Raw genomic sequence first — 72,089 nt, forward strand, 5'->3', positions numbered from 1 at the left:
TGCTACCCATACTGAGACCGAACGTTTGCTTGTAGAACTTTCCCCTGAACGAAAAGAAGTTCTGATTCATACAGGTTTTCGTTACCAAAAGATATGCGTCGATCTGATTGGGTGGTACGCGTTTCCGTTCCAGATGTCTGCGCAAACTATTTACCGCCTCTGTTACTGGCACGTTCGGAAAAAGAGCTGTAACATCGAACGACACCAGAATTTCCCCTCGCCTAACCTCGAAGCCTTTCAAATGGTCTACCAACTCAAACGAATTGTTGACATTTTTACCGTGAGTTATGGGATATTTTTTCAATTCTTCAACCAACCAAGCAGCCATTTTTTCAGTTGGAGTGCAGATGTTAGACGAAATCGGCCGCATCGCCACTGGATTTTTATGTATTTTTGGGAGGCAGTACAACGATGCCACTTTTGGATTGGGTACATTCAATTTTCGTTCAAGTTTATCCCCACCCATCAAGTGTGTGACTTTTTGGCGAACAGAATTAGCTTCTTCAGTCATTGCATTAAGCGGATCTTTAGGTTTCCCATTTTTGAAGCAATGCTCTTCATACGGACCGGAGCGAATCATGTCAAGAACCCGTAAGTCATAATCATGTTTATCCATGATCACAACTGCATTCCCTTTATCTGCCCGTGAATAAACTACATCGCGAGCTTTTAGCTGTCGTATTGCACACCAGGTATCAAAGCTCGTCTGTTTCCCACTTTCCGTCTTGGGTACTGTTTTTAATAAACATTGCTCAACGTCGTACCGTATAGCTGATTTCGACGTGAAAGTGTTGTACTGTATTGCGCTTTCAATATTGTTTACTGTGTCGGCGATGGGGGGCGCGAGGGGGAGATGGCAAAATTCAATCCCTTGTTCAATAGATCCAGCTCAGTTCTAGCGAACTGTGCGGACGAAAGGTTGATAACAAAATTGTCGATGTTTTGTGGAGATCGTATTACCTTCTGTGGCGCCTGCGTCAGAGCGAGATGTTGTAGTTTTTTGTGATGCCTTTCTTTCGTTCTCCTTACACGTCCCTGGAGATTGCGACTTATTTTACACATCACTGTTTGCCAACAATCGTTGTTCCCTTCTACACACCGATGAACAATACACTCTACAGCACTGTGGTAAACAACTTGCTTCAACAGCTGTAGGTGCAATGAATACAGCTGTTCTTCGACAATGGACAGCGCTTTATGTTTGCACCTTATTTCTTCGGCTAGCCAAAGTACTCGGGCACGTTTGGCGGCCTTTTTACTGGATGCACTACTTATTGAGGGTTTAATTTGAATAAAGTTGGGAATAAAACCTCTTCTCTTGCACCGTGTTAAGAATTGAATACTCATTAACAGAACTTTCTTCTTCGTAACCAATCGGCCATAAAGGCGAAAGCACTTTGAGGTAGTTGCCTCCATTTCACTTATTTTTGGTTGTGCTAACGTAAGGATATTTATCACTATTCACTCGCGAGACGCGACACGGAACTAGGACACAACACTTATAATCCTTACAAACATTAAAATGGTTAAAATTACCTTTTTCGTCGACCGGTTTCGGGCTCGATGTTGCCCATCTACTGGACGGTGTCCGACTGGTTACGATGGAGCACTAACACATATTCATACGGTTATCAGTACTTGTCGAAGATATAGTTTGCTGAGTTATCAGCTTCGTCAGATGGAAGAGTTGAGATGATATTGGTGCATCTTCTTCATTCATAAGTGGGGAATCGCTGGTTGAGATGTACATTGATTCCCATGCATTCAACTGTGAGGCTTTTCGTACATTTCTAATAATTTTTGCCTTCTCCCAGTCTACGCAGTGGGCTTGAGTTAAAGCATGTGCTGCCACACTTGATTCGCTGGCTCGTTCATTATCCACCGCATTCTTATGTTCACGTAGGCGGATTTTGAATTTCCGACGAGTTTGACCGATGTATACACTAGTACAGTCTTTGCAGGGAATCTGATAGATCCCTGATTTTTCATCCGGTGGAATTCTATCTTTCAGGTTGCACAAAAGGTCTTTCAGGGTGCTCTCACTTTTGTACACCACATGAAATCCGTGTTTCCGGAGTGTAGACTGGACTGTGTTGGTTATTTTGGGATAGTACGGTAGGCTGATCCTTTTGTGTTGTTCCTTCTCAGGCTCTAATGTGGTGTTGTTTTTTCTCCATTTCTTCTTCTCGTGTTTCCGAAGGATTTTCTCCACAAAACATCTCTTGTACTCATTCAGCTCTGCAGCATGGTAGATTCTATTTTTCTCCGCTATGTAATCATCTCTCTCCATTGGTATGTTGAGGAGACGATACACCATGGAGTGGAAGGCTGCTTGTTTTTGTGCGCCGAAGTGATTAGAGTCGGAAGTTATATATCTATTCGTAGACGTTGGTTTACGGTATATCCCAAACTTTAGCCGATTATCTTCCTTCCGGGTAATGTACAGGTCCAGAAAGGAAGTGTACCGTCTTTTTCTTTTTCGACGGTAAACTTAATCGTCCTATGTCGGGAATTCAACAACTCCAACTTTATTCAAATTAAACCCTCAATAAGTAGTGCATCCAGTGAAAAGGCAGCCAAACGTGCCCGAGTACTTTGGCTAGCCGAAGAAATAAGGTGCAAACATAAAGCGCTGTCCATTGTCGAAGAACAGCTGTATTCATTGCACCTACAGCTGTTGAAGCAAGTTGTTTACCACAGTGCTGTAGAGTGTATTGTTCATCGGTGTGTAGAAGGGAACAACGATTGTTGGCAAACAGTGATGTGTAAAATAAGTCGCAATCTCCAGGGACGTGTAAGGAGAACGCAAGTTGTTTACCACAGTGCTGTAGAGTGTATTGTTCATCGGTGTGTAGAAGGGAACAACGATTGTTGGCAAACAGTGATGTGTAAAATAAGTCGCAATCTCCAGGGACGTGTAAGGAGAACGAAAGAAAGGCATCACAAAAAACTACAACATCTCGCTCTGACGCAGGCGCCACAGAAGGTAATACGATCTCCACAAAACATCGACAATTTTGTTATCAACCTTTCGTCCGCACAGTTCGCTAGAACTGAGCTGGATCTATTGAACAAGGGATTGAATTTTGCCATCTCCCCCTCGCGCCCCCCCATCGCCGACACAGTAAACAATATTGAAAGCGCAATACAGTACAACACTTTCACGTCGAAATCAGCTATACGGTACGACGTTGAGCAATGTTTATTAAAAACAGTACCCAAGACGGAAAGTGGGAAACAGACGAGCTTTGATACCTGGTGTGCAATACGACAGCTAAAAGCTCGCGATGTAGTTTATTCACGGGCAGATAAAGGGAATGCAGTTGTGATCATGGATAAACATGATTATGACTTACGGGTTCTTGACATGATTCGCTCCGGTCCGTATGAAGAGCATTGCTTCAAAAATGGGAAACCTAAAGATCCGCTTAATGCAATGACTGAAGAAGCTAATTCTGTTGCCAAAAAGTCACACACTTGATGGGTGGGGATAAACTTGAACGAAAATTGAATGTACCCAATCCAAAAGTGGCATCGTTGTACTGCCTCCCAAAAATACATAAAAATCCAGTGGCGATGCGGCCGATTTCGTCTAACATCTGCACTCCAACTGAAAAAATGGCTGCTTGGTTGATTGAAGAATTGAAAAAATATCCCATAACTCACGGTAAAAATGTCAACAATTCGTTTGAGTTGGTAGACCATTTGAAAGGCTTCGAGGTTAGGCGAGGGGAAATTCTGGTGTCGTTCGATGTTACAGCTCTTTTTCCGAACGTGCCAGTAACAGAGGCGGTAAATAGTTTGCGCAGACATCTGGAACGGAAACGCGTACCACCCAATCAGATCGACGCATATCTTTTGGTAACGAAAACCTGTATGAATCAGAACTTCTTTTCGTTCAGGGGAAAGTTCTACAAGCAAACGTTCGGTCTCAGTATGGGTAGCAAGCTATCGCCACTCTTAGCGGAGGTTTTCATGAAAGATTTTGAAACAGAGTTGGCGAAAGAAAAATTCTTCCCTCGAATGTGGAGACGCTATGTAGATGACATCTTCGCAGTTGTGAAAGAACGTTACTTGAAGCAGACGTTGGAGTTGTTGAATTCCCGACATAGGACGATTGAGTTTACCGTCGAAAAAGAAAAAGACGGTACACTTCCTTTTCTGGACCTGTACATTACCCGGAAGGAAGATAATCGGCTAAAGTTTGGGATATACCGTAAACCAACGTCTACGAATAGATATATAACTTCCGACTCTAATCACTTCGGCGCACAAAAACAAGCAGCCTTCCACTCCATGGTGTATCGTCTCCTCAACATACCAATGGAGAGAGATGATTACATAGCGGAGAAAAATAGAATCTACCATGCTGCAGAGCTGAATGGGTACAAGAGATGTTTTGTGGAGAAAATCCTTCGGAAACACGAGAAGAAGAAATGGAGAAAAAACAACACCACATTAGAGCCTGAGAAGGAACAACACAAAAGGATCAGCCTACCGTACTATCCCAAAATAACCAACACAGTCCAGTCTACACTCCGGAAACACGGATTTCATGTGGTGTACAAAAGTGAGAGCACCCTGAAAGACCTTTTGTGCAACCTGAAAGATAGAATTCCACCGGATGAAAAATCAGGGATCTATCAGATTCCCTGCAAAGACTGTACTAGTGTATACATCGGTCAAACTCGTCGGAAATTCAAAATCCGCCTACGTGAACATAAGAATGCGGTGGATAATGAACGAGCCAGCGAATCAAGTGTGGCAGCACATGCTTTAACTCAAGCCCACTGCGTAGACTGGGAGAAGGCAAAAATTATTAGAAATGTACGAAAAGCCTCACAGTTGAATGCATGGGAATCAATGTACATCTCAACCAGCGATTCCCCACTTATGAATGAAGAAGATGCACCAATATCATCTCAACTCTTCCATCTGACGAAGCTGATAACTCAGCAAACTATATCTTCGACAAGTACTGATAACCGTATGAATATGTGTTAGTGCTCCATCGTAACCAGTCGGACACCGTCCAGTAGATGGGCAACATCGAGCCCGAAACCGGTCGACGAAAAAGGTAATTTTAACCATTTTAATGTTTGTAAGGATTATAAGTGTTGTGTCCTAGTTCCGTGTCGCGTCTCGCGAGTGAATAGAGGAAAAAAGAAAATTTGATGTTTTATTCCGCAATAAACGGGGAGACTTCAGAAATGCCATGCTCGCTGCTAATGTTTGTACCATTGCTAAAATGAAAGAGTTTGGGAAAAATTGGACTCAATAAATTGGACTGTATCTGTTTTCATTGATAAACAGATACTTACCGCGCACGTCTCAAATCGATGAGTTGGAGCAATGGAAAACCAATTCCGATTCCAACAGGTCTAACAATAATAATTATCCTAGAAAAAAATTTAAAGAATTTTCAAAACAAAAATATAATAACAGTACAAAGCAATTATGGAAAAAATGGGAACCTAATATACAGGAAAAGAAAATTAGAGATGAGAATGTTTCTGGTCCGAAAATGATGAGTATAGGGAGGTCCAAAAGTCCAGTTCCTGGACCTAGTGGAACAAATGCCCTGCAGAGAATAGTTAAAGCATATATTCCTGTGAAAATTGGACCATGCTTCAATTGTCACGAAGAAGGTCATGGGTTCGTAGATTGTACCAGAAAATTAAATATTTTCTGTAGAAAATGCGGATTTCCAGGATTCCCAACAAAAGATTGTCCGTATTGCGAATCAAAAAACGTGCTAGAGACTGCTCACTGAGGCGAGCAAGTCATGCAGAAAATCTCAGAAGACCTCACAAAAGAACTACAATTGAAGCATCCACAGTTCTTGAACAACTTGATTACTCACGTGTTGAAAAGAACGTGAACGAAAATAAGGAAATTGCTTCGATACTTATCACACTTAGCAATGATCCCAGACCGTTTGCAAAAGTTGATATGTTAGGAATTTCAGTTATGGGACTGCTGGATAGCGGTGCAGCTAGAACGGTATTAGGTGTTGACGGAGAAAAAATCGTTAATGCTTTGAAATTGAAAATTCGACCCACTAAAAAGAGCCTCAAAACTGCTGGAGGAGAGATATTAGAATTGCTGGGATGCACGGACATTCCGATAAGCTTCAATGGGAAAACAAAAATCCTACCAGTACTAATGGCACCGAAATTACATCGAAAATGTATTCTAGGATACGATTTCTGGCAGAAATTCGGAATTCGTCCTACTGTACAAGACTTTGTCGAAATTATTGAAGAGGAAAATGAATAAGTGAACAAACTGAGGAGCAATTGAGTAATTTGCAATTACGAGAACTAGAAAATATTAAAAATATGTTCCTCACAGCTAGTCCTGGAAAACTAGGTAAAACAAATTTAATAACCCACAAAATAGAGTTGAAACCCGAATTTGCAAATGCGAACCCAGTTAGACAAAACCCGTATCCATGGAGCCCAGAGGTTCAGAAGAAAATTCATAAAGCGCTTGAAAACATGATTCGAGACAACATAATAGAACCTTCAAATTCGGATTGGGCCTTACCCGTTGTCCCAGTCAAAAAGAGGGACAGTGATGAGGTGAGACTGTGCTTAGATGCCAGAAAGCTCAACAAAAGAACGAAGAGGGACGCATATCCACTCCCACATCAAAATAGAATTTTGAGCCATTTAGGACAATTTAAATATTTGTCAACAGTAGACCTAAGCCAAGCTTTTTTACAGATACCCCTGGATCGAGAATCGCGAAAATATACAGCGTTCTCGATTCCTGGAAAAGGTCTATATCAATTCACCCGTTTGCCGTTTGGTCTGATTAATAGCCCAGCCACCCTGAGTAAATTGATGGATCGAGTCCTCAATTATGGTGCATTAGAACCCTTTATATTCGTATATCTGGATGATATTGTGGTAGTCAGAAAAACGTTTGAAGAGCATGTACAAAAATTGAGAGAATTGGCAGAAAGGCTAAAGAAAGCAAATTTATACATAAATCTGGCAAAATCGAAGTTCTGCTGTTATGAATTGCCGTATCTCGGCTATATATTGTCCCAAGATGGATTGCGACCTAATCTAGATCCAATCGATCCTTGGATATGAGGTCCCAAAATCCATAAGGGCATTAAGAAGATTCCTCGGTATGGTGAATTACTACCGTAGGTTCATCGACAAATTTAGCGAACACGAAACTGAAACTCTCTAATTAGGGATTTCCTTTCTCAGGGTCGTTTAACCTGCTTCCGGTCACTCGCAAACAGCTGTTCCTCCAGCAAAAAGGAGCAGTGTCGGTTTTATCTTTCTCCACAAGACCTACGCATTCCTTTGAAGCCACCAACTACTCCCACAATCAACTATCTCTCAAAGGTTGAGCAATGCTAGCCAACTCCGCCGACCAATCGAGGACGAGGGCTGGCGACTCCTTTCGAGTCCGAAAAAACGGGAATTTCCAAAACCGCAATAGAGGAGATAAATGTAATTTTGTTACAATTTTCGTCTTTAATTCCTTCCTTTTAAATCTACTCTTTAATTTTCTTCTGACCCTATCCTATTTTCCCTACCTTTTTCCTTTGTCCTAATTGTGACGTCACAAAATTTTATGCTTTTATACTTGCAGTACTTTTCGTGTATTTTTTCTCTTCTTTCTCCGTCGTTTAACCGGATAAAATCCCCGCTGTAACCTCCAAGCGTGAATATGGCTCTTCTGGTTCCGGTATCTTTACTCGACGTCGACTATCAATGGCGGAACTTGCAGTCGAACGTCCCTTATCTCAATGGCGGGTACCACACGTCTCGGCGGAGAAAAAGATGAAATATAAAAAAAGGCCCGCTGAAAGGACCTGTCCAGCGCATTATTTCTTAGTCTTGATTCTCGCCAATACACTACTTTACCTTTTTTTTCTCTCTTCCGGTTCTCTCCTTCTTTTTAGCTCTTATCTTTTCTCTTATAATTTCTATAAATTAAATATTAAATTACTAATAATTCATTCCTTTTCAATTTCCCACTAACCTTTTAATTCTTATAACAATCTTTTTCTATCTTCTCTATTTGCTCTCGATGCACTCTGGCACTATTAAAATTCACTTGTTCCGGCGCGCACTTCCTACTTCCTTGATGGTGGAAAGTCGTTAGCCGGCACTACTCTTTGCCGAGCTTTTCTTTTCTTTTTTTCTTTTGTGTGAGTTCATTTATGTTTTGCCTAGTTCGCAGCTCTGTTGAATGACAGATGGTCCCATGAAGCGTATTTCGCGGTGGGCATCTTTACCCAGGGCTCACACCGTTCACTATTGGGCCAACTGTTCACAAGCAACAGGCGGTGGGTATTTATGGCGATTTTATTGAAACATTATGTTGGGATCTATTATTTGGGTAGAGCCCAAATTAATGCTTGGAACCAACGGTTACAAAACCTCTAACGGACTTGTTGAGAAACAAGCCGATTAGAGTGCAGTGGAATAATACAGCAGATGAAGCTTTCAAAGCGATAAAGGAGCAGTCGATATCAGCTCCTGTAATGGCCAATCCAGACTTTACACTACCATTCTGTGTTCAAACAGATGCTAGTGACACAGCTCTCGCGGGTGTACTAACCCAAATTCAAAAGGGAGAGGAAAAGGTAATCGCCTATCATTCAGAGAAGCTCAAGGGAGCGGAACTAAACTATCACGCTGCAGAAAAAGAAGGTTTAGCTGCCCTCCGATGCATCGATAAATTCAGGTGCTATATCGAGGGTACCCGGTTCACGTTAGTGACAGATTCATCCGCGCTTACTTTCATTATGAAAGCTAAGTGGAAACCCTCATCTCGTCTCAGTCGTTGGAGTATAACTCTCCAACAATATGAAATGGAGATAAAACATAGAAAGGGAAAAGATAACGTGGTCGCGGATGCATTGTCCCGCTCCATCGAAACTCTAGAACCAGAGATGGAAGACAGGTGGTACACCATCCTGTACAAAGCAGTGAAAACAGAGCCTGAAAAATATATTGATTTTCGAATAGAAAACAAGAAATTGTACAAATTGTACAAAATACAGAATTTGTACGAACTAGAATCATGGCATAGGAACACAATGGGAATTTTCACATAGGGTTCGAAAAATGCATCGAGAAATTGAAAATTCATTATTACTGGCCCCGTATGAGTGCCGATTTAAAAAAGTACATTTCGAAATGCGATATGTGTAAGGAAACAAAGCACTCAACAATCTCTTCCGTACCGAAAATGGGCAACCAACTATGCACAATTCTGGAAGAGAAATGGCTACGGACGTTATCTGCTCCACAATATGCGATCACAGATAATGCGACAACTTTCTTGTCAAAAGAGTTTCAAGAGCTGCTGAAAAAGTATGAAATTCAACATTGGGCGAATGCTCGTCACCGAAGCCAGGCAAACCCAGCAAAACGGTTGAACCGGACGATTAACTCCATGATCCGTACATACGTGCGTCAGGACCAACGGTTGTGGGACACTAAAATTTGGAGATAGAAGTTGTATTAAATAATACAATTCACTCAACGAGTAAACTCACTCCACACCGTATTATATACGGCCAGGAAATCTTCGAACGAAGCTCGGATCATCGGCATCAGCCAAAGGTAGAAAATAAAGATGGAAAACGACAAGAAAAGTTGAACGGTGTGAGCAAAAAAGTGTGGGAGATAGTAAAAGAAAATTTGAGGAAAGCGCATGAAAATACGAAAAAACAGTACAATTTACGGCATAAGCGTTACTCACCCACGTTTGATATTAGTCAACGGGTTTTTAAGCGGGTATTCCGACAATCTTCCGCACCTAAGGGTGCTCATATACTGTTTGACCGAAGCCAAATATTTGACTCTTTTTGACAGATAAAATTTGGTCAACGTGTACTGATCAAATATACACGACAAGCAAATATTCAATTATTGGATGCCTAAAATATTTTTTCAGTCTGTTCTTCGAACCGGTCGGTACATGGTTAGGTTACCTTGAATATTTCAGTTGATTTTTTCCATGTTCGGTGTTTGATATTGTTTACTACTGTTGAAAATTGAAGAGTGGCAAACAAAATAGTGTTTGTGCAAATATCAAATCAAACCTTATCTGTCAAAAAATAACAAATATTTGACCTCCGGGCAAACAGTGTACGGCCACCTTAATAGTTCCCACATTCCGTTTTGCCTGCCAAGATTGGGTCGATGAAATGTCAACAATCGACCTCAAATGCTGCCACCCTGCAATCGAGTTATCGACCTTTCATATGCATTCATCGAACAACTTGACGCCACTTTTTCGCCAACATGTGCAAGGCGTCGACCTGCTTGCAGCGCTGCTTCCAGCACTGCTTGCTGCTTGTTTGTATTGGTTTGTTATTGAAAATGAAAAGGAAATACATTGATCGATTTAAACATTTTATTGAAAAAAAATAATAAAAATCCATGTATAATAAAAATAAGGTATATAATGGAATCGGTGCATCCGGGTTGTCTGGATTGACGATTCAAATCCGACTGAGTACATTGATGAATACCTCCTTGCCCTTGATGACACAGATATGTGGCTGAGGAGGATTCTTCAATGTGCGTGAAGCACGGGATCTCCGATGGGGAAAATTGCTCGAAATACTATCGATGGCCAGGTCCTGCTGCTGTTGCTGTTGATGCTGTTCCCCGGAATAGCACCCTGGACTTAAAGGATACTGCTGCGGGAAAGCTGATGCTGTTGGCTGGTGTGACAGAAGTGGAAATAAGCAATGTGGTGATGAGGGAAATCATCTTTCTCATTCGCCGATTGATTGAGTCGGATGTATTCATAGCTGAAACAAAATAAAATGATTAGTAAGTGAAAAGCAGAAATGAATTCCCTACTCACCAGTTGTATGATCCGGATAAAAATGCGAACATTAAAATATCATGCGATTACGTTCGCTTACCTCGCCTATTTTCATTCTACTATACAACGGAATCAGTGCATTCGGGTTCCTCCGGGTGGTAATTCAGCTGAGCAAGTTGATAAATACCTCCTTGTCGTTGAGTTTTCGTGTCTGAAGAGGATTTTTGAATGTGCGCGAAGCACGGAACCTCTAATGGGGAAAGTTCTTCGCAATACCATACCATGGTCAAATTCTGCTGCTGCTGCTGTTAGTGCTGTCCCCCGGCATTGCCAACAGGGGTTGGAGGTTACTGCTGCAGGAAAACGGATGTTGTTGGCTGCTGTGATAGAAGTGGAAATCCGCACTGTGGTGATGGGAGAAATCATCTTTCTCACTTACTGATTGATGGAAGCAAACGAGTCGAATGTATTCATAGCTGATAAGACAAGATAAAATAATTAATAATTAAAAAGCCGAAATATATTTCATACTCACCAGTTGTATGATCCATTTGTTTTTGTTTGAGATGACAGTTTAGCGGAGTGGAAAAAAGAACCACCAGTGATGCCATTTAGTTTGTTTAATTATTCAACGAACTATCCGCGTTGGCGATATTGGGGAATAGGCATGACAGTATGGATTTGCAGAAGGAATGAATACACTTTTAAAATGAAAATTATGAATGAACATGATTTTTCCTTAATCAAATTAGTACTCTATGTAAGTGAAAATCACCATTGCCTGCAAGTGGTGAAAAAACGTCATAAAAAATATGTTTTGAGATAATTTTATATTATAATGACAAGTTTTTTTGAGAATATCTGAACGTCTATAGAAAATAATTCAAATTAGGGTCATGACAACGTACTTTAAGTAGAAAAAATTATGCCAAGAAAAAAATTTAATACAAATTTTAGCAAATATAAACTGATTCGGGCCGACTAATATCATAGAGAATAGTTTGCCTCATACAAACTAATACCGTATCCAGATGTCGATACCTAATCGTCGTCATCGTGAATAGGTAACAGCGTTACGGTCGTTGTTAGGTCGATGTTTTTTTCGTCGATTGGATTGTGGGTAACAGCGTTACGGTCGTTGTTAGGTCGATGTTTTTTTCGTCGATTGGATTGTGGGTTATAATGCGAAGCTACACTGGAGAAAAAGTTTAGTAAAGGCAGCTACTAAATCTTTAGTAGTCAAAATATTGGTAAAATATACAATTTTTTTGTATATATTACCAAAATCTTGTAAAATCAATGTCAGATGCAATGAACATCACTACTGAAGCTTCGTACATTTTACTTCATACCATTAGTATCCTTGTTTTTTGTCATACCTAGCATCTGTGATGTGCGCACTTTGCAATCGCCATTTCCTTTTTGGAAACGGAGGTAAGCATTTTGCTCTCGTTTTAAGTTTACCTGTAAATAATCTCTTTTCTGGTTCTGTTTTAGCTTCTTACCCTACAAAAATCAGCCGAAGTGGCAACGACAAGGGATAATGGTACAATAAAAGGCATTACCAATCAGTAAATATATTTCAAAATATATTATTGCAAGAATAACAATTATTTTCTCCATAGATGTTGTAATTCCAATCAGTTCTGTGGAGAAATTTAACGTTGCTTTGAAGGCAGGCCAGGAGATCATGGTTTTAAAATCGCTGAAAGGAATTACGTGGTTGCGAAAGGTGAAATGGTATATGTCGCTACAGGCGGAAAAAGAGCAAGTTGTTCTTCTACAGCGACGGAAGCGTCTCCTGTTGCTGCAACAAGAGGATTCAAGTCTATCTAACTCATGCAAATCAACGTTTACTGTATGTAGAATAAGTTATAAATAATATGTACTAATTATGTAGAATAATACCATATATAATAAAATATAATAGAATAAAAATTAAAAAAAAAATATCCAGATCCCTGATGTGTCCCAAACAAAATTTTTACTGATATTGTACCAATGGGGGGGGGGGTCAAAAGATCTGGCATTACTGAACCGATTAATCGGATTTTTTGAGTCAATATTGACCCAACATTGGACCAACAAACCGTAGTTGAGCGAGACATTTGCGCCTACTAATTTTTTTTCGTAGAATGTACCAATGATTAGTAGGGTAGAAAATGACTAGAGAATTGGTAACATGTACTAAAAAATTGGTTATATTTACTAAATATTCCTCTCAGTGTAGGTCCTCAATTTGTGTCATGCATCATTGTGGCAAAAAGAGGAGCCAGTTGTTATGAGGTTTCCGACATGAATGGGAAATCTCTCGGTGTATTCTCTGCCGCTGATTTAAGGTGAAGGTGGAAGCTAGCCACAAATGGCTGCCACAATGGCGCTCATTTCTTTCATCTCCCTCCCTCACCCCTCGCCAGAAAATCAATAATTAATAAATTAATAAATTTTGCGAAACAGTGTGAAGAAAATGATCGTTTTCGCACACTTCCCATCAAGTAATATCAACCAAACTCTAATCGATTATTCACAAGATATTAAATTTTCATCTGCTTTCGCACCGTATAGTGAAGAACGTCGGAAAACTCGAGCAAGTGCTCTGAAAGTTAAATTTTCGTTTTTCAATCTTCTGCAATGGTTTTGTTTGTATTGGTGGAAGCATCGTTATTTTTTCGACACTGATGCCAAACAACATCATCGAAACAGCTATAAAAACCACTCAATAAAATGTTATTCCGGAGTCATAGCGTCCCATGTCATGAAAATCAATAGAATAAAATTGTGTTGATATCAATACAATTATTATTTTTACGTTTAATGGGTCTATAATGTAAGTTTTAGCAACTTTAACATTGGGTAAGAAAATTGTATTGCAGAGCTCGGAACACTGCCACGGCTGCCTATGCTTTCAAAAACAGTAAACGGAAAAGTATTAAATTCAATCTAAATGCCTCGGCCAACGAAGAGAAGGGTTAAGGCTTTCCAACGTGAATATGTGAAAACAATACGATCAACGAAGGAAAATATTAAGGAATTATCAACATCGAGTTACTATGCGGAAGAACTTGTTAATACCAAAAGAGCCCCAATTCGCATGTGTTATAAATTTGCTCATGTTACGCTCGCGTATAATCAGAATCATATGCAAATGCACCTTCTATATATATTTATATTTGCAATTGTTCATCGGAACATATCGTTCATACATTTTACTTTAGTATTGAATTGTTATTTGTTTTTTTTTTCAAATGTATTCAAAGACTCGTGTCAATGAAGCGCCACACAGTCTGATAAGTGAATTGATCAATGATGTGGGTTAAATATATGTGGGTTTGCGTGTGCTTTGCTCTTCTCTCACAAACACTATTACCCCATTTTTACACGAGGGTTTACCTATACTACTACAATGGCTAGCTTCAACCTTCACCTTAAAAGCGTAGGGTATTTAAAAAAAACCTATTAACCCTCCTGTATTCGCGTGCAAAATCATAACACGTATACTCGCGCACGGTGTCACATACCGAAAATTAAACTTATCTATAATGTTGCCATTGTGTATTTTTCAGGCTTTATTGGCATTTATTTGGTATAATTAAATGAGAAAACTCCAAAAAACATGTTTTCTTCGTCTTTATTATGTTTTAATAGTCATCTAATTCAGCCTCCCCAAAACAGAGTAATTTTTGATACTCCAACACAAATAACGAAATTCGAATTTTCCACTGTTATTAATTGAAAGTAAGCAACTGAATATAATTCATGGAAGTATAAAGAGCTAATAAATAGCATAAAAACGTATTAAACGATTGTGGATTCATTGTAGTAAGAATCAGAACATAGCATAACTGCATGCTCGTAACAAACATATTTTTTACATTTCATGCAGTCGTTGCGTGTTTTTCGGGTCTTATATCGAAGAGAAAAATGTATAACGACCTTCTAGATAATCACCAGATGATAAAGGTTCTGGAATATAAAGTTTGCATATTTCTAATATTTTTTGTCTCTGTATCCTTGGTAAACTAAGAATTAATGCCTTTTTTTAGATGGTGCATAAAAAGATGATATTTTTTCTTGTTTTCTTGTCGATATTTTCCATTATAAAAAAATAACCCAATACTGTAACTGTTAAAAATTATCATAAGCCACCGATTAGCCACCGATTATAGTTTACAGTTTACAATTCTTCCACAATGGAAATTCTTTCACAAGTTTGTATATGTATGACCATTATATTTAGCGAATAACTATACGAAAGTCGAACATTTATATTTTGCTTTTGAACGTATGAATCTAACGACGAATATATCAACGAATAGTTAATATATGGATCCGTTCAATCCAGTTACAAAAGGGACTGAAATTAAGTAAGACTAGTCCGGTTATGATCTTATGCATTATACTCAATAAATATTCCACGCCACTAACATTAATTTATACATTTCTTTCAACAATATTCTAGAATATGAAAAAAGGCACTTGTCCAAAAAAGTTACTCCTGTACTCGCGTTGGTGTGTCAGACCGAAAGTGTTGAAAAAGTGGCACACGTCCCCTTTGTACCAACACATGCGATACGCTAAACGATGACGAACGACGAATAACGAAGCTAGAGAAAATCGCAAAGTCGTAGTGTTGATATTTTCTGAGAAATGAACGAATTATTGATTTCTCGGTCTGACAGACCAATGCGCGAGTATAGGAGTGTTAATAGATGAAAAGTGAAATTGAAATAGATCTAACGTAAAAATGATGGTTGGTTCCTATGAAACGGGAGGACAAGCTGGAAGAGGGGGGATATTTCCGATGACAATTCTGTGTGGAATATTTGCCCAATTCCGTTAGCATAATCCTTGATCAAAGAGGGAACACGTCATTGTCCAGATTATGCAGTTGGCTCTGCATCTAATGGAATTTTAATTATCCTGCAGGAAGTCAGAGAAATGAACTTCATTATATTTTATATCTAATTTCAGAAATGAGTTTTAAATTATTTTCTTTCATCGTTTAATTCAAAAAGACGGGTGGGTAATGTCGGGGACATAACCGGAGTGAATATATATTTTAAATATATTGTTTTATTTTCTTATCCTACGTGAATACCTACCTATCTACCTGAAAAATGGATTAGTTTACTGTTTACTCTTTATGAACATGTTGATGGTTCTGAAGAGAACCTTTGGTGTTGTGTTTTTGTTATCACTCGATATTCCCATCTTGTTCGGTTAAACCTTCCTGTTTAGCTATTGCGTTTGCCACTCGCCACAGCTTTCACAGTTGGAAAATTTCTTCCCATCCAGCTTGTGACATGTTGTTCAGTAAATTACATTTAATGCGACGTGCCGGAGAAACACTCAGTGTCGCATTGGAGGCGATTTTAACCTGTAATTGAACATTTTCGATGACACTGGTACAGTGTCGACTTTCAATGTGGGGTCATAATTTGGACCCCGAACTCTATGGTCACAAAAATGTCGCATTACAGGTCCATCCAATTATCTAAATGTCGAGCTAAATATAAATTACTGTACTTTCAATCTAGAAGCAATTTAAGAATTGGTGAAAATTGAATAATCGGGAAAGTCCCCAACCTTCAATAAGCTCAGCACAACTGCCAAATTTTCATACTCATCATATCCTGGCAAACAAATTATGAAAAAATCAATTTGTGTTTTATTATTATTTTGGATATTATTTTAGAAAGCATTGAACTGTATTTCGTAAACTCTTTTTTGAAAGGTTTAATGGCCCTGTAAAGCGCCGTGGTTTATGGTAGCTGCTTTTGCCACCAAAGCAGTCTGTATAGACAAACTTTTACCTTCTTCTACCAGCTGCCGTTTTGCGATTGCGTTTGCCACTCACTGAAACTAATTGTTGCCTTGATGAGCGCCGAACCGAAGCTGCTCTGTTCTTGATGCGGATTTTCTGATTGTCGTGAGCAGCTTTGCAAGCCAACTCGAGCACTCCGACGGCCGAAACTCTATGATCGCTGTTAGGTATACTGGTGCTCCGACACCAATCCGTTCGGCCTAGTTACCCTTGCGGAGCAATCAGTGAATGCGACCAACAGGGAACTGGAGACCTGCACGGTTCGAGTGAGACTTTGCCTTTCCCTTAACTTGTCCTCCTTTGTTACGTCCACGATGCCGATGCCGTACAACCACACGGGTTTACGGTTTGAAAGAAAATAAGATATTTTTCTGGGGTCCGCGTGTTTTATACTCTAGCGGTACACACTCACAGGATAGAGGATAGAGGCGTTTGCCACTCGCCACTCGCTGCACTGCCTGTTGTATTGATGTCCACCGAACCGAATGTGTTCTGTTTCGAATGCGGATTTTCTTATCGTCGCGAGCAGCTTTGCCAGCTAACTCGATCAGTTTGGCGGCCGAAACTATATAACGCCGGCTAGGTGGACTGGTGCACTGGTACTAACGCGCTCGGCCTAGCTACCCTTGCGGGGATCAACACGGTTCGAGCGGGATTTTGCCTTTCCCTTCACTTTTCCTCCTTTACCATGTCCAGACATGGCTGCTTGCATTGGTTTGTTGATGTGTTGTGATGTGGTGTACGGTTTGAATGAGAATGATCGTTACTGCAGCGGAGCGGGGATTTTTAAGCTGACTGGTTGGCTCGAGAATTACGCATGTGTGAGACTGCGACCAATGTTTCGTTCATTTTTTTTTTCTTTTTCCTTTCCAATCGTGCTTCATTCTATTTCGCTGCTGCTCTGGTTGCCCGTTTTGGTCGGTACGATTTGAGGAGCACAAAATGGACCAATCAAAAATGGGCACATAGTGCATTTGGACAATGCTTGATATTTCACAATTATTCAATTATTTATCTCAAGAAAAATGAAATGTTATTCGTTATGATGGATGCGTAGATATATTTCCTATCAATTGATGCAAAAACCTTTGCGATCTATTGAGAAATGATTTCCATTTCACCCCCTATATCTTCCGGTTAGACGTAGTCCTACGTCAAAATCACAATCAATTATAGGGATGCAACGTTGTTAATTGTATCACTTAACTTTGTATTCCAAAATTGATAGAAGTGAATGGATAGTTGAAAGGATAGTTTTACGTGGTTTTGGTTGATAGGAGAAGATCGAGATTATTTAACCTTGAAATGATCCCATGAACAATAGAAATTAAAAATCATCACTTTAAATCATATGATAAACTTACCTGAATAACTACTAGTTCAACTAGGTACTGATTTCAGAAACCACGTTTGCACAATAGACACAATAGATAGGATCATGATGGCTCGATCAATCCAAAAAAAAAAAAATGCACGAACACAGATGAAGATCATAAAATATTCAGTAATATTCACTCCGACAGTTGAAATATTTCATCGCGCGTTGTTGAATTATTGATACCGTACACATATGTCAATTTGTAAATAGTATATTTAAAGATTCCGGAATCGTTTTAAGTATGTGCTGTGTTATTATTTATTATTATTCGTTATATTTTGTTGCATGAGAAAATGAAATAAAAAATAAAAAAAATGCATGTGTAGTTTAGTCCATAATTTTATTGTAATAATAATTCCAACTTGTTTATTCAAATTTATTTTAAATTATACTATTTCCTTTTTATTTTAACTTGTTTTTATGAATGTTGGTTGAAAACTTCAGACCATGAGTTCGCTGGAGACCGGAATCGAAAGATATTGATGGCCATTAGAAGGCTTTGCCCTTTAAACAGTACGAAGTTGTTTTAACAACGATGAAGTGATATGACCCCGACTCATGGATAACAGAATGAATGTTTATCTTCCCCCAAAAGATCTCTGAACTTAGTAAAATTGAAGGGTAATTGAGGATCTAACGAATTGAGTTACAAAAAAGTGTGTAGTCAATGTATGTTTGGATTAGTAAGGTTCAGAGGTACGCGGTATTTCGTTAATTTTATTGTGTATTAATATGAAAAATATTAGTTCCACTAATATTTTTTACCCGAGTTGAGGGAGAGTGTAACTGTTGATGTAATTGCATGGGTGGGATGCACAAAACTAGCGCGTCTTGTGTCGAATAATGAATATAAAAACATTAATTGGGAAATATCTGAGCGTGGATAAGCGTAATGGTTCATCGCTTCATGCCACACTCACAATGCCGAGACGACGCTACACTCTCCATGCCCGAGGACATCGGCACCGGCCACTAGGTGGCACTATTTTTATGGGCGAATGTCGACGGGTACCTAGTACCTAAGTACGGGCCTAGGGGGTATTCACGGGACCTGAGGTGAATGCCCAGAAACTTAAGAACAGGGGACTTCTAAAGAAACCTTGATACCGAACGGTTGGATTGAACCAAGTGTCGCGCGAAGATAAAGGAATCGCGAATAGTCGCGAGATAAAGGAATCCGGGTTTCGAAGAAAGGATAAGTTCGGTGGTGCGGTTTCGCGAGTGCTCGTGATTTAAGCCATAGTTCGCGAGTGGTTGAGAGAGATCTCTTCGACGTGAAAGAGGTACCAGAGACGCCACTGTCCGTCGTCTACACGCCCCCCTGGCCCAGATTCTTGGAAACGAAAGGTGAGTGTAGGCTAAGGAAGTGGGTGAAAAGGTAGCGTGATTGCACGAATTAGGTGTTTCCCTGACCGCGTAGTCGTACGTAAACCGACCCTGAGGGATTTATACAGGGAGTTTTGTGAGTTCCACTAGGCACCCAAGCTGACAACTGTAACCGTTGGTTCCAAGTACTAATTTGGGCTCTACCCAAATTCCAACATATTAGGCTGTCAAAAAAGTCCTGCGGTATTTCCGCGAGGTGTCGTTGTAAGCGCGTAGTTCTAGTTGTATTCATTGTATCGAGTCATACTATAGCTTGTTGGAAAGGTATTTTTGCGCGCTATAATATAGTCCTTGACAGTGTTTTGTTTGGTTAAGTCGTTCGTGAGTTACAGTGTCGCAAATATGGAGCAAAATAAAGAGAAAATCCGACATATTTTACAGTACTACTATGACAAAGGCAAAAATGCATCTCAAGCTGCCAATAAAATTTGTGCAGTTTATGGATCCGATACAGTTTCCATTTCCACCGCACAACAGGCCTGTCGTCGAAAATTGCGACAAAATCGCTGAATTAGCCGAGGAAGACCGGCATAGTAGCAGCCGTAGCATCGGCCAAGAGCTGGGGATAAGTCATCAAACCGTTATTAACCATTTGAAGAAGCTTGGATTCACAAAGAAGCTCGATGTATGGGTGCCACACACGTTGACGCAAAAAAACATCTTTGCCGTATCAACGCATGTGAGTCGCTGCTGAATCGCAACAAAATCGACCCGTTTCTGAAGCGGATGGTGACTGGCGATGAAAAGTGGGTCACTTACGACAACGTGAAGCGCAAACGGTCGTGGTCGAAGCCCGCTGAAGCGGCTAGGACGGTGGCCAAGCCCTCATTAACGGCCAGGAAGGTTCTGCGGTGTGTTCGGTGGGATTGTCAAGGAATAATCTATTATGAACTTGATGGGAGCAGAGAGAAAGAAAAACGCGTGCAGTGTAAGTAACGGACAAACAAGAAGTGAATATTTATTTGACAGAAGATCATGGGTTGCTTATATCTAGGTGGTCTTCAAAACTCTTCCTCAACCCATTGAATTTCGTAAACCCATTGCTTCGCGGCATAATTTTATCTTCGAAGGAGGTAATGCTTTGGTTAAACCGTCTGCAGTCTGCTTATCAGTGCTGATATACTCCACCATGATGTCACCTTTGTCGCAACAATCACGGATGAAATGATGACGTATATCAATATGTTTGGTCCTCGGTCGATAGCCACCATTATTCGCCACGGAGATTGCACTCTGATTATCACAATGAATAACAATGGCTTGATCCTCCTCGAACAATGCTCTTAAACGCTTCCACCATATGGCTTCTTGCACAGCTGCCGATAAAGCCATGTACTCGGCTTCACAAGTGGACAGAGCAACGGTTTGTTGTCGTTTGCAGCTCCATGATATAGCTCCTCCTTGAGCGGTGAATACGTATCCGGTAGTTGATTTCCGGTCGTCGTGGTCAGACGCCCAAACGGCATCGGAGAATCCTTCAATAATTGGTTTCTTATTCTGCTGGTATACCAAGCGATATTTGGATGTTCCATTTAGGTAACGTAGCAAGTGCTTCACCGCATTCCAATGTCGCTCACCAGGGTTGGCATTGAATCGGCTGAGAACGTTCACCGCATAACAAATGTCTGGTCGCATACTTTGGGCAACTACATAAGGCAGCCAACAGCTTCCTTGTACGGAACATTTTTCATGCGTTCCACTTCTTCCTTTGTTGAAGGACACATTTCCTTCGTCAATTTCTCGCTTACGTTCATAGGAGAAGTCACGGGTTTGCAGGTGGACATTTTAAATCGATCTAGAATCGTTGTGATATAGGACTCCTGGTCCAAAGTAATCGCTGCTTCGGTTCTGGTGATCCGGATGCCCAGAGCGTATTTGGCAGGTCCAATATCCTTCATCTTGAATTCCCGGTTTAGCTTTGATTTGATTTCGTTCGTCCATCGCCTGCAGTTACTGAAGATCAGTACGTCATCCACGTAGACTGCAACGAACAGTATTTTGTTATCTTCGATCCTATAATACACACAAGGATCGTATGTGGTACACTGAAGACCGAATTTCCGGAGAGCAACATCCAGTTTCGTGTTCCAGACTCGACTGGATTACTTGAGTCCATACAAAGCTTTGTTGAGGCGACAAACTTTGTTCCCTCCATCTATGAAGCAAGGAGGTTGCTCCATGTATATTTCCTCGGAGAGGTCTCCTTGCAGGAAAGCTGTTATGGCGTCCATCTCGTCGATCTGTAGTTTCCAACGAGCAGCCATTGCGAAAAGGTATCGCAGGGAACTGTATCGAACGACTGGAGAATAGGTCTCCTCGTATTCCACCCCCTTTTTCTGCGAGTATCCTTTTATGACCAGCCTGGCTTTGTACCGGTCGATGTTGCCATTTTCGTCCAGCTTGGTCCTGTATACCCATTTACATTTGATGGCCTTCCGTCCCTTAGGCAAGTCAGCAAGTGTCCACGTCCCATTAGAGATGAGGGCATCGTACTCGTCCACCATGGCCTGTTTCCAATGCTCAGCATCGTCTCGTGATAACGCCTCGTGATGCGTCATTGGATCATCCAGGACCGTCTGTGGGAAGTCCGCACCAGTATCGGAACATTCATCTTGATTATTAGTATACTTGCCTTGGGGTAAGCGCCCCCTTTCGCAGAGCATCAACCACTGTTGCGTATTGCCGCTAGCAGGTCTTTGATATGAGCACGAAGGGGACGCATCGGTTTCGGAATCGATAATTGGTAGTACGGATTGTGCTCGCTTGTCTTCTGAAAATGTTAGAGACGGCAATCCTTTGTTCACAATTTTAAAATCTTTATACTTGCCTGAGAGAAAGCGCTCCCGGCCGCTGCGCCTCAACGCCTCTGTCGGGTTTGAAGAGTGGTGCGGTAGGAGCGCAGGTGCCGCATTGATATCCTCAGCATCTTCGAACGATTGATCGCTCGTGTTGGTATCATCTGCTACTGGCTCTTCCTCATCGGAATTGTTCTCGATGACCGGTACCGGCTCGTCAAACACGTTCTCGTTGAAGTCCAATCTGACTAATTGTCGCTCTTGATTTGATGTAATGATTCCGACTGCTGCTTCACGGTCGATTTGGCCTTCGTGGATGAATGTCACGTCACGACTCTTGAACACTCGCCCTGTCCGCAAATTGTATAAGCGGTATGCTTTCGTCTCCTCGTCGTAACCGGTTAGTATGCATTCGTCAGCTCTCGGATCCCACTTCCGTCGCTTTTGCTTTGGCACATGTGACATCACGGTCATACCAAACATCCGAATGTGCGATAGGTTTGGTTTCCGACCAGTCCATGCTTCCTCTGGCGTAGTGTCGATACCGTTCCTTGGTGATCGATTAATTAGGTAAACAGCTGCCGCTACTGCTTCTGCCCAAAAAGGTTTTGACAGTTTCGCTTCATACAGCATGCACCTCGCTCGTTCTATCATCGTACGGTTGACACGTTCCGCAAGCCCGTTCTGTTCTGGAGTGTATTCCACTGTGGTCTGATGACGGATTCCCAGTTGCTTGAGATAGTTCTCAAAATTGAAATTTTTGAACTCCCAGCCGTTGTCCGTTCTAAGCACCTTCAATGTATTCCCACTCTGACGTTCAGCCATGTTTTGGAAGTCTTTGAATCGTTGCAGCACTTCTTCTTGTGACTTGGTGCGCAAAAAGTAAACAAAATTTTTTCTTGTCTTGTCATCGATAAATGTCAATCAATATCGACAACCTCCTAGTGAGTATTCTTCCATTGGCCCGACGATATCCGAATGAACTAATTGGAGCACTTCATTAGCGCGGAACCCAATATGATTGAATGGAAGTCGTGTTTGCTTCCAAATGGCACAGGTTTTGCATTGGCCAGTGTCAGTTCCATTGAACTTGACTCCTTCTACCATGCCATTTCGTAGTTTTATTAGATTTTGTGATGCCAAATGACCCATGCGCTTGTGCCACAACTCTGCCGATGCATGAGGTGTACAAGCTAGCGCTATACGTGGTTTTTGGTTCAACTTGAATAAACCGTCCGAACGACTTCCTGTTGCGATGACCTTACCGATTGGATTGACGACTTTGCAACCTGTCCTGGTGAACGTTACAACATGGCCTTGATCAACTATCTTACCAACCGATAGTAAGTTTACTGCCAGTTCCGAGATTAACTCTACATTCTTCACCTCAATGACATTCGGGTTACACGTAGGCTGAAGTTCCGTTGATCCTTCCGCAACAATCTTCATGACACTCTTATTGGCCGTATGAATGTTTCCCGTCGCCTCACGCATGTTCGTTAGCATCGCTAGTAAAATGCTTTACCGAACCGGAATCAAAATACCAATCGTTATCTTCTACGCCGTTTCGCATAGACAGCATCGTACAGAAAGCATCCTCTTTTTTGCCTGATCGCTGTACTGGTTCCTTTGCAGTACAGTTTCTTGCTAAGTGGCCATATTTTTCACACCGACGACACTGTGGACCTTTACCTTTCGATTGTGTTTCTTTGACGTACCTCTCTTGCTTGTGTTTCGAATTTTTCTTTAATACGAACGCCGAATCGGTACAAGTAGGCTCTGCTAAACTGGTTTCCTGGAGCAACTTGGTTTTGATTACATCTCCTGTTATTTGTATACCAGAATTTTCCAGTCCCATCACCATAGGGCGATACTCCTGCGGTAAACCTGCCAATAGCAGCATACCGATCCATTTGTCGTCCAAGGGAAACCCGATTCCGATCAGCTAGTGGGCGGTGGAAATCATCCGATTGACATAGGCCTCCATTGAGCCACAGCTTACCAAATTCGTCGTGATGAGTTTGTGCAGCAGCCCCCACTGGCGAGTCAATCCAGTATCCTCGAAAGTATTTGTTAACTTTTTCCACACCTCCGCTGCGGTTTTCACTTCCTCGACGTGAACGAAATTCACCGGATCAAGGAATAAAATTATTTTACCTCTTGCGATTCGATCTTTCCGTTTGTCTATATCCGGATAAGTGCCGTCTTCATTCGGAGTTGGCTGCACCACGTCCCAGAGATCTTCCACTTCCAGATAGGTTTTGACTGCGAATTTCCAAGTTCGCCAGTTCTCCCGACCGACCAACCGCTCGATGGTTGGGTGGCCCTGTGTGTAGTTCTGCTGTGATGCTCCTGCTTGCACTCTCGATGAATTTCCGGATCCTTCTCCGTTCGACGTCGCCATGATTATATTTTTCGAAAAATTGTTCTAGAACTTTCCTTTTCCGTTATAAACGCGTTTCTGGGCCCATAACCTGATGGGAGCAGAGAGAAAGAAAAACGCGTGCAGTGTAAGTAACGGACAAACAAGAAGTGAATATTTATTTGACAGAAGATCATGGGTTGCTTATATCTAGGTGGTCTTCAACAGAGCTGCTTCCCTATGGCCAAACGCTCAATTCGGACCTGTACTGCCAACAACTGGACCGCTTAAAGGTAGCACTTATGAAGAAGAGGCCATCTTTGATAAACAGAGGCCGCATTGTCTTCCATCAGGACAACGCCAGGCCACACACTTCTTTGGTGACGCGCCAGAAGCTCCGGGAGCTCGGATGGGAGGTTCTTTTGCATCCGCCGTATAGTCCGGACCTTGCACCAAGTGACTACCACCTGTTTTTGTCCATGGCGAACGAGCTAGGTAGTCAGAAGTTAGCCACAAAAGAGGCATGTGAAAATTGGCTATCCGAGTTTTTTGCCAATAAGGAAGCGAGCTTCTATAACAGGGGTATTATGAAATTGGCATCTCGTTGGGAACAAGTCATCGAAAAAAACGGCGCATATTTGACTTAAAACAGATGATTGTAACTAATTTTATGAACAAATGAAAATTAAAAAAAAAATACCGCAGGACTTTTTTGACAGCCTAATATATTTATTCATAACGGATAGGTTTTAATAAAAATCGCCATAAATACCCACCGCCTGTTGCTTGTGAACAGTTGGCCCAATAGTGAACGGTGTGAGCCCTGGGTAAAAATGCCCACCGCGAAATACGCTTCATTGAACCATCTGTCATTCAACAGAGCTGCCAACTAGGCAAAACATAAATGAACTCACACAAAAAGAAAAAAAAAAAAGAAAAGCTCGGTAAAGAATAGTGCCGGCTAACGGCTTTCCACCATCAAGGAAATAGGAAGTGCGCGCCGGAAGAAGTAAATTTTAATAGTTCCAGAGTGCATCGAAATCGAATAGAGAAGATAGAGAAAGATTGTTATAAGAAATAAAAGGTTAGTGGGAAATTGAAAAGGAAAGAATTTAATATTTAATTTATAGAAATTATAAGAGAAAAGATAGGAGAGCCAAAAAGAAGAGGGGAACCGGAAGAGAGAAAAAAAGGTAAAGTAGTGTAATGACGAGAACCAAGAATAAGAAATAATGCGCTGGATAGGTCCTTTCAGCGGGCCTTTTTTTATATATCGTTTTTCTTCTTCGACAAATGGGGTACCCGCCATTTGGAAAAATACGCGTGGGTAATGTCGGGGACATAACCGGAGTGACGTAGGACTGTACAAAGGGGACAGCTTTTGTTAAATAAATATTTTAAATATATTGTTTTATTTTGTTCTCCTACGTGAATACCTACCTATCTACCTGAAAAATGAACTGTTTACTTTTTATGAACATGTTGGTGGTTCTGAAAAGAACCTTTGGTGTAGTGTTTTGTTTTTATGATGTGATGCGATGCGATGTTAAACGATGCCATACAACCACACTGGCTTTAACCCTTTCAGGACCATAAGGTTACGGTACCTTATTAAATCAATTTAGCTATATGTTATGAATCAATAGGCACCCTAAAAACATAATTTATACTAAAAATTCAAAAAACTTTTACCTTTTTTTTTGTTAAATTTATGGCACAAATATGTCCCTATGGTCGCTATTATGTATTGCCAGTAAAAATAATAAAAAGGTACATTCCGAAATATTAAAATAAAAAAATAATTTACAATGGTTACGTGAATATTTAATTAATCCATGATTTTTGCTTGGGACATCGGCGTCCCCGTGGTCGTGAAAGGGTTAAAGAAAATGAGATTTTTTTTGGGGTCCACGCGTTTTGTACTCTAGCGGTACACACTCACAGGATAGAGACAAATCGGCAGACTCAGCTAAAGGGGCGAGTCCAACGAGACGAACGAATGAGCGTTAAAAGGCAGCGATGGCAAAAAAATACACTCATTACGATTTGTTCGCTCGTTGGATTCACATGCAGGCTAAAAAGGGTCCTTTTCAGGATCACAAAATGATCTTCAATCTAAAGAGTTTATTGTTTCGTTATCACTCGATATCCCCATCTTGTTCGGCTGAACCTTCCTGTTTAGCGATTGCGTTTGACACTCGCCACAGCTTTCATAGTTGGAAAATTTCTTCTCATCCAGCTTGTGACATATTGTACAGTAAATTACATTCAATGGCACGTCGCATTACCACCACTCAGTATCGGATTGGAGGTAATTTTAACCTGTAATTGAACATTTGCGATGACAGTGGTACAGTGTCGACCTTCAATGTGGGGTCATCATTTGGACCCTGCACTCTATGTTTACAAAAATGTCCAACTAAATATGTCCGTCCAATTAGCTAAATGTCGAAATAAATGTAAATCACTATGCTTTCAATCTGGAAGCAATTTAAGAATTGGTGAAAATTGAATAATCGGGAAAGTCAATAAGCTCAGAACAACTGCCAAATTCACATACTCATCATATCCTGGCAAACAAATTATGAAAATATTATTTTGTGTTTTATTATTATTTTGGAAATTATTTTAGAATGCATTGAACTGTATTTCGTTAACTCTGTTTTGAAAGGTTTAATGGCCCTGAAAAGCGCCGTGGTTTATGGTGGCTGCTTTTGCCACCAAAGCAGTCTGTATAAACAAACTTTTTCCTTCTTCTACCTGCTGCCGTTTTGCGATTGCGTTTGCCACTCGCTGAAACTAGTTGTTGCCTTGATGAGCGCCGAACCGAAGCTGCTCTGTTCTTGATGCGTATTTTGATTGTCGTGAGCAGCTTTGCAAGCCAACTCGAGCACTCCGACGGCCGAAACTCTATAATCGCTGTTAGGTATACTGGTGCTCCGGCACCAATCCGTTCGGCCTAGTTACTCTTGCGGAGCAATCAGTGAACGCGACCAACGAGAAACTTCAGATCTGCACGATTCGAGTGGGACTTTGCCTTTCCCTTAACTTGTCCTCCTTCGTCACGTTCACACGTCCCCGTTGCTGCTTGTTTTGTTTTTATGATGTGATACGATGCGATGTTAAACGATGCCATACAACCACACTGGTTTACGGCTTGAAAGAAAATGAGATATTTTGACGTAGGATTACGTCTTTCGGGAACATATTGGGGTACAAATTGAAAAATGAAAATCGATCGCATCATGAAAAATGTCCAATTTCAAACGCTTGTTACTCATTTATTTCATGATGGATTGATGAGATTTTTGCATCAAACGATTACGGCAATTTTATAACAAGCAATTTTTCCATAACAATTTTTCACATTGAATAAAATAGTATATATCATATAACTAACTATCGAACAATTGAAAAAATTCAACCCCTATCCAAACAGAGATACCCAGTCCTGATTGGTCGAAATTGACGTCATTTCTTATTCGCGCCCGATTCGTTCTCTCACCGGCAAGCTGCATGGCAATCGAGTAGGAGGCGCCTACTTCACACATACCAAATGATATAAAAGGAAGGAGCATTCGTGGATCTCATTCATTCTTACAACGGACGTGGAACGGACAACAAGAAGTGGAGAGCAGCAACAGTGAAAGCGGCTAATATATAGGCGAGCATAGAAGTTGAGCGGTCAAAATGCAAGCTGTGTCTCACATCGAGCTTCTATGGCAGCATAAGCAGCGGCAAACAGTAGCAACGGTTGTTGAAACCGATCTACTACTAGTGGCAGCAGCAAGCATCACGAGCGGATCGTTTCAGGCACGCTCTCTCCGTCAGAAGTGCGAGAACGTTTCTTGGCATCGTGAAAGTACAGTATTGAATCTGAGCGGCCAACAATTGAGCTGTGTCTCACATAAGTGGCAGTAGCAGCAGCAGCGGCGGTAAACATCAAGGCTGAACCTCAACAATCGAGCTGTGTTTCGCATCGGTTCACTACTGTTGGCAACAACAAACATCATGAGTAGAGAGTTTCAGGCATGCTCTCTTTCTCTACTGCTGCTGCTGCTGCTACTCAGTCAGATTTCTCATTCTTGTTGGACGTTCAGATCAATAAACATATGTGTTTCTAGTGTGCATTGCTGGTACTCCTGTTCACATCAACCAATACAATTGGATGCGGTTATGGAGGTAAAGGAGACAAAGGATCCGGTTGAGGAAGAGTGTATCGCAAGGTTCCACATGACAACATCCAGTGTATCAAACCCGCTATCCGTTGTTTAGCTCACCGTGATGGTGTCAACGAAACCCTTGCAAACCGACGCACAGAAGCCGAAGATGCCAAAGCCAAGGAAAGCAGCAGCGACTCGAAAAAAACTACCGCTGCCAAAAAGTTAACAACTGCTACATCCGACTGAAACCTCACATTAGCACGCAGCAGATTCCGTACAACCCATTTGACCATTCCAGTCCTTTTCAGGACTTTCGATATTGCTTTGAAACGAAAGAGTTTAATTTATTGTTTTCCACTTATCATAAAAATGATATAAAACTACGATCAAAAATACTGTTTACTTTTATATTTTCTTTGATCATGTGCAACTAACAGGAAACTTATCACGTCAGAAACATACTTTCCATCAACCAACCTGACTGGATGCGGTAATACCAGGGACAGACATACAGCTGTACTTGCGTTGTACGTGTACAGCGTTGTACAGGTACTATCGTACCATGACATACATACTTTGGTTGTACATTGTACCATATGTCAAACTGACAATCAGATATTTTTCCAATTTCCACCACATATTTCAATGAAAAGGTTTTTATTTAGTGTCTAAACTATCAAACACAACAAAAAAGTTTCCAATCTGAGTTATTAACTTAAAAGAAAGTCAATGAAAAGAACGTTTATCAAGTGATTTGATTCTGCTTGTTCATGCTACCCACCACTAACCGTCTATGGCGCTGCGCACAGTACAACTGTAGCCATGTATAGCGGTAAAACAGGTCGGTACAGGTACAGCGATTGTACCGAGTTGCTTGCATGGTTCTAGCGCTGTACATGGTGACAGACATACAATTTTCGAAGTACAACGCAAGTACAGCTGTATGTCTGTCATAAGTATAAGGGAGGCGAATGACATATGTATGCATATATATATATATATATATAACGATATATATATATATATATATATATATATATATATATATATATATATATATATATATATATATATATATATATATATATATATATATATATATATATATATATATATATAGCGAAACGGCCATGCCTCAAAGAATTTTCTAAAATAATATTTTGCCAATGCCTTTGCGCGAACTACACGGGCGAGTAGCACCATAATAGCAAATCAAATGTCGAAGTTCGTGATATGGGTGCGTTCATCGCTATTCGGTTCGGCGTCGGTTTAACCCTTTCATTACGGCAGTGTGCTCCGCCGAAGTGCTACCCCTGTACGGAGCACTGCGCCGAAAAGTATGCACATCGCGCTGGTGTGATCGAAGAGCAGTATGAATTTCATGTCGTCTAAAGAATTGAAAAAAAAAAATTGAAATCAGGCAATTTTCTTATGAGATTTTTCTCCCGCATGTTAAAAGTGGTTTTTCATGTACATAAAAGCGCAGCGTAGTATGTCAACTGCTTCCCGGTTAGAAAATAAATGATCGTTAGAAAATAAATGAGCGACCCGTCCAATTTCAAACGCTTATTGCTCATTCATTTCATGATGGATTGATGAGATGTTTGCATCATACGTTGTCGGCACTCCATAATAATTTTTCACATTGAATATAATAATATATATCATGTAACGAACAATTATACAAATCTCAACCACTATCCAAACAGAAGATACCTAGGCCTGATTGATCGAAATTGACGTCATTTCTTTTTCGCGCCCGATTCGTTCGTTCACCGGCAAGCTGAATGACAATCGAGTAGGAGGCGCCTACTTCACACATATCAAATGATATAAAACGATGGAGCGTTCGTGGATTTTATTCATTTTTACAACGGACGTGGAACGGACAACAGTGGAGAGCAGCAGCAGTGGACGCGGCTAATATATAGACGAGCATCGAAGCTGTGTGGTCATTAGGCTAGCTGTGCCTCACATCAAGCTTCTATGGCAGTATAAGCAGCGGCAAACTACTACTACTACTACTAGTGGCAGCAGCAAGCATCGCGAGCGGAGCATTTCGGGCACGCTCTCTCCATCAGAAGTGCGAGCACACGCTTCTTGGAATCGTGAAAGTGCAGCAGTGAACTTCAAGACATCGAAGCATCGAATCTGAGCGGCCAACAATTGAGCTGTGTCTCATATCGAACTTAAGTGGCAGTAGCAGCAGCAGCGGCGGTAAACATCGAGGCCTAACATCAACAATCGAGCTGTGTCCCGCATCGGTCCAGTACTGATGGCAACAGCAAACATCATGAGCAGAAAGTTTCAGGCATGTTCTGTCTTTCTGCTGATGCTGCTGCTCAGTCAGATTTCTCATTTTGTTCGACGCTCAGATCGGTAAACATATATGTTTTTAGTGTTTTAAGTGTGGTCACATCAGATCAACATCAACCAACATGACCTCATGCGGCAAGGAAGGCAAAGGAGGATCGAAGCGTATCGCAAGGTTCTACATGACAATATCCAGTGTATCAAGCTATTCGCCGTTTAGCTCGACGTGATGGTGTCAACGAAAACCACCAAATTAAAAATAGAAGTAGGCAGCAGCGGCTCCGAAAAAGCTACCGCTGACAAAAAACAAAAAATACCCAACATCCAAACCAAACGGCCCTTTTCAGGGCCATCAGATCATTATCAAAGAGTTTAACAATATATTTTTTCAAACATCCAAAATCAGCATGCGACAGATAGCCTAACGTAATCCTACGTCAACTATGCGGTCGTGTCTCGGACACAACCTTCTGTGACTTTTTTTGGGCTCCGCGCGTTTTGTACTCTAGCGGTACACACTCACAGGATAGAGACAAATCGGCAGACTCAGCCAAAGGGGCGAGTCCAACGAGACGAACGAATGAGCGTTAAAAGGCAGCGATGGCAAAAAAATATATTCATTACGATTTGTTCGCTCGATGCATTCACATGCAGTTGTTTCTAACAAACACGAAGGCACCGAAGACTAGTGGAATAGTGGAAAAGCCGCCAAAAAGTTCGGCACGACGCAGAAGATTAATTTCGGAAACCGACAAGAAGAAGGAGAAGGAATCATATGCTATCTACATCATAAGGTGCTAAATCAGGATCATTCCGACACCGGTTTCTCATCAAAGGCGTCAATGCATCTTTGAGCGTATCGTAGCAGAAGCTTCGCGTCTGATCCACTACAATAAGCGGTCAACCATTACGGCGTGGGAAATTCAGATCGCAATCAGTATGTTGCTGCCCGGTGAACTTTCATGCGGTTTCCGAAGGTACCAAAGCGGTGACGAAGTATACCTGCTCCAAGTAAAGAGCGTTTTCCGTCTGCTGATCCGGAAGCAAACCCTAAAAAGGGTCCTTTTCAGGACCACAAAATCATCTTTAATCTAAAGAGTTTATTGTTTTGTTATCACTCGATATCCCCTTCTTGTTCGGCTAAACATTCCTGTTTAGCGATTGCGTTTGTCACTCGCCACAGCTTTCACAGTTAGAAAATTACTTCCCATCCAGATTGTGACATGTTGTACAGTAAATTACACTTAATGCGACGTGCCGAAGCACCACTGAGGCGTGGAGGCGATTTTAACCTGTAATTGAACATCCGCGATGACAGTGGTACAGTGTCGACTTTCAATGTGGGGTCATAATTTGGACCCCGATTTCTATGTTTACAAAAATGCCCTGTATAGCTTCTGTGCTCGATTTATACCATTGTTTATCTTTGTGTTTATCATATCGGCAAGCGTTGGCATTAGGGGTGTTCATTTCTTACATCACCGTTGAACTTTTATTGGAACTTTTTTCATTTTCAAATTACACATAAAATTTAAATAAATAAAATGTTCAACAATAACTAATATAGAAATATAATTTCTTTTACTAATTTATATTTTCCAAATTATTATATTCTGTTCATATCGAACAGTTGTCTACTTCTTCGTTTTTATTAATATGGCAGAGGGCGGGGAAGATCCCCCACCCACGCCAAAGAATATATCAGATAATGAACCTCCTCCTGAAGAGCAAGAGGATGAAACAGAAGATGAGGAGGAAAATTCTGTATACGAAATAGAAAGCTCTGAAGATGAGGAAAAAGACGAGAAGCAGGATTTTCGTCTAAAAGAATACCCTGATGGCGCCAAAGGCTCATTTATCGTATACTTTAGACGAAAATCCAAACCTCTTAACGTCATTCGCATCTCAAAAGAGTTGACACAGAAATTTTCCGAAGTTACCGAGATTACTCGGATGGGGCCAGACAAATTACGAGTTGTCGTCTCCAGCAGAACCCAAGCGAATGAAATAACGCGCTATGATCTCTTTGCGATCGAGTATCGCGTATACGTACCCTGTTGCAACGTTGAAATAGACGGTGTAATAAACGAAAAGGGTTTGACTCGAAAAGAGATACTCGATGGTGTCGGTCGCTTCAAGAACTCTTCACTTAAAAGTGTGAAGATTCTTGCATGCGATCGACTGAAATCTGTGTCACTTAAAAATGACAAAAGAGTTCTCAATCGGACAAACTCTTTTCGTGTGACATTTGAGGGTTCCGCCCTTCCAAACTACGTTGGAATAGGTGCACTTCGTTTACCTGTTCGGTTGTTTGTACCCCGGGTAATGAAATGCAACAAATGTATGCAACTCGGTCACACGGCCGCCTATTGTTGCAACAAAAAACGTTGCGCAGATTGTGGAGAGAGCCATGATGAGAATCCTTGCCCGAAAGAGCGCAAGTGTCTTCATTGCGACGGGACTCCTCATGATCTTACTCAATGCCCGGTGTACATACAACGAGGGGAAAAAATCAAGCGTTCCTTAAAGGAACGTTCCAAGCGGACTTATGCAGAAATGCTTAAGAGTCCCGTTCCAACGACTCAGGACAATCCCTACTCCATTCTGCAGAACGACGAGCCTGTTGCTGACGCTCCCAATGCAGGAAGTTCCGGTACATCGCAGGGTGCCATCAGGAAAAGAAAAATTACTTCTTTTCCATCACTCCCCAGAAAGAAAACCGAAACTTCCCAAGTTGGAATGAAAACTCGAATCGAACGTGCTGAGAATAGACCGAAGCAAGTACCTCCTGGTTTAAGCGGTTCTTCTACGCACCAAGGGTCCTCAGCACTTCCCGGAGCAGCACCCAACACGTCTGCTCCTTTTTCGCGGTCGAGGCAACAGCGACAATCTGGCTTGCTTGCGCTTTCTGACCTGGTGGACAACATTTTAAATGCTTTAAATATAAATGACCCATAGTATAGCATAAAGCATTAAATAAAGCTTAAAAGCATAGTATTATGTTTGCTTCCGATTGTGAGAACATTTTTGAAAGAAAAATGTGGTTTTTTGGCAGCGTTCATTTCCCTCGATGCCTGATTCAGGACAAGAGGTCAAGGATTTGACCACTGTAATACAGTGGAATTGCAGAAGCATCATTCCTAAACTAGATCAGTTTAAATTTTTAGTTCACAGCTCTAACTGTGATGTATTTTCTCTCTGTTGAACATGGCTTTCTTCAACCGATGAGCTGAATTTCCACGATTTCAACATTATTCGCCTCGATCGAAATGACTCGTTTGGTGGCGTACTATTGGGGATTAAAAAATGTCACTCCTTCTATAGAGTCACTCTCCCATCGATGACAGGCATTGAAGTTGTTGCTTGCCAGACACAAATCAAAGGCTAAGACCTCTGCATTGCTTCGATATATATCCCTCCCAGAACTACGGTAGGCCGCCATCAGTTCTTTGATACTATCGAGGCAATGCCGGAGCCGCGGGTAATCTTAAGTGATTTCAACTCCCATGGAACAGCATGGGGATCACTCTACGATGACAACCGTGCCACTTTGATTTATGATCTGTGCGACAACTTCAAATTGACAGTTTTGAATACTGGGGAAGCAACCAGAATAGCCAACCCTCCTGCACGGGCAAGCATGCTAGACATATCTCTATGCTCTTCTTCGTTATCCCTGGATTGCATGTGGAAGGTAATCCAAGATCCCCACGGTAGTGATCACCTACCAATAATTTTATCGATCGCTAATGAATCAAGCTTTCGTGAGTCAGTCAATATTTCGTATGACCTCACGAAGAATATTGACTGGAGAACATTTGCGGAAATAATATCTGAAGCAATTGTTTCAATGCATGAACTTCCTCCACTCGAAGAGTATAACTTTATATCAAGTTTGATTTACGAAAGCACACTTCAAGCTCAAAAGAAACGTGTACCGGCTACCACTTTCCGACGTCGTCCTCCATCACTTTGGTGGGACAAGGAATGTTCAAAGGTCTACCTTGAAAAATCATCCGCTTTCAAAAAATTCCGGAAAACTGGATTAGTGGAATGGTTTCTAAAGTACCAAGCTCTAGAAGCCAAACTAAAAGGTTTGATTAAAGCAAAAAAGCGTGGATATTGGCGGAAGTTCGTCAATGGTTTGTCAAGGGAGACCGCTATGAGCACTCTTTGGAATACGGCTAGGAAAATGCGTGGCTGGAACCATACAAACGAAAGTGAGGAATACTCTGACCGTTGGATTTTTAACTTTGCAAGGAAGGTTTGCCCCGACACCGCTCCTGAACAATACGTCGTACGCGACATTCCACTTCAAAGCGATTATGAGAATTTTTCGATGGTGGAATTCTCAATTGCCCTTCTCTCATGTAACAATTCAGCTCCGGGGTCGGACAAGATTAAATTCAACTTGTTGAAGAATCTTCCCGACTTGGCAAAACAGCGTTTGCTGAACTTGTTCAACAAGTTTCTGGAGCTGAATATTGTCCTGCATGACTGGAGACAAGTGAGAGTGATAGCCATACGGAAACCCAACAAGCCGGCTAGCGATCACAACTCGTATAGGCCGATTGCAATGTTATCCTGTATTCGTAAATTGTTAGAGAAAATGATTCTACTTCGTTTGGACAAGTGGGTTGAAGCGAACAATTTGCTGTCAAATACGCAGTTTGGCTTCCGCCGAGGTAAAGGGACGAATGATTGTCTCGCGTTGCTATCTTCTGAAATCCAAATCGCATTTGCTCGCAAAGAACAAATGGCTTCCGTTTTCCTCGATATCAAAGGGGCATTTGATTCAGTTTCCATGGAAATTCTCTCAGAGAAGCTTCATAATCGTGGACTTTCGCCAATTCTGAATCATTTCCTGTACAATTTACTGTCAGAAAAGCACATGAATTTCTCTCATGGCAACTCAAAATCTTCTCGTTACAGTTTTATGGGCCTACCGCAAGGCTCCTGCCTAAGCCCCCTCTTGTACAGTTTTTACGTCAATGATATGGATGATTGTCTAACTAGAGACTGCACGCTGAGACAACTTGCAGACGATGGAGTTATTTCCATCACGGGTACTAATCCCGTCGTTCTGCAAAAGTCGTTGCAAGATACCCTGAACAATCTGTTCACGTGGGCCCTCAAGCTGGGTATCGAATTCTCTACGGAGAAAACTGAAATGGTCGTTTTTTCTAGGAAGCACGAACCTGCCCAATTCCAGCTTCACCTATCCGGCAAAATGATCCAACACTCTATGTTTTTCAAATACCTGGGTGTATATTTTGATTCTAAGTGTACCTGGGGGAGACACATTGCGTATTTGAAACAGAAATGCCAGCAAAGAATCAATTTTCTCCAAACAATTACCGGAACATGGTGGGGTGCCCATCCAGGAGACCTCATTCAGTTGTACAAAACAACGATATTATCAGTGTTAGAATATGGCAGTTTTTGCTTCCGATCAGCTGCCAGGATTCATATTCTCAAGCTGGAGAGAATACAATATCGTTGCCTGCGTATAGCCATGGGGTGTTTGCATTCGACACATACGATGAGTCTCGAAGTTTTGGCAGGAGTACCCCCGCTTACTCTTCGGTTCACAGAATTATCCTACAGATTTCTCATCCGTTGCAAGATCATGACTCCATTGGTGATTGATAACTTCGAAAATCTACTCCAACTGACTCCTCAGTCAAGTTTTATGTCTTTATACCATGAGTACCTTACCCACGACGTGCACCCTTCACCAGGCATCTCCAACCAAGTTTGCTTCCCATACTTCTGCAATTCCTCTGTCATTTTTGATCTGTCCATGCGACAAAAAATCCATGGAATCCCAGATCACCTACGCTCCGATTCTATTCCGCCGATATTTTCGGCAGAATATGGGAAAGTTAGATCTGATAAAATGTTCTTTACTGACGGTTCATACATAAACGGGTCCACTGGCTTCGGCATCTTCAATGAAAATTCCAGTGCCTCTTTCAAACTCAAAGATCCTTCTTTTTTTTTTATTCGATTATTTTTACAGGCTCAGTTACTTAAGTTTAAAGGAGCCGAATTCTTAAATATGTTTTTAAAACTATATATATATATATATATATATAGAAACAATTTTCTTACATCTATGGTTAGTAAGGTGGAAAACCGATTACTCGCGGTGTACTCGAGTTTAGAAGGGTTACATATTTTTAGGAGAAGGATGGGATATAAAGAAATTGTAACAATGTTGATGAGCACTCAATTCTTAAATCTATTCGTATATCTATAGTTTATTTACATTTCAACTTATTCTACTATTTATAGCAAGGGGACGAATTACCCGCAAAGGAAGGAAAGGAGGGTATAAGGATGTAGGGACAATCACACACGAAGATCTATAGCTTTAAGGAAAACATTTATATGGGACATGTAATCAAGGTCTAACCGAGCCAACACATCTCTCACCGGCACATTGGGCTGTCTTCCTCGGGCCCGAAGGGAGTTTTCTAAATTCGATCTGGCGACCAGATACACCTCGCACGACCAAACAATGTGCTCGATGTCGTGATAACCTTGGCCACAAACGCAGAGATTGCTGCTGGCAAGATTGAAACGAAAGAGTAGTGCATCTAACGAACAGTGATTGGACATGAGTCGGGAGAAGGTGCGGATAAAGTCCCGACTCAAGTCTAGACTTTTGAACCACGGTTTGAGGCTAACCTTAGGGATAATCGAGTGAAACCACCGGCCCAATTCATCTTCATTCCACTTGCGTTGCCAGTTAGCGATGGTATTTTTGCGAACTAAAGAATAAAATTCATTGAAGGCGATTTGACGCTGATAAATATCGCCTTCAATTGCACCTACCTTTGCCAATGAGTCAGCCCTCTCATTACCCGGAATTGAGCAATGTGAGGGGACCCAGACAAAGGTAATGACATAACAGCGTCTGGATAAAGCACTCAAAATTTCTCGTATTCTCTCAAGGAAGTACGGCGAGTGCTTTTCCGGCCTCACTGAACGGATAGCTTCGACAGAGCTAAGACTATCCGTTACAATGTAATAGTGTTCAACAGGTCGTGAGGCGACGCTGTCCAGCGCCCAGAATATCGCTGCCAATTCAGCAATATATACCGAGCAAGGATTCTGAAGACTGTGTGAGGTGCTAAAAAATACGTTGAACACTCCAAATCCTGTGGACTCATTCATAGAGGACCCATCAGTAAAGTATATATTATCACAATTGATACGCCCATACTTTGCATTGAAGATTGTAGGAACGAACCCCAATCTAAGATAATCTGGATTTTCATGGATTTTCTCCTTCATGAACAGATCGAAATGTACAGAGGAATTGATGTAGTCAGGAAAACAAACACGGTTGGGAATATACGAAGAAGGAACAACCTGCACAGAGGTGAATTCATGATATGAATTCATGAATCCAGAATGAAAATTTAGCTCGATCAATTGCTCAAAATTTCCGATCACCAATGGATTCATAACCTTACACCGGATGAGGAACCGAAGAGATAATAAATTGAAGCAATCTTTTAGTGGGAGTACGCCTGCCAAAACCTCGAGACTCATGGTATGCGTTGAGGGCATACATCCCAACGCAATACGGAGACAAAGATACTGAATTTGCTCGAGTTTAATGAGGTGTGTTTTGGCAGCTGATTGAAAACAGAAACTGCCATACTCCATCACTGAGAGAATAGTTGTTCGATACAACATAATAAGATCTTCGGGATGGGCTCCCCACCAGGTGCCGGTAATTGTACGGAGAAAGTTTATTCTTTGTTGACATTTTTTACTCAGATACCTAATATGGGCCCCCCAAGTACATTTGGAGTCGAACCAGACCCCAAGATACTTGAATGACATAGCATGAGTGATCGGTTTACCCAAAAGTTGAAGCTTTGGTTTTGCTGGTCTATGCTTCCTAGAAAAAACCACAATCTCTGTTTTCTCCGTGGAGAATTCGATCCCTAGCCCAATGGCCCAGGTTGAAAAATTGTTCAAAGTATCTTGTAAGGGTCCTTGCAGGTCGGATTCGTTTGATCCTACGACAGACACCACTCCATCATCTGCAAGTTGTCTTAGGCTGCAATTTTGTGTAAGGCAATTGTCGATGTCGCTTACATAGAAGTTGTACAAAAGGGGGCTTGAACATGAGCCCTGGGGGAGGCCCATGTAAGAGACCCGACTTACTGCCGAATCTCCGTGAGAAAAGTTCAAATGTTTCTCACAAAGCAAGTTATATAACATATTATTCAATAGAGGCGGCAGACCCCGAGAGTGTAATTTGTCTGACAAAACCTCTATTGAAACAGAATCAAAGGCCCCCTTTATGTCCAAGAATACTGAAGCCATTTGTTTTTTTTTCGGCGTAAGCCATTTGAATTTCTGAAGAAAGCAACGCAAGACAATCATTCGTCCCCTTGCCCCTGCGGAGCCCATATTGTGTATCTGAGAGTAGGCCATTCGTTTCAACCCATCGATCAAGGCGAAACAAGATCATTTTCTCCAACAATTTCCGTATACAAGACAGCATTGCTATTGGGCGGTACGAATTGAAGTCGGACGCGGGTTTTCCGGGTTTTTGAATATCTATAACTCGTACTTGTCTCCAATCATCTGGAACAATATTATTCTCCAGAAACCGATTGAACAAATTCAACAAGCGATGTTTCGCCACATCAGGGAGGTTTTTCAGCAAGTTGAACTTAATTCTATCCGATCCCGGAGCAGAATTGTTACATGAAAGGAGAGCAAGAGAGAATTCTACCATCGAAAACTCGGAATCAAGATCGCACCTATCTTGTGGTATATCTCGAACAATTTTTTGCACAGGAGCGGAATCAGGACAAACCTTCCGTGCAAAATTCAAAATCCATCGATGTGAATATTCTTCGCTTTCATGCGTTGAAGAGCGATTTCTCATGTTTCGAGCCACTTTCCATAATTTTTTCATTGACGTTTCTCGTGACAAACCTCCCACGAAATTTCGCCAATAAGCACGTTTTTTCCCTTTGATCAAGTTTTTAAATTGATTTTCAAGGTCCAAATACGTCTGAAAATTTTCAGGGGTTCCACGTTTCCGAAAAGCTTTAAATGCATTCGATTTTTCTACATAAAGCTTGGAACATATGCTATCCCACCATAGATTGGGAGGCCTTCGACGAATAGTGGAACCTGGGATGGGTTTCGTTTGAGCGCGAACCGCGCTGTCATAGATCAAACGAGAAAGGAAGTTATACTCCTCCAATGGAGGTAAACCATCTCTGGAATTGATGACTAGAGCAATCGCGTCCGTATATTGACGTAGGACTACGTCTTTCATTTCTATACCGGGGTGTAAAATCAAAGTTTCGAAAACGAAAGCGTTACGCCGGAGACCGAGATTTTGAGCGTTAATAGCTCCTAAACAACTGAACGAAATGGTATGATAAACACTTCATTCGAAAGATAAAATGTCTACGCGTTATATACTTGTTACTTTTTGATCCAAAAACTTGTTTCAATAGTCTTAAAATTGCTTTCAAAACAGGCTATTGAAATCACCAATCGGTATATAAGCGAGCGGCGCTCGGAAATCCACTCAGTTCTAATTGAACAGCGATTGGAGCATGTTGTCGCTGTTGCGGTGAAGCTCTTTATTTATCATGAAAGCGCGGATGAACGGTGTCACCAAGAGCCTGTTTGTGCACCCTAGGCCAGAAGGGAATCTATCAGGAGGAGAGTGATGCCACAAACGGTTCCCTGGGAAGACATCGCTACACACACATACACGCGCGGCTATTAACAGGTGGTTATCGAGTTGGCATTAACCACTGGTGGGCTTCCAGTATCGAGTAAAATGTGGAAATATCAAATCGTTACTGAGAATAATCTGCCAGTTCCTCTGGGAATTTTCAAAATATATTCATGTGAAAGAGTTTAATTGAATGTTTTCTATCCATGTTACACTGTGACCAAATATGTTTCAATCAAGTGCTATTAACAGGTGGTTATCGAGTTGGCATTAACCACTGGTGGGCTTCCAGTATCGAGGAAAATGTGGAAATATCTAATCGTTACTGAAAATAATCTGCCAGTTCCTTTGGGAATTTTCAAAATATATTCATGTGAAAGAGTTTAATTGAATGTTTTCTATCCATGTTACACTGTGACCAAATATGTTTCAATCAAGTGCTATTAACAGGTGGTTATCGAGTTGGCATTAACCAATGGTGGGCTTCCAGTATCGAGGAAAATGTGGAAATATCTAATCGTTACTGAAAATAATCTGCCAGTTCCTTTGGGAATTTTCAAAATATATTCATGTGAAAGAGTTTAATTGAATGTTTTCTATCCATGTAACACTGTGACCAAATACATTTGGTTTTGTGGTTTTTCAATCAATCGCAATTAACAGGATAGCTTCAGAAGATTATTCTTCCCCATCAGTAGGATATTTCCGTATCCAATATTGTATGCGCCCGCAATCGATTATTGCTCAGTCGCCGAAAGTTCCGAGCTCAGAGAGTTCATTCCCCTCTAGTTTGCCTTCCAAATTGCCATCGTAAATCACACCTTCTCTCGGTTCAATCACACACAAAAAGCATACTTAAGCGATATTCTGGTGGTGAGACACATTCATTTTTCGTGAGGACATCGACAAGACAACATCGTTGCCTAACGTGCTGGAGGAGGTGGACGGCGAAGGATCGACACATACACGCGCAGAACTCTTTCCGTTAGGATGCCATTCAGCATCGAGAAAGTTCCGGAAAGATCTAATCATTGCTGGAAAATAATCTGCCAGTTCCTTTGGGAATTTTCAAAATATATTCATGTGAAAGAGTTTAATTGAATGTTTTCTATCCATGTAACACTGTGACCAAATATGTTTCAATCAAGTGCTATTAACAGATGGTTATCGAGTTGGTATTAACCACTGGTGGGCTTCCAGTATCGAGGAAAATGTGGAAATATCTAATCGTTACTTAAAATAATCTGCCAGTTCCTTTGGGAATTTTCAAAATATATTCATGTGAAAGAGTTTAATTGAATGTTTTCTATCCATGTAACACTGTGACCAAATATGTTTCAATCAAGTGCTATTAACAGGTGGTTATCGAGTTGGCATTAACCACTGGTGGGCTTCCAGTATCGAGGAAAATGTGGAAATATCTAATCGTTACTGAAAATAATCTGCCAGTTCCTTTGGGAATTTTCAAAATATATTCATGTGAAAGAGTTTAATTGAATGTTTTCTATCCATGTTACACTGTGACCAAATATGTTTCAATCAAGTGCTATTAACAGGTGGTTATCGAGTTGGCATTAACCAATGGTGGGCTTCCAGTATCGAGGAATATGTGGAAATAACTAATCGTTACTGAAAATAATCTGCCAGTTCCTCTGGGAATTTTCAAAATATATTCATGTGAAAGAGTTTAATTGAATGTTTTCTATCCATGTTACACTGTGACCAAATATGTTTCAATCAAGTGCTATTAACAGGTGGTTATCGAGTTGGCATTAACCACTGGTGGGCTCCAGTATCGAGGAAAATGTGGAAATATCTAATCGTTACTGAAAATAATCTGCCAGTTCCTTTGGGAATTTTCAAAATATATTCATGTGAAAGAGTTTAATTGAATGTTTTCTATCCATGTAACACTGTGACCAAATACATTTGGTTTTGTGGTTTTTCAATCAATCGCAATTAACAGGATAGCTTCAGAAGATTATTCTTCCCCATCAGTAGGATATTTCCGTATCCAATATTGTATGCGCCCGCAATCGATTATTGCTCAGTCGCCGAAAGTTCCGAGCTCAGAGAGTTCATTCCCCTCTAGTTTGCCTTCCAAATTGCCATCGTAAACCACACCTTCTCTCGATTCAATCACACACAAAAAGCATACTTAAGCGATATTCTGGTGGTGAGACACATTCGATGATTCTCTGCTGTTGTGTTGAGCAGTAACGACGTGTTTTAGCTCGCTCGTGTGTCTAGTAAAAAGAAAAAGAAAAAGAAAAGTAAAAGTGTTCCCTAGCGCTGGACGTCGACGTCCCCATGAATCAAGCCGCAGGCAAAACGCGCTCTGGCGCAAGTGGTAGCAGCAACGGGAAGCGCTCCCGGTCTACAAACGTCGCCGAACAATCGGGCGAATCCCCTGATCCGTCGGCTAAGAAGCTGCTGGCGAACAATCGATATGCTGTTCTCGAGAATGGTGACGAACCGAAATTAGGAAAAAAGGAGAAACTGCCGCCGATCTATGTGAAAGGCTTCCCGGAGGGGCTTCATGCTCGAATTGCCTTTTTCATCGAGAAGGGTTTGAGGTGCACCATCCGCCGTAGCACGAAGGGCTTCAAGTTGATGGTCCCTGGCATGAGTCACTACAAGGCCGTGCTGGAGATACTGAAACAGCGGAACTGTGAGTATTTCTCTCACGACATCGAGGCTGAGAAACCGTTCAAGGTGGTGCTCCGCGGTCTCCACGATATGGACGCTAACGAATTGTCGGCTGAAATCGAGAGAAACGGAATCAAGCCAGTTCAAATTTATAAAATGAAGCGGCACGACCAGACCCGGACGTATCGTGACCAACTTTATCTCGTCCATTTCGCCAAGAACTTGACATGCCTGAAGGACCTCCAGAATATCCGAGAGCTGTTCCATATCGCGGTTGTGTGGGATCGCTACAGACCGGTTCACAGAGACGTGACCCAATGCTCGAATTGTTTCATGTTTGGGCATGGTACACGAAACTGCCACATGGCATCCCGCTGCGTTAACTGCGGCAAAACCCACGACGCTGATGCATGTGAACATATGGAAGACGGTGTCCCTGTCTGCGCGAACTGCGGAGCTGGTCACAATCCCACCAGCAGTGCGTGTCCGAAGAGGGCAGAGTACATTGAGATCCGAAAGCGTGCCTCCGTCAATAACCAACCAGGACGAAAGCGCAACCCACGTCCACCAGCAGTCAACGATGTGCAATTTCCCGCGCTTCAACAACGCCGTGCAGCTCCAAATCTGTCCCCTCTTCCACTCAACAATCTACGAAATCGTGGTGAGCCCGCCGCCCCCATCGCAAGCAACCAAGTGATCCCTAGCGGCTCTTCAGTGCAGAATCGGCTCATGGACGCAGCGTCGCAGCAGAATCAAACCCCCCTCCCGGGTCTGTCGTACTCACGTGTAACATCCGGCACGACCGCCGAGGGCGCACCTTTGAATGATAAGGAGCTCGTTCTGCTAGTCTCCGAGGTCATTAGGATTCAACGCACATGCAAGACATTGAATGAACAGCTTGAGGCTGTTCTCGCCCTCATCTCCAAGTATGGACCGTAACATCTTACGAATAGCAAATTGGAACGCTTGCTCGCTCAAGAGTAAAGCCATTGAGCTCGTTGACTTTCTCAACGAGAACGAAATTGACGTAGCTATTATCACGGAAACACACCTCAAACCCGATATAAATGTCTTCCTTCCTGATTTCCGCCTCGTGAGGCTCGATAGAACCAGCTCTGTGGGTGGTGGCGTGGCCATCGCACTCAGAAGAAATATTTGCTGTCAGCTGCTTCCAAGCTTCGAGCTGAAGATCATCGAGGCCGTTGGGGTGGAAGTTTCAACCCCAGTCGGTCCCATTACTATAGTCGCAGCTTACTGCCCCAAACAAACAAACATACGGGACGGCTCGGCAGCATTTCTTCGAAACGACATCATTCAACTGACTCGGCGGCGGCAGCAGTTCATCATCGGTGGCGACCTAAATGCGAAGCATCAAGCGTGGGGCAACACCCGCTGTAACCGAAACGGTATGATCCTGCACGATGACTTCCAAGAAGCAGAGTACACCATTCTAAGCCCGGATGGTCCCACCCGTTTGAGCCGATCCGGTATCCACGCAACCATCGACATTTTTATCTCAAACACGACAAATATCTCGGAGCCTGTCGTCTACCAAGAGCTCAGCTCTGATCACTATCCGGTGGCGATTGAAGTAGGGTCATCCGTCAACAGATTCCTGGCTTCGAGACGCAACTACCATCGCGTCGACTGGTCGCAGTTCCAGCAGTGCGTCGACATCGATATCGATTATGACATTGTACCTGAGTCAACCGACGACATCAACCGTTCCCTTCAGGCCATAGATGAGGCGATCTCCCGGGCCAGAGACCGACACGTTCCGGCTTCAAGAGTGGTGAGTAACTCCCTGAATCTAGACAGGTTAACTAAAAATCTAATTAGACTTCGCAACACTATCCGTCGCCAGTATCAACGGACTGGTCTCCTCCACCTGAAGGCTGATTGCAATCGTCTAAAGAAAATCATAAATGCCAGGATTGTGAATCTCAGGAATAAACAATTTTCAGATCATCTTCGCTCGCTCCCAGATTGTGCAAAACCGTTTCGGAAAACTGCCAAGCTCCTTAAAAATAAACCGCGACCCATTCCTCCACTCAAATCACCGGATTCGTTCCCGTCTCTGCTAATTACATCTGCCGAAAAAGCAAATGCGCTTGGTCAACACTTCGTGGATTCTCACAATCTTGGTCGCTCCATGGTGAGTCGCCACGAGCCTATCGTCGAGGAGGTTCTGGTTAGTGTCGCTGATACCCCCATCGTTCTACCCGAGGAATCGAGAATAACGGCTGATGAGGCGATAGCTGCGATCCGTAGTACAAGAAACATGAAGGCCGCCGGGTTTGACGGAGTGCTCAATCTCAAAAAACTTGAGCGTTGGTTTCTTCGAGCACTTGGTATCGATTTTCAACAAGTGCTTGGAGCTTGGCTACTTCCCGTCTCGCTGGAAACTAGCCAAAATAATACCAATCCACAAGCCTGGTAAAGACCCTACCAGTGCCAAAAGCTATCGCCCCATCAGCCTCTTGTCGTCAATCTCAAAGCTGTTTGAAAAACTGGTTCTTAGTCGATTACTAGAGTTTGCAAATCAGAATAACATCTTCCTCCGTGAGCAGTTTGGGTTCAGGAAAGGTCACTCCACTATCAGCCAGCTTGCGCGTGTCACGAACATCATTAGGCGGAACAAGTCCATGTCCAAAACATCTGCCATGGCATTGTTGGACGTCGAAAAGGCGTTCGACAATGTCTGGCACAATGGTCTTGTGTTCAAGCTACGACGTTTCAACTTCCCGATCTTCCTTATCAAGTTCATCGGGAACTATCTCTCGGATAGGACTTTTCAGGTCTCTCTAAACAACACGCTCTCCGATATGTTCAGCGTCATAGCGGGAGTTCCGCAGGGTAGCCTCCTAGGTCCTATCCTGTTTAACATCTATACATCTGATGTTCCTCCCCTACCTGGTGATGGCGTGCTGTCGATGTTCGCTGATGACACCGCTATCATCTACAAGGGTCGAATGATACGTCCGTTAACTAGAAATTTGCAGAGAGGCCTGGATGTTCTTTCTGACTACCTAAAATCATGGAAGATATGCATCAACGCGGCGAAAACACAAGCCATAATATTTCCACACTCCAAATCACCACGACTTGTTCCGCCTAATGACGTGAAAGTCCACCTCAGCAGCACTCCCATAAATTGGTCGAATGATGTAGTCTACCTGGGCCTCACCCTGGACAGGAATTTGAACTTCGCTTCCCATGTGAACAGAACATCCACGAAGTGTTCCAAGCTTCTCAAGTCGCTTTACCCGCTCATCAATCGAAAGTCTACTTTAACGCGGAAAAATAAACTTGCGATATACAAGCAGATCGTTTTACCGGTGATTGAGTATGGTCTGCCAATCTGGGAGAGTTGCGCCAATAGCCACCACTGTAAACTTCAGGTCATCCAAAACAAGATCCTTCGAATGATCCTGGACAGTCCACCTAGGACACGAATTTCAGAGATCCACCGGTTGTCTGGTCTTCAGGTGCTGGAAGAGCGAAAAAATATAATCCTGACTAGATTCAGGGAGTCTTGCCAGCGGTCCCCGCACGTATTAGTTCGGGACCTAGTCCCATAGTTTTATTTATTTTTGTAGTTAGGTAGGTTATCAAATTTTCCCAATTAAAAATTTTATATTTCCCTCCTTCTGGGTTCATATGTAAATTAGATTACAAACGATGCATTGTTATAAACATTCTTAAAAACAAAATTCAATCTGAACGAAGTTGCCGGGCCCACAAGGCTGATCAATTGACATGTAAACTAAAAATTGTACTAGATTTAAGAATACTTGAATAAATATCTTTTAGTAGTCTTTTAGTAGTGAGACACATTCATTTTTCGTGAGGACATCGACAAGACAACATCGTTGCCTAACGTGCTGGAGGAGGTGGACGGCGAAGGATCGACACATACACGCGCAGAACTCTTTCCGTTAGGATGCCATTCAGCATCGAGAAAGTTCCGGAAAGATCTAATCATTGCTGGAAAATAATCTGCCAGTTCCTTTGGGAATTTTCAAAATATATTCATGTGAAAGAGTTTAATTGAATGTTTTCTATCCATGTAACACTGTGACCAAATATGTTTCAATCAAGTGCTATTAACAGGTGGTTATCGAGTTGGCATTAACCACTGGTGGGCTCCAGTATCGAGGAAAATGTGGAAATATCTAATCGTTACTTAAAATAATCTGCCAGTTCCTTTGGGAATTTTCAAAATATATTCATGTGAAAGAGTTTAATTGAATGTTTTCTATCCATGTAACACTGTGACCAAATATGTTTCAATCAAGTGCTATTAACAGGTGGTTATCGAGTTGGCATTAACCACTGGTGGGCTTCCAGTATCGAGGAAAATGTGGAAATATCTAATCGTTACTGAAAATAATCTGCCAGTTCCTTTGGGAATTTTCAAAATATATTCATGTGAAAGAGTTTAATTGAATGTTTTCTATCCATGTTACACTGTGACCAAATATGTTTCAATCAAGTGCTATTAACAGGTGGTTATCGAGTTGGCATTAACCAATGGTGGGCTTTCAGTATCGAGGAATATGTGGAAATAACTAATCGTTACTGAAAATAATCTGCCAGTTCCTCTGGGAATGTTCAAAATATATTCATGTGAAAGAGTTTAATTGAATGTTTTCTATCCATGTTACACTGTGACCAAATATGTTTCAATCAAGTGCTATTAACAGGTGGTTATCGAGTTGGCATTAACCACTGGTGGGCTTCCAGTATCGAGGAAAATGTGGAAATATCTAATCGTTACTGAAAATAATCTGCCAGTTCCTCTGGGAATTTTCAAAATATATTCATGTGAAAGAGTTTAATTGAATGTTTTCTATCCATGTAACACTGTGACCAAATATGTTTCAATCAAGTGCTATTAACAGGTGGTTATCGAGTTGGCATTAACCACTGGTGGGCTTCCAGTATCGAGGAAAATGTGGAAATAACTAATCGTTACTGAAAATAATCTGCCAGTTCCTTTGGGAATTTTCAAAATATATTCATGTGAAAGAGTTTAATTGAATGTTTTCTATCCATGTAACACTGTGACCAAATACATTTGGTTTTGTGGTTTTTCAATCAATCGCAATTAACAGGATAGCTTCAGAAGATTATTCTTCCCCATCAGTAGGATATTTCCGTATCCAATATTGTATGCGCCCGCAATCGATTATTGCTCAGTCGCCGAAAGTTCCGAGCTCAGAGAGTTCATTCCCCTCTAGTTTGCCTTCCAAATTGCCATTGTAAACCACACCTTCTCTCGATTCAATCACACACAAAAAGCATACTTAAGCGATATTCTGGTGGTGAGACACATTCATTTTTCGTGAGGACATCGACAAGACAACATCGTTGCCTAACGTGCTGGAGGAGGTGGACGGCGAAGGAGAACACATACACGCGCAGAACTCTTTTCGTTAGGATGCCATTCAGCATCGAGAAAGTTCCGGAAAGATCTAATCATTTCTGGAAAATAATCTGCCAGTTCCTTTGGGAATTTTCAAAATATATTCATGTGAAAGAGTTTAATTGAATGTTTTCTATCCATGTAACACTGTGACCAAATATGTTTCAATCAAGTGCTATTAACAGGTGGTTATCGAGTTGGTATTAACCACTGGTGGGCTTCCAGTATCGAGGAAAATGTGGAAATAACTAATCGTTACTGAAAATAATCTGCCAGTTCCTCTGGGAATTTTCAAAATATATTCATGTGAAAGAGTTTAATTGAATGTTTTCTATCCATGTAACACTGTGACCAAATATGTTTCAATCAAGTGCTATTAACAGGTGGTTATCGAGTTGGCATTAACCACTGGTGGGCTTCCAGTATCGAGGAAAATGTGGAAATATCTAATCGTTACTGAAAATAATCTGCCAGTTCCTTTGGGAATTTTCAAAATATATTCATGTGAAAGAATTTAATTGAATGTTTTCTATCCATGTAACACTGTGACCAAATATGTTTCAATCAAGTGCTATTAACAGGTAGTTATCGAGTTGGCATTAACCACTGGTGGGCTTCCAGTATCGAGGAAAATGTGGAAATATCTAATCGTTACTGAAAATAATCTGCCAGTTCCTTTGGGAATTTTCAAAATATATTCATGTGAAAGAGTTTAATTGAATGTTTTCTATCCATGTAACACTGTGACCAAATACATTTGGTTTTGTGGTTTTTCAATCAATCGCAATCAACAGGATAGCTTCTGAAGATTATTCTTCCCCATCAGTAGGATATTTCCGTATCCAATATTGGATGCATAAAACCTTGTGCCTCCAACGTAACGCTCTCGTTTTCGAAGTTCTCCAAATATTCATTCATTCAGAATGAATTCAGATTCAACTTCATACAAATGATCTCTATATCAACGAGAGTCCTACGTCACCCTTGCGGTTATACCATAGATATAACCCACTTCCTGTTTTTTTTCCAGTCAATGTGTCTTGTGAGATCATATGCCATGTTTATAGATTCAGAAGAATTCGACCCAATGGTGATGGAAATTTTGATTGGCAAGTGATCACTACCGTTGGGGTCCTGGATTACATTCCACTTGCAATCTAACGATAGTGAATTCGAGCAAAGCGAGAGGTCAAGAGCACTTGGGTTAACAGGAGGTTTAGGCACACGTGTTGTTTCCCCAGTGTTCAAAACGGTCATATTAAAGTTGTTACAAAGGTCATATATCAACAATGAACGATTGTCGTCGTACTGTTCCCCCCAGGCAGTTCCATGAGAGTTGAAGTCTCCCAAGATCAATCGTGGCTCAGGAAGGAGTGAGCACATGTCATCAAGTTGTTTGCGGCTAACCGCAGCTCTCGGAGGCCAATACAAGCTGACAATACAGAGGTCTTTGCCTCTGATGTTTGCATGACAAGCAACAGCTTCGATCCCTCCAATAGGTAGAAGGTCAATTCGAAAAAATGAGTGGCACTTATTGATCCCCAAAAGCACCCCTCCGTATCTATCAACACGGTCCAAGCGTATAATATTAAAATCGTGGAAAGAGATATCATCTCGCGAAGAAAGCCAAGTTTCGGACAGAGCAAAAACATCACAATTGAAGTTATGAATTAAAAATTTGAATGTATCCAATTTAGGGATAAGACTACGACAATTCCACTGAAAAACAGTGATATCTCCGACCTCTCTATCTAAATTAGACATCAAGAGAGATAATCATTGCAAGGAGGGGCCATGTTTGCATCAATTGCTGTAAAATTGTCTTTAATACTGGAAGCATTGAGATGACAAGGGTTCTGATGGAGTCGGAAATATTAAAACACTTGAAGATTTGATCCAAAAGGTCAGAGAACTTTATAAATCCCGATTGGGAAGTTGAGCTGGACGGAAAAACAGGGACAGTTGGGGTTTTTGATGTCCCCTCGAGTGCTGGGTCGTTCGAAGGTGAACTATTCCCACGGAAGCCAGGAGGAACCTGATTTTGCTTGTCCGCTGCACTCGATTTTTTAGGCAAGCTAACTGGGGGTATCACCGGGGGGACTTGTTCTTGAACTTTGGGAGTGGTCACATTTTTGCGCCGGGGATTGCGCCCTTTGAAAATAAACGGTGTGCCCCCGTTAGCTGTGTCCGCTTCCATTTCATCAACTGGCAACGTGGAAAAGATATTGTGTGTTGAGATTGGTTGTTGTTGTTGTTGGGCCAGTGGAGAAGCGCCCTTTAAAATTTCCGCAAAAGTGCGCTTCGAGCGTTCCTCTAAAGAGCGCTTCTGTTTCTCCCAGCGACTCTTGTAAGTTTCACAAGCTGAGAGCGCGTGTGGGGATCCTCCGCAATATGGACACTTATGCTCAGTCGCACTGCAGGATTTCCCCTCATGTTGCTCACCGCAAGTGGCACAGCGCTCCTTGTTGGCACAATAATCTGAAGTGTGACCAACTGACTTGCATTTGTTGCAAGTCATGGGCTTTGGCACGAAGAGTCGCACAGGTAGTCTCAATTTGTCCATCATAACGTAGTCAGGGAGGGCGGCACCAGCAAAGGTGACTCGAAACGAGTCTGACGGCGTAAATTTAGTTTGGTCCCCATCATGGGAGAGTTTCCCGAGTTGGCGACAGTCCAAGATCTTTACTTCCATTGAGGGAAGCTTCTTGAACTTGCCTTTTCCTTCTTTTTTTATTTGTTCGCTCGTCAGACCCGTTTCAGTTATCACCCCCTCAATTTCTACGTTATGGGAGGGTATAAATGTTCTATATTCGAGAGTGAAGTGTTGGTCAGCAACAATCTCGTTTGCGTGTTTCCGTTCATTCACGACAACCCGCAATTTGTTCGGTCTAACCCTGCGAATTTCAGATACAGAAGTGTATCTGGCCAGATCTTTCATGATCTGAATCACGTTAAGGCTTTTCCCTTTTGGTTTTGGCCGGAGGAAAACAACCCACGGGCCAGTTCCAGGTGCATCTTCTGGATAAACTCTGACACGTGGAGCGGAGACAACAGAGGAAGAAGACGAGGACGAGGACGAGGACGAGGATTGGGTTGGATCGGAAACATCAGAAGGGGGAAGCGAAATCGATGATGGGAGAGGGGGAGTGGAAGTAACAGTGGGTTCAGAAGGGAGGCTTGCTATTTTCTTAGAGGGGGGCTTGGAAGGATGAGCAGATTCGTCCCCAGAAGAATTATCTTCTTTTTGAGGGACTCGTTTATGTTTTTTCCCAGATCTTGAATGGGATTCATCATCGGAGATCTCCATCTCTGGAGATCCTCCACTATTCTCCATTTTACAAAAATTTTTGTCTTATTTCTAATCTATTATTGATTTTAACAATAATCTCAAAAAAAAAAATAACAAAACAAACAAACAAAAAAATATGATGATAATATTAAGCAATGAACATATGAGTTGAACAATAATATTAATATTAAATATGTGTACCTTAATATAAAAGTTGTTCCGATACTGCGCTCTACTGCCCTAACCAGGGAGAGACAGAGGCTACGCGCTATGGATCAACACAATAGCGCAAGAATAGCTCACACGGTCACGTGATGATAATTCCCGTTAACGACAGCCACACGATGGCGATCCCGTTATGTCAATGTTCAACAGCCGCCAAGGGCTGCAAGCTGCAAGAGCGCTGCTTCCTTTGTTCCACTTCACAAAAGGTCAATTCGAAAGCGGACAGCAATGACCTTCACTCGTACACTATACCAATCGCACTATAGTAAAAGTGGCAACGCACAATAACGACACTGAACTTTACTCGTCAAGAGTTGGATAGCGAATGAAACAAAGATCCTTGTTCCGTGTATGTCGCTGAACTGGGTGCGATATATTACGCATTAGGGATCATTGAAACATTGCCCATCGACCACTATTTTATTTTTTCAGACAGTCTCAGCTCAATAGAGGCAATCCGCTCAATGAAAGTTGATAAATGCTCACCTTATTTCCTAACAAGAATAAGACAACTATTGAGTGTTTTGGTCGAAAAATTATTCAAGATTACCTTAGCATGGGTTCCCTCTCATTGCTCGATTCCGGGGAATGAGAAAGCGGACTCGCTAACTAAGGTGGGCGCTTTAGAAGGCACACTTTTTGAAAGGCAAATTGCTTATAATGAATTTTTCCACATTCCTCGTCAGTATACGCTCGTAAGTTGGCAGCGCATGTGGAGTGAAGATGAGTTCGGTCGTTGGTTACACACGATTATCCCTAAGGTCTCGACGAGTGCATGGTTCAAGGGATTGAATGTAGGTCGTGATTTCATTCGCGTGATATCTCGGCTTATGTCCAATCACTACAACCTAAACGCGCATCTCTATCGCATTGGGCTAGCAGCAAACAATCTTTGTGATTGTGGCGATGGCTACCACGACATCGAGCATGTTGTCTGGTCGTGTATCCGGTTCCATGCTGCTCGCTCTCAGCTCTCTAAAGCACTGAGAGCACAAGGCAGACAATCGGATATTCCTGTCCGGGATATCTTAGGTAGCCGTGATCCTGATCTTCTGCTTCATCTATACCTGTTCCTCAGAAACGCCGATGTCAACGTTTAATGATGTTTCCTTCGTTGTGTCCCCGTTTCATATCCCTCCTATCCAAACGATAAACTTTTACTTAGTCGCGGCAATACATACACACACTCTTTACAGATACACGGGCCAAAGGTTGTGCAGTCCACTGATCATTCAACAAGAGCCAAAGGTTGTATCGCTTATGACAACTCTACACGAGCTGATGATTGCGCCGGCTAGTGACCATTCTATCCTGGATTCCTCGAGTCGAGAAAGACGCACCACGCTAGATATGGGGTACATACTAGGGGGCGTTGCTGAATAATGGTCAGCTGCATCCCAATAGAAAGTATCCCGTGTCGGGCACACGTACAGAGCATTGGAGACAGGAACATCCCAATTACGAGAACACTTGTAATACTAACCTCGAGCCAACCGCGAGTAATCGGTTACATATTACTAACATAGTTGTAAGCAAACATTGTCGAAATATTGAACTCCCGGCCCCGTTAGGCTGACGCCATATGAGCCTTAATAGAAATATATATTTTGGATAAAAAAAAAAAAAAAATGTCCAACCAAATATGTTGCATTACATGTCCGTCCAATTAGCTAAATGTTGAAATAAATGTAAATTACTGTACTTTCAATCTGGAAGCAATTTAAGAATTGGTGAAAATTGAATAATTGCGAAAGTCCACAACCATCAATAAGCTCAGAACAACTGACAAGTTCACATACTCATCATATCCTGGCAAACAAATTATGAAAAAATCAATTTCTGTTTTATTATTATTTTGGATATTATTTTAGAATGCATGTTATACAACTGTATTTCGTAAACTCTTTTTTGAAAGGTTTAATGGCCCTGATAAGCGCCGTGTTTTATGGAATGGTTCCAATTTAGAAATCTCAATACTCGTGGTTTTGAAAAAAAACCATTTCGAACGTCCTCGATGCCGCCTTGTTCTAGATTTGCCACCAAAGCAGTTTGAATAAAGAACAAACTTTTGACGTAGGACTACGTCTTTCATTTCTATACCGGGGTGTAAAACCAAAGTTTCGAAAACGAAAGCGTTACGCCGGAGACCGAGATTTTGAGCGTTAATAGCTCCTAAACAACTGAACGAAATGGTATGATAAACACTTCATTCGAAAGATAAAATGTCTACGCGTTCTATACTTGTTACTTTTTGATCCAAAAACTTGTTTCAATAGTCTTAAAATTGCTTTCAAAACAGGCTATTGAAATCACCAATCGGTATATAAGCGAGCGCCGCTCGGAAATCCACTCAGTTCTAATTGAACAGCGATTGGAGCATGTTGTCGCTGTTGTGGTGGAGCTCTTCGTTTATCATGAAAGCGCGGATGAACGGTGTCAATTTTTCGTAAATTTGGAAAAATGTCGTCGAACGAAAAAGAGCGTCGTGAATTAATCCTGTGCAATCATTTCGAGAATCCGGAGTTGTCACATCGGGACATCGGTAAGATGCTGGGAATCGTCCAATCCACGGTCAGCAGAGTACTAAAACGATACTTCGAGAACCTAACCATCGACCGGAAGGTGAAGAACGGCAAAAATGGATGCTCCGTCAGTGAAAAAGATCACAAGCTCGTAGTTAAGCAGTTTAGACGTGATCCGAGAAGTTCGGTCCGGGATGTCGCCAATAAGCTGAATTTGTCAAGTTCATTCGTCCAGCGGACCAAGCAGCGGGAGGGCCTGCGTACATACAAGGTTCAGAAGGCTCCTAACCGCGACGAAAGGCAAAACATGGTGGGGAAGACGCGAGCCCGGAGCTGTATACCGAAATGCTGACGAAGTCGCATTGCCTGGTAATGGACGACGAAACCTACGTCAAAGCGGACTTTCGTCAGCTGCCGGGTCTGTTGTTCTTCTCCGCAGAGGACAAATTCAGCGTTCCGGAGGAGATTCGCAAGCAGAAACTATCCAAGTTTGCCAAAAAGTACATGGTGTGGCAAGCGATCTGCTCTTGCGGAAAGCAGAGCGCCGGTGTCACCAAGAGCCTGTTTGTGCACCCTAGGCCAGAAGGGAATCCATCAGGAGGAGAGTGATGCCACAAACGGTTCCCCGGGAAGACATCGCTACACACACATACACGCGCGAAATTCTTTCCGTTTGGATGCCATACAGCATTGAGAAAGTTCCGTAAAGATCTAATCATTGCTGGAAAATAATCTGCCAGTTCCTCTGGGAATTTAAAAATACATTCATGTGAAAGAGTTTATTTTAATGTTTTCTATCCATGTAACACTGTGACCAAATATGTTTCAATCAAGTGCTATTAACAGGTGGTTATAGAGTTAGTATTTACCACTGGTGGGCTTCCAGTATCGAGGAACATGTGGAAATATCTAATCGTTACTGAAAATAATCTGCCAGTTCCTCTGGGAATTTAAAAATACATTCATGTGAAAGAGTTTATTTGAATGTTTTCTATCCATGTAACACTGTGACCAAATACATTGGGTTTTGTGATTTTTCAATCAATCGCAATTAACAGGATAGCTTCTGAAGATTATTCTTCCCCATCAGTAGGATATTTCCGTATCCAATATTGTATGCGCCCGCAATCGATTATTGCTCAGTCGCCGAAAGTTCCGAGCTCAGAGAGTTCATTCCCCTCTAGTTTGCCTTCCAAATTGCCATCGTAAACCACACCTTCTCTCGATTCAGTCACACACAGAAAGCATACTTAAGCGATATTCTGGTGGTGAAACGCATTCATTTTTCGTGAGGACATCGACAAGACAACATCGTTACTGAACGAGTTGAACGAGCTGGACGAGCTGGATGGTGAGGGATCAAGGGATTCATTATCATTAAGAGAAGAGAAAACGACCGAGAGAATACCAGCATCGAAAATTGGTTCCGCTTCAGACATCGGAGCAACCGTCACACACACACATACACTCGCGCAACTCTTTACGTTTGCTGGTTATCGAGAAGAATCCGGAAAGAAGTGATCGTTGCTGAAAAATACTCTGTCCGTTCCCTTTGGAATTGCAAATTACATTCAAGCGAAAGAGTTTATTTTAACGTTTTATATCCATATAATAAAGGGTGTGTCACATCAAATTGCATCACGGAAAAAACGCTGTAGAAATTTAATTTTTAGGAATTATATCTTCAGCTTTCGCTTATAATCAGATAAGACTGTATAGATCACGTTGGCCATACTTCACTGTCAATTTTTCGTAAATTTGGAAAAATGTCGTCGAACGAAAAAGAGCGTCGTGAATTAATCCTGTGCACTCATTTCGAGAATCCGGAGTTGTCACATCGGGACATCGGTAAGATGCTGGGAATCGTCCAATCCACGGTCAGCAGAGTACTAAAACGATACTTCGAGAACCTAACCATCGACCGGAAGGTGAATAACGGCAAAAATGGATGCTCCGTCAGTGAAAAAGATCACAAGCGCGTAGTTAAGCAGTTTAGACGTGATCCGAGAAGTTCGGTCCGGGATGTCGCCAATAAGCTGAATTTGTCAAGTTCATTCGTCCAGCGGACCAAGCAGCGGGAGGGCCTGCGTACATACAAGGTTCAGAAGGCTCCTAACCGCGACGAAAGGCAAAACATGGTGGGGAAGACGCGAGCCCGGAAGCTGTACACCGAAATGCTGACGAAGCCGCATTGCCTGGTAATGGGCGACGAAACCTACGTCAAAGCGGACTTTCGTCAGCTGCCGGGCCTGTTGTTCTTCTCCGCAGAGGACAAATTCAGCGTTCGAGAGGAGATTCGCAAGCAGAAACTATCCAAGTTTGCCAAAAAGTACATGGTGTGGCAAGCGATCTGCTCTTGCGGAAAGCGGAGCGCCCCCTTCGGGATGACCGGCACGGTAAACGGGCAGGTTTACCTTAAGGAGTGCCTACAGAAGCGCTTACTACCACTATTGAAGCAGCACGAGGGCCCGACCATCTTCTGGCCGGATCTCACTTCGTGCCACTATTCAAAGGACGTGTTGGAGTGGTACGAAGCCAACGGGGTCACCTTCGTGCCAAAGGAAATGAACCCGCCCAACGCGCCGGAGCTTCGCCCAATAGAGAAATATTGGGCGATTATGAAGCAGGCCCTCCGGAAGAACCCAAAAGTTGTCAAATCGGAGGCGGACTTCAAGAGAAAATGGATTTCTGTTAAAAAAAAACTACAACCTGACGTTGTACAGAACCTTATGGACGAGGTAGAGAGGAAGGTGCGAGCATACGGGCTTGGGCTCGAAGTATGAATAAAAAGAAAATGCCAAAAGTTGTTTAATAGTTTTTATTTTACTGTCTAAAATTTTCAAAAGGATCGGTCTACTGGGCGAATTTCTACAGCGTTTTTTCCGTGATGCAATTTGATTTGACACACCCTTTACTGCGACCAAATATAATTGATTTTGTGGTTTTTCAATCAAGTGCAATTAACAGGTGGTTATCGAGTTAGCATTAACCACTGGTGGTGGACTTCGAGAAGAATCCGGAAAGATATCGCTGCTGCAAAATAATCTGACAGTTCCTCTTGGCATTGAAAATAACATGCAAGCGAAAGAGCTCTCGTTTTCGAAGAGCCTCAAATATTCATTTAGTCATTCATTCAGAATGGATTCAGATTCAACTTCAAACAAATGATCACTGAATCAACGATAGTCCTACGTCACCATTGCAGTTATACCATAGATATAACCCACTTCCTGTTTTTTCTTCTGCTACCTGCTGCCGTTTTGCGATTGCGTTTGCCACTCGCCACTCGCTGCAACTGCCTGTTGTTGTCTTGGTGTCCACGGAACCGATTGTGGTCTGTTCTGAATGCGGGTTTTCTTATCGTCGCGATCCTCCTTTGCTCCTTTGCTCCTTTGCCATGTCCAGATATGGCTGCTTGTGTTGGTTTGTTGATGTGATGTGATGCGAAACGATGTGGTGTATGGTTTGGATGAGAATGATCGTTACGGCAGCGGAGCGGTGATTTTTGCTTCATATTTCACAATTATTCATATTTCACAACAATGCTTCATATTTCACAATTATTCAATGCTTCATATTTCACAATTATTCAATTGTTTATCTCAAGAAAAATGAAATGTTATTCGTTATGATAGATGCCTAGATATATTTCCTATCAATTGATGCAAACACCTTTGCGATCTATTGAGAAATGCCCGAGTTATAAGCGTTCCAAATCTTGCATTTTTTCCTACTTGGTCAATGCCTAGATTTTCATTTCACCCCCTATATCTTCCGGTTAGACGTAGTCCTACGTCAAAAGGACGTTCCACTGAACTATCCGTCATTGTTATTCGGCGACGATTCAGGATACAGGAACCAGAAAAATCCGATCAACTCTTGGTGGCTACAGCGGGGTTCCTGTTAATACCGCGGAGAAAGAACACAGAAAGAAGAGAAAGAATACTCGAAAAGTACTGCAAGTATAAAAACATAAAATTTTGTGACGTCACAATTAGGACAGAGGAAAAAGGTAGGAAAATAGGATAGGGTCAGAAGAAAATTAAAGAGTAGATTTAAAAGGAAGGAATAAAAGAAGAAAATTGTAAGAAAATTACATTTATCTCCTCTATTGCGGTTTTGGAAATTCCCGTTTTTTTCGGACTCAAAAGGAGTCGCCAGCCCTCGTCCTCGATTAGTCGCCGGAGTTGGCTAGCATTGCTCAACCTTTGAGAGATAGTTGATTGTGGGAGTAGTTGGTGGCTTCAAAGGAATGCGTAGGTCTTGTGGAGAAGGATAAAACCGACACTGCTCCTTTTTGCTGGAGGAACAGCTGTTTGCAAGTGACCGGAAGCAGGTTAAACGACCCTGAGGAAAGGAAATCCCTAATTAGAGAGTTTCACAACTTACAATTCTCACAGAGAAGGTATACATGCGGTGTCCAGAGAGGGTAGAGCAGCGATCTGACGAAGTTTGCTTGCTGCATCGATCACTTTACGGCCTGAAGTAATCACCCACGTGTTTTGTACAGCCGTTTCAACGAGTTCCTGATTACCTTTGGATTTACGCGATCAAAGCATGATTATTGCTTGTATGTTCGAGCTCGTGGAGACAGTAAGATATACCTCGTGATATATGTAGATGACCTTCTGATTGCTGCTGGGAATGAAGACGATATAGAACGTGTGAAGAACAAGCTGATGCGAGAATTTGAGATGACAGATATTATGCAGCTACACCACTATCTTGGAATCAAGATCAACAGGGATCTGGATCGTGGAACTACGAGGCTGTCTCAGACAGGACAGATCGATAAAATACTTTCGCGTTTCGGCATGGAGAACTGCAATCCTGTTGATACGCCTGTCGAATCAAGACTGCAGTTGAAGCGGGAAGATACAAAATGTACACACCCTTACCGTGAGCTCATCGGTAGCTTAATGTATATCATGATGGGTTCACGACCAGACATATGTTTCATCGTTGGATACTGGCAAGGCTCCAGGACGCTGCTGGAGATGAGCATTGGAAACATGCAAAACGAGTCCTACGATATCTACAAGCAACGAAGCATTAGTTTACCGAAGGAAGCGACAGTATCTGCCTACGTTGATACAGACTTTGCAAGTGATGAATCAGACCGCAAGTGTGTTTCCGGATTTTTGCTGAAGGTTCACGGGAACATTGTTGCCTGGTCATCAAAGAAATAGCCTACAGAAGCGATGTCTTCTACTGAAGCAGAGTACGTTGCCATGAGTTCCTGCGTAAGTGAGATGATCTGGTTGACTGGTTTGATTACCGACCTCCAACAAGATGGACTACTGTTTCCGGTACCGATTTATGAAGACAACCAAGGAGCGATTGCAATGGCGGAACGAGAGGAAACAAGGCGAGTCAAACATTGACGTTAAATATAATTTTATCCGGAATGCAGTTGCAGATAATATACATCCCAACCCAGAAGCAACTAGCAGACATTCTCACGAAGTCGCTACCCACTCTAACTTTCAATGCTTTAAGAAGTAAGCTAGGATTAGAAGGAAACAACTGAGAGGGGGTGTTGAAAACCATGGTAGGCTATGATTTCCAGTTAGTTTCCCATGTTTGTTTCATATAAGATTCATAGCAACAACGGTTACTATGCATGATGTAAATAACAACTGCATAACAACCACTAGGGTATAAAAATAAACCGTTGTCAATAGGTTAAGCCATAAGTGTATAACGATGTTATCAACAAAATATATATTTTGGATAAAAAGAAGATTTGGAACCGATTCTTGGAAGTCCCATTTCATGATGATTTGTAACACATCCAGTGCAATCTGATTAATGACATCATTAGAATTAATTTCAGCGGCCTTCAAATTTCTACGGAGTCTTGGTATTCTAGCAAAAGCTACTTTTTCGGAACTTCGTAGTTGCCAGTTATAATCGATTTTTTCTGTTCGTCTGTCAGGTACTCATAACATGTGTCGAGCTTGAATTGCTTTAAAATTTTCTGCTTCTCCTTTGGACAATTTTGAACGTTCTTATAATTCCCGACGAAAATGGCCCATGCACTCCAACATTTCCTTTTCCATCGTTGGACCGGATCCGGAAGGCCTTTCGCCTAGTTTGCTCATCTTATGAGGAATTCTCCTTTTAGTTGCAAATTTTTAACCGTTGGGTTTTAATAAAACCTAGACTAGATTGTTCGTTTCAACAGCGAAAAAAAATAAAATTAAATAATTAAATCGAGTTTGCGACAATCTATTAACAACACACATTCTTTTTCTTCTTAAATGGCACTAACGTTCCTAGAGGAACTTCGCCGTCTTAACGCCGCATTACTTGCGTCATTTTTTTCTATATCAAATAAAACGTCTTGAATGCATTCTGAATGGCAAGCTCTAGAATACGCGTGACCCCAGTGCAAGTCGTTTGCTTGTCGTTTGTCCAGAACGGGAATCGAACCCCAACCCCCCGCATATTAGGTGTGACGCTAACCACTCGACCACGGAAGCACAACACACATGTGTGGCTCAGAAACATTTCTCAGCGATCAGTTGAAACTGCGATAAACGAGTAAACAGATTAACCAGTTCTAGAAAAGTCACACTGTAGCTTCATAGCAAAATCATGTTGTCCTCATAAGCCCAAACAGTTGTGTACAAATCCTATGGATACGGCTTTTTTATTGCTTTGACGTTTCAACATAAAAACTATGTTTTATTAATACAGAAATCACTAAACTATTCATCTATAAGGTGTATATGGCTAAATAATGCTAAAGCCATGACCACAACAAAAGATCATGGGCCTACAACTCACTAACAAATTCCGGAAAGGCCTATTGATTAACTATGGAACTCGCAGTCGCGAATAATCCGCACGGCGGATCACCCGCTCGCGGATAGTCGGGGTTCTACTGTCATAGTCTTATTTATGGAATAAAAACATTGCTTGCAGATAATATATCTTGCATATATTTTCGCAAACATAAATAATCTGGCATCTCTGAAACTGAAAGGAACAGTCTGTATTTGTGAAGCGAGTATTATGATGTGTTTTTGAGAAGGAAAAACGAGTTTCAAAGTGTAAATTATGAATAAAAAGTAACTTTTCCAAATCAAATTAGTATTCTATGTGAATGCAAATCACTTTTTCTCTGCAAGTGGTGAGAAAATCCCATACAAAAATTGTGTCCGAAATTGACGTTATATAATAATAATAAAGTGCGATTCACATACAACATCCACGTCACGTTCACGTTCCGTCACGTCACGTTGCGTCAATTATTCTTCCTTGCAATTCCTATTGAAGCATTCACATACATCAGCAACGGCAAGTCGAAGTTGCCGTTGCCGGTGTATGTGAATGTTTGCATAAGAACTGCTTGAAAGAATAATTGTCGCAACGTGACGTGACGGAACGTGAACGTGACGTGGATGTTGTATGTGAATCGCGCTTAAATTTTAGTAGGTGTGTGGTACGGACTGAAGTATTCGAGGCAGGGTGGCATGCGCTGACTATAGACGGCAACCTTACGTGTTGGCCGAGAACGTCAATGCCCACTCCTCGATGGCGACCCGCGTTATTTCTTCTTTCGAGCCTTCAACCGTCAACCGGCAGGTAAGACGTGCAGAACCAAACCGAATTTAGTGATCCCTTTCCCCAACGATAAATTGAAGCCACACAATGGCGATCCTGCCAGGAGTTGCAGTTTATTTCCTTTTCTTTACTTTGACTGCAACGTAATTGGCGAACAAAAAAACGAGTAGGTAATGTCGGTGACATAACCGGAGTGACGTAGGACTATACAAAGGGGACAGCTTTTGCTAAATATATATTTTAAATATATTGTTTTATTTTCTTCTCCTTCGTGAATACCTACCTATCTAACTGAAAAATGGATTAGTTTACTGTTTACTCTTTATGAACATGTTGGAGGTTCTGAAAAGAACATTTGATGTTGTGTTGTTTCGTTTTTTTACAAACTTTCTCAATTTTTTCTTACTATCTTATAGTTGCTTCTTGATATTTTTCTGAAGGCTTTGTACTTATTAAATGTTCAACTCCGGTCATCTTTTGGCGTATGCACATATCGTACAATCAAAACGATGGCTAAAGGGTGTGTCACATCAAATTGCATCACGGAAAAAACGCTGTAGAAATTTTATTTTTAGGAATTATATCTTCAGCTTTCGCTTATAATCAGATAAGAGTGTATAGATCACGATGGCCATGCTTCACTGTCATTTTTTCGTAAATTTGGAAAAATGTCGTCGAACGAAAAAGAGCGTCGTGAATTAATCCTGTGCACTCATTTCGAGAATCCGGAGTTGTCACATCGGGACATCGGTAAGATGCTAGGAATCGTCCATTCCACGGTCAGCAGAGTACTAAAACGATACTTCGAGAACCTAACCATCGACCGGAAGGTGAAGAACGGCAAAAATGGATGCTCCGTCAGTGAAAAAGATCACAAGTGCGTAGTTAAGCAATTTAGACGTGATCCGAGAAGTTCGGTCCGGGATGTCGCCAATAAGCTGAATTTGTCAAGTTCATTCGTCCAGCGGACCAAGCAGCGGGAGGGCCTGCGTACATACAAGGTTCAGAAGGCTCCTAACCGTGACGAAAGGCAAAACATGGTGGGGAAGACGCGAGCCCGGAAGCTGTACACCGCAATGCTGACGAAGCCGCATTGCCTGGTAATGGACGACGAAACCTACGTCAAAGCGGACTTTCGTCAGCTGCCGAGCCTGTTGTTCTTCTCCGCAGAGGACAAATTCAGCGTTCCGGAGGAGATTCGCAAGCAGAAACTATCCAAGTTTGCCAAAAAGTACATGGTGTGGCAAGCGATCTGCTCTTGCGGAAAGCGGAGCGCCCCCTTCGTGATGACCGGCACGGTAAACGGGCAGGTTTACCTTAAGGAGTGCCTACAGAAGCGCTTACTACCACTATTGAAGCAGCACGAGGGCCCGACCATCTTCTGGCCGGATCTCGCTTCGTGCCACTATTCAAAGGACGTGTTGGAGTGGTACGAAGCCAACGGGGTCACCTTCGTGCCAAAGGAAATGAACCCGCCCAACGCGCCGGAGCTTCGCCCAATAGAGAAATATTGGGCGATTATGAAGCAGGTCCTCCGGAAGAACCCAAAAGTTGTCAAATCGGAGGCGGACTTCAAGAGAAAATGGATTTCTGTTCAAAAAAAACTACAACCTGACGTTGTACAGAACCTTATGGACGGGGTAAAGAGGAAGGTGCGAGCATACGGGCTTGGGCTCGAAGTATGAATAAAAAGAAAATGCCAAAAGTTGTTTATTAGTTTTTATTTTACTGTCTAAAATTTTCAAAAGGATCGGTTTACTGGGCGAATTTCTACAGCGTTTTTTCCGTGATGCAATTTGATTTGACACACCCTTTATGATAGGGAATGCATAGTGGTGCTCAGCTCGTTCACTATCATATATTTCACTATTGAACACATTACCGTACCTTAAACTGTGGTTTCGGAAACGAATGAATTGTAAGATTTGTAGTCTCCGCAAACAATGTAAATAAAAATGAAAAAGAACTGAGGTTTTGGCGATGAACTCTGCGATCTGTCGAGAAATAGACGAGCTATAAGCGTTCTGAAAAACCAACAGTGAATAAAGGGACGGATGACCTTTAAAATAAGAACAGAGCAGCAGGAAATACATACTAGAGGCGAATGAATTGAAAAATTTAAACCCTCTTGAAGCCAAAAAGAAGAAGAAGAAGAAAGAAATACATAGCTCATCATGTTGCTCCTTAGTTATGTTTCTATACAATGCAGATGTAACGTCAGTCAATTTTCAACATCAGTTATCAACCAAAGAAAGCAGTTCTTGCTACCGAGAAAATTCGAGAATGCCATCCTGCATACAATGTGTTGTAATTTGAAGCCACTTTCAATTCGGGAACCATGCTGAATGAAAACTGAAAACTGAATGATCAATTTAAAAGACCCCAACCACCAATAAGTTCAAAAACAAGCATAAACAAAATAAATCAGTTCATATTATATGCCATATTATGTCACTTTAGAATGCATTGGTATTGTGAATAACTTTTAATAACTCTTCTTTAAAAGGTTTAATGGCCATGAAAAGCGTCGTGTTTTACGGTGGCTGGTTTTGCCACCAAAGCAATCTGTATAAACTTTTTCCTTCTTCTATCTGCTGCCGTTTTGGGATTGCGTTTGCCACTCGCTGAAACTAGTTGTTGCTACCGAACCGAATGTGTTCTGTTCTGTAGGCGGGTTTTCTTCCTATCCTCCTGAGAAGGGCCGTTTTTTTTTGGGTTTCGGAACACACCATTCGCTTGAAATCTAGGTCACTTGTGATTCGTTACCGCTTTGGTCCTCGGATCAGTAAATATTTACTTTCCTTTACAGCATATATTAAATGAGGGGCTTAGAATGAAAGGGGTGTAAGTGATTTGATCGATTTCTCTACATCGACTCTCTCTTTTGGTCATAACTCCGCAGCAAATACATTCCCAACTGTTTTTCACAATGTAGGTCAGAACCTCATCTATCGGATTCTATAGCAAACTTAAATTGGAACGTTTTTGCAGTTGAGTTATTAACTGAATAAAAAGTTGCTGAAGAGAAATCGATCAAGTCACTTACACCCCTTGCATTCTAAGCCCCTCAAATATCTTATGAAGCATAGGATTCCTTCCTACCTTCTTCTTGAATCGAAAATCGAGCGGACAGATCTGATGGGTGATTTTTTGTTTTTGGTTTCCCTTTTGCCAGTCCCCTATGGTTTTATTGTGGCTCTTCACTGGGCTAGAGGCGAATGAACTGCAAAGTTTAAAGCCTCTCAAAAACAAAGAAGAAGAAGAAGAAGAAAATACATTCATTACGATTTGTTCGCTCGTTGGATTCACATGCAGGCTAAAAAGGGTCCTTTTCAGGATCACAAAATTATCTTTAATCTAAAGAGTTTATTGTTTTATTATCACTCAATATCCCCATCTTGTTCGGCTTCCTGTTTAGCGATTGCGTTTGCCACTCGCCACAGCTTTCACAGTTGGAAAATTTCTTCCCATCCAGCTTGTGACATGTTGTATAGTAAATTACATTTAATGCGACGTGCCGAAGCACCACTCAGTGTCGCATTGGAGGCGATTTTAATCTGTAATTAAACATTTGCGATGACAGTGGTACAGTGTCGACTTTCAATGTGGGGTCATAATTTGGACCCCGAACTCTATGTTTACAAAAATGTCCAACTAAATATGTCGCATTACTGGTCCGTCAAATTAGCTAAATGTCGAGCTAAATGTAAATTACTGTACTTTCAATCTAGAAGCAATTCGAGAATTGATTAAAATTGAATAATCGGGAAAGTACCCAACCATCAATAAGCTCAGAACAACTGCCAAATGCACATACTCATCATCCTGGCAAACAAATTATGAAAAAATCAATTTGTGTTTTATTATTATTTTGGATACTGTTTTAGAAAGCATTGAACTGTATTTCCTAAACTCTTTTTTGGAAGGGTTAGTGGCCCTGAAAAGCGCCTTGTTTTATGGAATGGTTCCAATTTAGAAAACTTAGTACTTAGGTTTTGAAAAAAAACCATTTCGAACGCCCTCGATGCCGCCTTGTTCTGGATTTGCCACCAAAGCAGATAGTATAAAGAACAAACTTTTTCTTCTGCTACCTGCTGTCGTTTTGCGATTGCGTTTGCCATTCGCCACTAGCTACAACTGCCTGTTGTCTTGATGTCCACCGAACCGAATGTGTTCTGTTCTGAATGCTTTTCTTATCGTCGCGAGCAGCTTTGCCAGCCAACTCGATTTGTTGATGTGATGTGATGCGAAACGATGTGGCGTACGGTCAACATGCCAATTGAGTAGAACCACCGCATAGAGCGGATCGAATAGATCGCGCAGAGCCTAGTTTGTGGGAATCATAGTGGGTGGATCAAATAATCGCGCAGAGCGGGTTGAAATAACCGCGCTGAATAGACAGACACAAGCCAAGCGAGTAAAACAAGCGCATATAGCGGGTCGAATAGACCGCGCAGAGCTCAATTTTTATAAATCATAGTAGGCGGATCAAGGTATCGCGCTGAGCGGGTTGGTATGACGGCGCTGTAATGAAAATAAATAAAGGCAGGCGGGTCGAAAGACAGCGCAGAGTAGGAAAAAAAACCGTGCTAAGTGTATCGGAAAAACTTCACCGAGCAGGTTATCAGAGTCATGCTGAACAAAATAAAACAAACATGACAAATTACAATATATTTAAGATATATCCAAAAGTTTTGTGTTTCCCTTTCAGTTTCGGCTATGTGGCATCAGAGGAGCGGATTCACAAATCGCGCTCTGATAAGAAAAAGAATAAGTGAATAAGCTAGCGAAACAAATTACTGCTAAAATGTACAATGAAGAAACTAACTGAAACGGAGCACTTCTTCTTTTTTGTTTTAAAGAGGCTTTAAACTTTCCAGTTCATTCACCTCTAAGGAATACATACAAATCGGAAATATAACAGGCCGATGAGGTACATATCGAGGTGAAGCAGTAGGCCAAGTATATTTGTATTGGCGAGCAAAATTATTTGCATTCTATACGAAGTGTATATGGAAGAAACAAAACAATGTTCAAAATACTCATGATTTCATGATGATTTGAGCCAAATTTCTCATGAAATCTTGTAACTTTTTGTTTTTTAACAGATGACAATTGTATGGTGACTTATTTCCCTTTTTTATGTGGTGAAAAGGCCCAGAGAGACGTCCTAGTTTTAGTCCTAAATATCAGTAACATTTTCAGTGAAATTCTGCTTAATTGAAGACTATTTTACCACATCACACAAACCGAAAATGAGAGCCATAGTAATATTAATATGGTATCGTTAAAATAAGGATAGTTCGTTTGTTTCTATGGCCGTGGGGGAGTGAAAATGTCTCACTAAAATATTACTTTTATTGGTCTTCTTCGACGTGATTTCACAAATGTACACTGTACGCTGTCACATTATGTTTCTAATACGCGAGTACATCAATAAAATGTTTGTTTTTCATTGATAAAACACTTATTGAAAATAGCATTTTTACACGAATGTGGGAGGCAATCAAATATAAACACAGATATTATCGTCATGATGTGAGAAGTAGTTATGGCAGCACATGCTATGTCGCTCGTAACCTCACCATCTTCATTACCTTCATTTTCAGGTCATTGATAACAGACATAGAACAAAAGGGAATACACTCGGAAAAGAAATTAACTATCTGGTCTATAATAGATCTATTGCCACAATATGATTCATATTTTAACTCACTTTCCAAAAGCAAACACTTTGATGGGTCACGCGTCGAATAATTTCACTACCCTATGATATGCAAATGCACCACGAGTGAGACTCGATGTTGTAGGTTTTGGTACAGCCATTTTACATCGTGTGAGATAAAAAATCGAGGATTAATCAAACCTTCATTCTAGAATAAATCAATCGATTTTTGACGTAGGACTACGTCTAACCGGATATGGGGTGTGAAATGGAAATCTAGGCACTGAACAAGTAGGAAAAAATGCAAGATTTGGAATATACATGTAATAATACCTTCCTTCCGACCCGTAAAAATGACATGAAATACAGTTTGAATAGATAATAAAATATAGTGGTTTTGAATTTAATGGTATATAGTATAGCTGAAAAATGGAGAGGTTTATTTAATGAATTTATCCTCCTTGGTGAGTGTGGCTGTAGGAATAGGAAGTTGATTAAAGTATAATGTAATGGATAGAAGATAGATGTGGGTATGAAAGTATATATTATATTATTTGTTATTTATTATTATTGAATGCGTGTATATACATGTATGAATACCTTCCTTCCGACCCGTACATACATGTGTATACACACATAAACACGCATACATGACTGTGAAGTGGCGAACTTTAATAAGCAATTTCCAAGGTATTTAGTATTTCGGTTTAGATTTTACCAAAGAAGTCGGTTTCTTTCAGAAACGCAATTAAATTGGTTTCTTGGGTCTCGTCTCTACTGAGGATATCTCGGAGACTCTGACCTATGTTGTGTCGGACTCGAGCATCTTTGGTATGTTGACATTCAAGTAAAAGATGGCTAACGGAAACCAGAGCTTCGTTGCAAGCACATTGGGGTTTTTCGGCTCTGCAGAACAAGTGTGAGTGGGTGAAGTTAGTGTGCCCAATTCGAAGACGGGTAAGGACTTGCCTTTCCCTACTATTGAGACGGTCCTCCCAAGGGAGAGTGGAATTTTTAATTTTATGAAGATGAGTGGGACGGCTGTTTATCCAACCTATGTCCCAACTTTCACGGACTTGCTGTTTTACCCAGCGGACAATGTCAGATGGAGGACAGGGCATGTCTGGGGGTTCTATTTTGCTGCCCTTGCCGGCCAGTATGTCGGCGGCTGTGTTTCCGCGTATTCCTGAGTGACCAGGAACCCAGCAGAAGGAGATGTTTTTATTTGAAGCAGCCTCTTCTGTTTGCTTAATCCATGGGTGTTTGCTGTTTCCACTCAGAAGATCATGGAGACAGCTAGCTGAGTCGGAGAATATTGTGGTAGGAAGAAAATCATGGGTGCATTCTTGGGTAGCTATTAAAAGGGCGAAAGCTTCCGCACTGAAGATGGAGCATTGCGGTGGAAGAGAAAAGCTACCAGTGTATCTACTCTCAAAGATTCCACATCCAACTCCATCGGCACTGACTGAACCATCTGTGTATACCTGGTGGTTGATTTGAAAATTGGATGCAACGAGGTTATTGAAGCAGGCTTTGACTTTTGGAGAAGGGTCTCCCGCCCGAACTGCCTTGAGAAGTTCAAGGTTAATGTTCGGCGGTTTGACGTTCCAATTTCTTCCCGTCGCAGATGAACGTTCACATATATCGGGAAGATCTTTGTTCGTGAGATTTTTGAACCATGTTTTAGCCCTATGTATTAATGGGACATTGTGGTCGCTTTCGGGGAGTGACAAGTGACGGATGGCTTTATTAGTGATGGCTTTTGTTACCAGGTGGGTGAAGGGAAGTTGCCCACTTTCTGCCATTACAGCAAGAGTAGGACTGGAGGGAAAAGCGCCAATTGCGAGCCGAATTGCTTTATTGTAAATTGGTTGAATGGTGTTTAACACCCTGTCCCCTCCACGGCTGAAGGTGCCTATTCCGTAAAGGATTTGTGGGACCAACCAAACATTTACAACATTTAGCAGCGTCTTTCTATGGCCAGAGGCTAGGTTGCCTGCGATAGCCTTGATGATGTTCAATTTCTTTCTGGTGGCTATTTTGGTCTTTTGGGAATGTGATAGGAAGTTGAGTTTCTTGTCGAAAGTAACCCCTAGTATTTTCAATGTCCTCATTGTAGGGATCGGGATTTTGTTGAGCTGAAGATAGGTTCTCCTTCTGAGAGCTTTTACGATATGTATGTGTTTGGATTTCTCCGGGGAAATTTTAAAACCTGTTTTTAGAGCCCAGTTTTGGATGGAGTCTAAGGTTTTTTGAAGCCTCTTTCTCTGAATTAAGCCGAAGCAGCTCGTAGAGATAAGAGTGATGTCATCTGCATAGACTATGATCTTTATATGGTCCGGGATAATCTCGAATAGAGATTGCATGGCAATGTTGAAGAAGGTTGGTGAAAGTGCTGAGCCTTGTGGGAAGCCGTTTTCTGGGATTTTTAGATTGGTGGTTGTTAATAACGGTTTTGAAAGACCGGTTTTCTAGAAAACTTTTAACGAAGAGACCTAATCTCCCACGAATCCCCCAGTCGAAAAGACTTTTCAGCACTGGGTACCTCCATGCCCGATCGAAGGCCTTGGATAAATCCAGGGAAACAATATCAATGTGGTGTAATTTTTCAGTTGCGTCGTCTAGGATTTTTTCGATTGCTACAAGGCAATCTTCTGTACCTTTTCCCGCACGGAAGGCGAATTGTCTGGGATCAATCAGCTTATTTGACTCTAGAAAAGTCGTTAAGCGTCGATTGATCATTTTTTCCAAGACTTTCCCAACACAACTTAGGAGAGTGATGGGGCGGAAATTGTCAAGAAGATGATTGTTCATGTCTGGTTTCGGGATACAGATCATTAATCCCTCTTTCCAGCAACTGGGGAGGGTTCCACTGTCCCAGACTTTGTTGAGGAGCTTCAGAAGTGCTTTTTTCCCGAGATAGGGTAGATTCTTAAGCATAGGGTAGCTGATGTCATCAGGTCCTGTGGATCCTTGTTTGACTTTGTTCAGTACCCAATCGAGCTCTTTGAGGGAGAGGTTTTTGTTGAAGTCAAATTCCACATCGGTATGAAAATCGATGGGAATTCTTTCGCATTCCGTTTTGTGGGTTAGAAAGGTTTGGTCGTAGTTTTGATTGGAGGAGGCGGATGCAAAGAAATCTCCAAACGCCTCGGCGATGATTTTCCGGTCATTGGTGTATTGACCGTTAATTAGAAGATTATATTCTTTGCTTCTTTTCTTTCCATGAAGCCTGCCAATCTTACTCCATAACTCCTTTGTTGACGCGTTGGGATTAATTTCGCTGACGAATTTAACCCAACTGTTGTGCTTGGCTGTGTTGATAGCAGTCTTAGCTTCTTTGCGAGCCCTTTGGAACTCTGCAAGCAGAGTGGGTCTCAGTGGGCTGTCCGGATGGGCCTTTCTTAATTTGCGTAGGGCCTTACGTCGACCTTTGATCGCTGCCTTCAGCTCAGGCGACCACCATGGGACACATTTCCTGCCAGGGATGCCACTGGTTCTGGGGATGTGCACCATTGCAACTTCTAGGACAACTTTGGAGAATTCCTTGGCTGTCCAATCTCGTTTAGCGGAGAGGCGGTTTTCAATGTCAAACTGATAGCCAGCCCAGTCAGCGTATTCAAATTTCCATCTTGGCCTTGTTGAAAACTCTGGAGAAGTTTGGCCGAAGGAAGTGAAGATTGGAAAATGATCGCTTCCGCAAGTATCATCGTGGATGTTCCAAGAAAGTTTTGAAGATTGTTTGTCTGATACTATAGTGAGATCGATGGCTGAAGTAGTACCAGAATAATGGATCCTGGTGTGTTGGCCGTTGTTAAGAAGGAGCAGAGAATGGTCGGATATGAAATCCTCAATGATGGTTCCTTTTCGATCGAGGTATGCACCTCCCCAGGCGTATGAGTGGGCGTTGAAATCACCCATAAGCATGATTGGGGCGGGAAGTTGGGCGAACAGATGGTCCAGTTGGCCG

General features: G+C 41.7%; 1 protein-coding gene and 1 long non-coding RNA gene across 2 annotated transcripts; both read right to left on the reverse strand.

Moving 5' to 3' along the window:
- Positions 1–10,380: 10,380 nt before the first annotated feature.
- Positions 10,381–11,533, reverse strand: LOC129770816 (uncharacterized). Its single transcript, XR_008742204.1, has 3 exons — positions 11,354–11,533; positions 10,858–11,294; positions 10,381–10,801 (listed from the first exon to the last, which is right to left on the reverse strand). It is a non-coding gene; the product is annotated as an uncharacterized LOC129770816 (long non-coding RNA).
- An 8,887-nt stretch (positions 11,534–20,420) lies between these two features.
- LOC129766322 (uncharacterized) lies at positions 20,421–21,041 on the reverse strand. The gene has a single exon (XM_055766844.1). It carries the CDS (start codon positions 21,039–21,041, stop codon positions 20,421–20,423), a length of 621 nt encoding a protein of 206 aa, XP_055622819.1.
- Between the last annotated feature and the right edge of the window lie 51,048 nt (positions 21,042–72,089).

Source organism: Toxorhynchites rutilus, chromosome 2 (genome assembly GCF_029784135.1).
Source record: "Toxorhynchites rutilus septentrionalis strain SRP chromosome 2, ASM2978413v1, whole genome shotgun sequence".
Taxonomy (NCBI): Eukaryota; Metazoa; Arthropoda; class Insecta; order Diptera; family Culicidae; genus Toxorhynchites; species Toxorhynchites rutilus.

Coding starts and splice junctions, on each gene's coding strand:
- LOC129766322 (XM_055766844.1), bottom strand. CDS start 21,041: ATGCGACCAGACATTTGTTATGCGGTGAACGTTCTCAGCCGATTCAAT.